The sequence below is a fragment of the Schistocerca americana genome, chromosome X (genome assembly GCF_021461395.2).
Source record: "Schistocerca americana isolate TAMUIC-IGC-003095 chromosome X, iqSchAmer2.1, whole genome shotgun sequence".
In the NCBI taxonomy this organism is placed as follows: Eukaryota; Metazoa; Arthropoda; class Insecta; order Orthoptera; family Acrididae; genus Schistocerca; species Schistocerca americana.
In genome coordinates, this window is record NC_060130.1 from 659,050,951 (window position 1) to 659,123,039 (window position 72,089).

A 72,089-nucleotide genomic window follows, 5' to 3' on the forward strand; every position below is an offset into this window, starting at 1 on the left:
ACATCCATGCCCGAGGCAGGATTCGAACCTGCGACCGTAGCAGTCACGCGGTTCCGGACTGAAGCGCCTAGAACCGCTCGGCCACCGCGGCCGGCTGATTGAAATCAGACAATAGGCAATGTCAGTCATTTTACCGTATAGTTTTCTCTATTTTATGTGTACCTATAGTGCAGAGTATCATTATTAACTTTTGTGTGGACTATCCGGAGGAACAGGACATTTCAGAAGAAGAGATTATGCCTTTTTCCTGCTTCAGAAACAGAGACTTGGTGAGTGATAACACTTCAGTGATATTAATATTTGACTGACGAGAAAGACAGTAGTGAAAGCTTATACATCATTTCGTTAAACTCCACTTAATTATGCAGAAAACAAAAAAGACCGAATGACGTGGTGAAGTGGATAGCACATTGGACTCTCATTCGGGAGGACTACGGTTCAATACCGCGTCCGGCTATCCTGATTTAGGCTTTCCGTGATTTCCCTAAATCGTTCCAGGCTAATGCAGGGACAGTTACTTTGAAAGGGCAAGGTCGACCTCCTTCCCCGTCCTTCCCTAATCCGACGACACCGATGACCTCGCAGTTTGGTCTCCTCTCTCAAAAACAACCCAACCCAACAACAAAGTTTCACAAAGGCGAGTCTTTCTTTAGTCAGTCAAGTTATGCATATTATTATTATTGACACTGAACTCAGTTGTACAAATTGGTTTATAATCACAACTGTTATACAGCAAATGCTGTTTCACACATTCAGGTTGATCTGAGTCCATAAGTTTGTGAACACCCAAAATGTATACTCAGGAGCCGCCACTGGCCACAAATTTGCATATGTCACTAATAGGCAGTGCATCTATACCTAAAACAGCCTATGCCTAGATATTCGCACTCAGCTAATTCATTTCGAGTTAAAATTCAGGTACCTTTATCATGGTGGGGCTATACACTGTGATTGCTAAAATGTACTGTACTATTATTGGCTGTTTCCCTTTAATGAATGTCATAACTTTTTTCTCTGAGACCGTCATCTTACGTTTTTAAGCACCTTAATTGAACGTTTCAATTTTAATGGATGCTAAAAAATTTCCCATCTTACGTTTTTTGAAGTGCTGTGAGTGGCTGAATAATTGAAAAATTTCTCGCCAGCGCCATCTTGATATTTTTAAATTTCTCACCAACGTGGCGTCATCGAAAGAAAGGTCTGATTTGTGACGTAATGCTGATGGCGTCATAGATAATGAGGCGCGGCTTTTGACGTCACAAATGTGAACAAATTAAAACTTTTAGCTTGTGAAGAAAGTGGTCTGGAAGCTCCGTAACTATACTACCGCCACTCAGATTCACCATGCCTCTTGGTGGTCGGGTCTTTGTCTTTTTTGGTGGTTTCAGGAGCACGACGGTTCAAATCTGCATCCGGCCAGCGCGATTTACGTTTCCCTTGATTTCCCTTGATCACTCTAGGAAAATGCCACGATGATTACATTGCAAAGGGCACGACAGATTTCCTTCTTCATCCTTTCATAATACGAGCATGTTCTCCATCCCTAATGACCTCGCTGTCGACGGGACGTTAAACTCTAATCTCCCATCTTTTTTTCGGTGGTGATGAATCCACGTGTTTCCACTGCTTGCTTTGCTCCTTTGTTACGGGGTCGTACTGATATACCCAGCAGTAGCCCATTGGTGATTAGGAAGCTAAATAAGTCATCTGGATTGGCCTGACACGCTGCAACATTTTCGCTGATGCCTCAGTTCGGGGGGCTCCCTTTGAATGAGTGTGAGGAATCGTGGTATCCAGCCAGTGACGACGTTTTTCAAGTTCAAAATGTCGTACAAGATATTGACAACTGATCCAAAACTATTTTCACTTTTTATACTATCTCCTCGATTACGATGTGCCTATTTAGAGAACTAGGGCTTCAGCTTCTCTTGCGATTTCCGGTTCTTTCCAGAGATTTGACCTGTCACTTTGTTCTTCATCATTCAGGCTTGTCCGAGCACAATGGAAGCGTATACGATACAAACCACGGTGTCATATCATGACGCATTGCTACCATGCGCTTTCACCAACTCAGCATGTATTGTTGCACCGTTTCCCCCTTCCGATTTAGAAAACGAATTATCACGCGATACTCCACTTTACCCTGGTCTGCACCACTTTGTTTTGCCTACTTTAGCGGTATACTACGGTACTGTGACATGGTAATTTCAATGTGCACCAGGAGTACAGACATAGACCTACGAACAAATAGACGAAATTAGTTGCATAACTTTACCTTTTCGAAAATACAACTGAAACTTAATGCCTATCCTCGTATTAGGCGCTATAACATGAACTTCTTGAACCATGATTAAAGTGCATAGTAATGGGAAGGGAAAGAAGTCACACATTGCAACATGGGAAGATTTAGACGATTAAGCGTCGCCCCACCGTTGAGGTCACTGACGATGGAGCCCAAGTTCGGATTGGACGAGGATAGCAAAGGAAATTCAAATGGAACATGCTGACATTTGCCTGAGGAGATTTATGAAAACTCTCGGAAACCTAAATCGGGATGACTGGAAAGGGATTTGAACTTTGTTCCTCCTGCATACTATGCCAGTTCGTTTACAATAGTATCTCCTCGCTAGGAAATAATCGTGAAGGAAGTAACAGCGGTGACTAAGCGACGCGTGGCCTTGGCATAACTAACCAGAAGCGAAGCGTTAATTTACATCTGAAACAGGAAACGCATGTTAGTTCTCCGCTGCTATTGAGGGAAGGCAGCAGCTGTTGCCTGCAGTGGAAAATCATTTACTGCTCTGACGACATCCTTATCCTGTTCTCGCTACGCTCCTAATGCCGAAGAAGTTCCTCGTTGTGTACCAGGAGTAAAGTGAAGAAAAGTCAGTTGTTTTTCAATAATTGTTAATGGTAGAGAAAAATAAATGAAAAGCATGTGATGTAATAATCGTTGACTGACAGTTTAAATTGTAGTGTAGTGTAGTGTAAGCTGTCGGTTTAGTGGACTTGTTGCATCTTCTAAGTGTCCTGCCAATGAAACGCAACCTTTGGCTCGCCTTCCCCACAATATTATCTATGTGGTCTTTCCAATTGAAGTTGTTCGTAATTTTTACACCCAGGTACTTTGTTGAATTGACAGCCTTGAGAATTTTACTATTTATCGAGTAATCGAATTCCAACGGATTTCTTTTGGAACTCATGTGGATCACCTCACACTTTTCGTTATTTAGCATGAACTGCCACCTGCCACACCATACAGCAATCTTTTCTAAATCGCTTTGCAACTGATACTGGTCTTCGGATGACCTTACTAGACGGTAAATTACAGCATCATCTGCGAACAACCTAAGAGAGCTGCTCAGATTGTCACCCAGGTCATTTATATAGATCAGGAACAGCAGAGGTCCCAGGACGCTTCCTTGGGGAACACCTCATATCACTTAAGTTTTACTCGATGATTTGCCGTCTATTACTACGAACTGCGACCTTCCTGACAGGAAATCACGAATCCAGTCGCACCGCTGAGACGATACCCCATAGGCCCGCAGCTTGATTAGAAGTCGCTTGTGAGGAATGGTGTCAAAAGCTTTCCGGAAATCTAGAAATACGGAATCAACTTGAGATCCCCTGTCGATAGCGGCCATTACTTCGTGCGAATAAAGAGCTAGCTGCGTTGCACAAGAACTATGTTTTCTGAAACCGTGCTGATTACGTATCAATAGATCGTTCCCTTCGAGGTGATTCATAATGTTTGAATACAGTATATGCTCCAAAACCCTACTGCAAACCGAGGTCAATGATATAGGTCTGTAGTTCGATGGATTACTCCTACTACCCTTCTTAAACACTGGTGCGACCTGCGCAATTTTCCAATCTATAGGTACAGATCTATCGGTGAGCGAGCGGTTGTATATGATTGCTAAGTAGGGAGCTATTGTATCAGCGTAATCTGAAAGGAACCTAATCGGTATACAATCTGGACCTGTAGACTTGCCCGTATCAAGCGATTTGAGTTGCATCTCAACCCCTAAGGTATTTACTTCTAAGAACCTCATGCTAGCAGCTGTTCGTGTTTCAAATTCTGGAATATTCCATTCGTCTTCCCTGGTGAAGGAATTTCGGAAAACTGCGTTCAATAACTCCGCTTTAGCGGCACAGTCGTCGGTAACAGTACCATCGGCACTGCGCAGCGAAGGTATTGACTGCGTCTTGCCGCTTGTGTACTTTACATACGACCAGAATTTCTTCGGATTTTCTACCAAATTTCGAGACAATGTTTCGTTGTGGAACCTATTAAAAGCATCTCGCATTGAAGTCCGTGCCAAATTTCGCGCGTCTGTAAATTTTAGCCAATCTTCGGGATTTCGCTTTCTTCTGAACTTCGCATGCTTTTTCCGTTGGCTCTGCAACAGCGTTCGGACCTGTTTTGTGTACCACGGGGGATCAGTTCCATCTCTTACCAGTTTATGAGGTATGAATCTCTCAATTGCTGTTGCTACTATATCTTTGAATTTGAGCCGCATCTCGTCGACATTTGCATAGTCAGTTCGGAAGGAATGGAGATTGTCTCCTAGGAAGGCTTCTAGTGAGACTTTATCCGCTTTTTTAAATAAAATTATTTTGCGTTTGTTTCTGGTGGATTTGGAGGAAACGGTATTGAGCCTAGCTACAACGACCTTGTGATCACTAATCCCTGTATCAGTCATGATGCTCTCTATCAGCTCTGGATTGTTTGTGGCTAAGAGGTCAAGTGTATTTTCGCAACCATTTACAATTCGCGTGGGTTCGTAGACTAACTGCTCGAAATAATTTTCTGAGAAAGCATTTAGGACAATCTCGGAAGATGTTTTCTGCCTACCACCGGTTTTGAACAAGTATTTTTGCCAACAAGTCGAGGGAAGGTTGAAGGCTGAAGTCCCAACCAACTATAACAATAGAATGCAGAAGATTCTTGAAGTCATTTAAGAGGATTCTCCAGTCGTAGAATTTGTTTCTGCTATTATGCTTGTATTTAAAATCCCTGTTAAACTGGTTTTGTACCTTTGCTCAATCAACTATTCGTAAATGCACTGCGTAACACAACATCCTTTTCGAAACCCTGTAATTGTCTCCCATTGCGACGCAGAAGATTGAAATTCTATTTTAAGCTGCTTATAATCTTCTTCTGTTATGGCGCAAAAGAACGGCGCCCTGCAATGTTACGCACGGATTACACAACGCTTCAAATTGGAAACTGTCGACACAAGCGAAGAACTGCCAGAGCTGAAGAAGTTCATTTAAGGTGTAAGATTGGTTAATGACATCAATTGCCAGAGTGGCACTAAAATTTACCACAATTTTACCCAACGCTACCGTCGTCGCGTCAGACGATGGGAAGGTCATTATACCCCTTCTTACCCACATTTCACCCCTTTTTTCGACGACTCTGTGCTGGAGGTCAGAGCGGCGACGCCCAGCGTAGAAATCACGCGGTTTTCTTATGTGTGGCCGAGGACAACATTTCAGACACACCACGTCTCTGTACCAACACGAAAAGGCATCAGGGTGTGGCATAAAAGGCGCCAGTTAAATCACCAAACGTGTAATATGGTGGAGAAGGACTCAAAATTCCCATTAAGCAATCCAGATTAAGGCTTTCTGTGGTTTCTCTAACGTGCTTACGGCAAGTGCCAAGAGGGTTTTCTCGAAGGGAACATGGTCAATTTCGTTTTCCATCTTTGACCTATCCGAACTGCACTCTGTCTCTGACGACTCCGCCGTCGACGGCATGTTAAGTATTGATCTTTCCATCTTTGGTTTTCAAACATAAAGGAGCAGTCAATGAAAAGAAGACAGATGGAAATGATTAAATAAACTGTTTATTACGTCAAAAGTAATCGGCATAACTGTTAATACATTTATCCCACTGTGAGAAAAGACGATCAATCTCTTATGGAAAAATGTTTGTTTTTGCCTACGGAACTATGGTTGTATCTCTACGTGCACTTCTTTGTTCAAAGGAAATCGGCGGCCACGAATGTCTCTCTTCAGGGCTCCAAAAATGGGGAAATCACATGGGGAGAAATCTGGACTGTATGGAGGATATGTAAGGGCTTACCAGCGAAACTGCTGCAGCGTACTCGAAACAACGTTGGCAATATGTGGGTGGTCCCATATATTGCAGAAGTTTCGGCGGAAAACCCTTGCACATTCTCCATACAGTCCCTATCTCTGCCCATGCGATTTCCGCTTTTTCTTGGAGACCGGAAGAAACACACTCATATTCGTCGATTTGCTTCGGACGTCGAGGTGCACGCCTAGGTACAGTTATGGTTCCGTAGGCTAGTATGCTACGCAGATTCAAGTCAGCGTTGCTGAACGTACATCTGGACGACTTTCTTTCAGACACTATTAGATCTATCGGTTGCATCTAGATTGGAAAGGGTCCTTAGAGTGCAAGTCGTTGATCGCATCCAGCTGAGCTGTGTCCACTCATGAACTGCTTGAGATATTCTCTCTTCAAAGAACGAAAGTGGCTGAAGGTTTGTGCTTGCGATAGCTCGAAAATGAGCGCAGGCGGTGTTCGTACTTCTTAGCTGTTACATTCATTCAGTCTCACAAACGGGAACTGCGTTCTGTAACTGTACAATAATATCATCGTGAGCGTATATGTTCTAAAGATATCTTAGGGAAAACGCCAATTTGTATATTTTACGTAGCTGGATCAGCTTTTGACTCTTCAGATAGAGCAAATGACGCGTGGTTCGATAGGTTTACTGTCGCTGTTTTGATCTTTTCCTTCCAGGTCTGTCTTTTTTCCAATTTTTGTGTTGGTGAGTGGAACAGGAGGGGAGTAGTTGTTTCCTTTGTATGTTGTATTATATTCTTATGTTTACCTTTCTCAGCCTACCGATGAGAATTAATGAGCTTTGTTCTGCTATTTTCTAATGATTTACTTACTTATATGGAAGAGAAAAGTAAATTTTCCAGCATGTCTACAGTAACTGCAGCACTACGAGGCAGGCGCTGGTGTTTTTGGCAATTGGCTCAAAAAAAAAAAAAAAAAAAAAAAAAAAAAAAACGTAGCTCTGAGCACTATGGGACTTAACTTCTGAGGTCATCAGTCCCATAGAACTTAGAACTACTTAAACCTAACTAACCTAAGGACATCACACACATCCATGCCCGAGGCAGGATTCGAGCCTGCGACCGTAGCGGTCTCGCGGTTCCAGACTGTAGCGCCTAGAACCGCTCGACCACCCAGGCCGGCCTTTTGGCAATTGTAACCACTGATACATCCACTCGCACCATTACGACAGCCATTTATCCAACATGAACTGTGAAACGCTTCCTGTAGTATCCATATACACCGGTGTGCAAAATTAAGGGCGAAAGTAACTGCCACGTAACATGGCTCGATGGAACTTGGACCATGCGTAGAACGAACTGCCACGATAGAGTACAGAAGGTAACTGAAAGAAATACGCTGTGAGACGAGCATGATAGACTCTTTTATTCACTTATTTATTTATTAAGCTTAAGTGACCGCGATTCATGATGGTCCCCTGGAGATTCCAAAAGGCGGGGCATGGATCTTACGAGGGGCATTTGAAAAGTCCGTGCAAAGTCCGAGAGATGGCACCACCGGCTCGTATCGAGGTCATGTTTAGTTAGTAGCATCTTTGGAAAGAATGCACACCAAGTTTCATCCATATTGGTGTATTTCTTTGTGTTTGGCATTCATGTGAATCAAGGAAGTTGAATGATTGTCATTAAATGGACGAAAAAGAATTTCGTGTGGTGATTAAACATTACTTTATGAAAGGCAAAACGCCTCAGGAGACTAAAGAGAAGCTTGATAAACATTACGGTCACTCTGCACCTTCGATTACAATGTTTATAAGTGATTTCAAAATTTTTGGAGTGTCCATAAGGGCACAAGGGTTGCTGAACGTTCTGGACACCCTGTGGATGTTACGACTCCAGAAATAACTGATAAAATCCGTGCTATGGTGATGGATGACAGAAGAGTTGAGGTGCGTGAGATTGCTAGTGCTGTAGGCATCTCGAATGTACGGGTACATAATATTTTGCATAAACATTTGAAAATGAGAAAGCTGTCCGCAAGTTAGGTTCCACGATTGCTCACGCTTGACCAAAAATGGAATTGTGTGAAGTGTTGCAACGATGGTTTGCAGCTGTTCAGGAAGAATCCGCAGGACTTTAAGCGTCGTTACGTCACTGTGGATGAAACATGGATAAATTACTATACTCCTGAGACCAAAGAACAATCTAAACAATGGGTTGCCAATGGAGAATCTGCACCAAACAAGGCGAAGACCATTCCTTCGGCCGGAAAACTTATGGCGACTGTCTTTTGTGATTCACAAGTGATAATCCTCATCGACTATCTGAAAACGGTTAAAACTATTACAGGTGCATATTATTCATCGTTATTGGACCGTCTGAAAACCAAGGTGCAAGAAAACGCCGGCGATTGGACCGCAAAATAGTCCTTTTCGGTCACGACAATACACCAGCACACACCCCAGCAGTTGTGGTCGCAAAATTAATGGAAATAGGATTCCAAATCGTTTCACATCCCCCATGTTCTCCAGACTTGGCTCCCTCGGACTACTATTTGTTTCCGAATTTGGAGAAATGGCTGGCGGGACAAAGATTTTATTCAAACGAGGAGGTGACTGCAGCAACTAATAGCTATTTTGCAGACTTGGACAATTCCTATTATTCAGAAGAGATCAACAAATTAGAACAGCGTTGGACGAAGTGTATAAGTCTAAAAGGAGACTTTGTCGAAAAATACAAAAGGTGTTTGCCAATACGTGCCATTTGCTCAGTATTCAAGATACCTATTAATCCAGCTAACTATTTCTTGGTGCAAAAAAGGGAAATATCATAATTACTTCACCTTTCCTGCCGGCCTGGGTGGCCGAACGGTTCTAGGCGCTACAGTCTGGAACCGCGCGACCGCTGCGGTCACAGGTTCGAATCCTGCCTCGGGCATGGAGGTTTGTGATGTCATTAGGTTAGTTAGGTTTAAGTAGTTCTAAGTTCTAGGGGACTGATGACTTCAGAAGTTAAGTCCCATAGTGCTCAGAGCCTTCTCCTTTCCTAACAACGACGAACTGATTTTGATTCATTGGTACTTACTTATTGTGCTTTGGTTTCATTTTATTTGAAGGTTGATCAAGAAAACTCCCCTTTCAAAACACTCTGTTATTCTGTTTCGTGTTAATACTCTCCGTTAGTCCATCCAACCCGCTAGGATTATTAAAGTGTTGGTCGTTCCGTTCCATGAATTTATTCTCGCCAGCAGCTAAGGATGTGCGTTTCGCCACAGGCAGATCCTAGTATACACAATAAAGCCAAATACAACTGGATGCATCAGTCGCCGCAAAGGCTGCTGGCTAGCAACTGTTTCACATCACCTACCCAGTCCATGGACTCGCAGCTAAAGTTGAGCATGAGATGGTTTTTGTTCTAGAGTTTGCACCTTCCTTTCTGTCTGAGTGTTAACGACAACTTCCCTGTTCTCTCTGACATAATACTCCACTGTCTTGACAATATGTGGTTGCTGAAGAGTTCCCAGAGCTTATGGCTACAGGGGATTGGAGGCACCAAACAGTCTCCAGTTGGGGCATCACCGGTTCGGCAAACCCGAACTCAGTCGTAGATGACTGCGATCCCTGAGCTGTTAGCTATTTGGCAGGATTCTGAGAGCACAGGTAGCGTGAGCACGGTGAGAATTCTGTTTTATGAGCTTTAGAAGGTACTGGTGTCACTGTCTCTGAGAAGCGATAGTCGTCGACAGACTTGGTTATTTTCGTGCGTCGTGTGATCCTCAAGCGATACCTTGAAAATAGCAGAGCAAACGTCATATTCGCAATAATAAATTATTACTTTACTCCAGTTGTCACCGTACACGTACCATCTGCTTGCAATTTTATTTGCTATCTATTTTTAGTCTATGTAGCAGATTACCCGCTTGGTCACAGAAAGGGGGCGGAGCGTGTAGTCGTAAGAAGTAAAACTGGCGAAAACGTGTGGTTATGGCGCATATATCGGCATGATATGTAGTACCAAATCCATTTGTGAAATATTTCATACGAAACGGTCGACAATTCAGCTGTCCTTGATAAAGCGGATATGCTATTTCTAATTTTCGGTAATGAACAAACGTTATTGAACTAAGATTTTCAGCCTTTCTTGCGCAATTAATCTAGTTCAGTGTTTCGTCGCTACACATTCTTTACAATTCAAATCTTGAGAACGTTCTTTGCGAGTGAGAGAATACGTATTTAGTGAAGAAAACTCCAGTTTTTTTGTTTATTTATGAATTTCTCTATAATTAAATGAGTGTTACCTTTTGAATCTTTTGTACTTTAGTTAAAGAACAATCACTGTATTTTGTGGGCATGTGTATTTATAACCACTCTTATTCATTTACAGATATAAACTAAAGCCAAAGTAGCTAGGTGTCCGAATAATTTTTCACACTGACCGTAACACGTTACTGACTCTATCTGTATTTTCCAAAAGAGCGTTTGGACGGCCCTGCATAAGCCATGCACATGTATTTAATAATGATATCTAACCACGATCACTATCTACTCTGGTTTACATTTTCCATGACTTTCAAGTTTCTTCTGTGGAGCTGGAGCGTTTACAAATATTCCACAAGTAATCCTTTCACATCTTTTATCTCAACATGTTTCAAGAAAGTAGGGACAGGTCAAGTTTTATTCGTAAAGTTTGTGTAAATCCGAAGCTTCCCATCATCTAAAAAATTGCGCAGGTGATGAGAAAAATGGGACTGCACATGGCGGAAATTAAAAATGAGAAGATCGAGCACGAATATCGGGAGGCAGTCTCAAGTCTCTCTCTAAGTTTCAGAGTTTAAAGCACTAGACTGGAAACACACAAAGTATTTGGCTTTCTGTGCTGATTAATGACGTAATTCATTTCCCTTCAGAAGATACAATATCTTCGACTGTCTCTTCGATTTGGTCGGAACGAGGTGGTCCTCTCTTCAATACAGCATTAACGCTCTGACAATTAAGATTTAGAATTTTTATTGTATTTCTAGATCACTGAGGTAAATACCCCGTAGATCCTGGACACGCCATGAGCCATTTCCTCTCATATCCTTGAAGAATCTCTAATACCTCGAAGTCCGACAGATAGCTGTATTCTAACCTCCCTCCCTTCTTCGACGTGTACAGAATTCTCGTGAGCGACCAAAACCTATTGCAACATTCATTCATTCTCAGCTGAATTTATTAGATGATTTTTAAATTCAAGAAAGATATCTAACGAACATTTGAAATGTAATGACAAATATCCTTAGAATCATTCGATCATGGGGAAATAATGAAATCGTTTTTCACCCTGCTAAAGACCTGTTTAGAATAAGAATGAGTATTTAGTGATCAAACTTTGCTTCTAAGTGCATTGTAAATTTGGTTCTATGACACAGGCATTTTAAACCTATTCTGAGAACTAACAGAGATTGGTGATCTGAAATTATGTAAATTAAAGAGAAAAGGTCTCTTACCTGATAAAAATGTTTACTATCGATTTTTTTAGCTTGGCGTGACAACTCATTAGGTAAAGCACAATACATTAAATGTCCAGCCGTTTAAGCAAATAAAAAAAGAAGCTGGATGATCACAGAATCCAATGAAAAAGTAAGTTTCACACGAAAACCACAAATTCAAAAGCTGAGGCGACGTCAAACTGCGCTAGTAACATCTTGACACTGAAATGATAAAATTGATATTAATATAAAAAAACACGTGCTTCACTGGTTAAAACACAAAGAAAACAAATAGAAATATTTGAATTGCTGTAAACAGTATTTTGGACCGCGTGCAGTATAAAGGATAACAAAGAAGTGTGGAAATTGTCCTGACGTACGCAAGTTCTTAACGAAACTGCCAACGGTAAGACAAGCTCATCTTATGTTTGTGAGACCTGTAGTAATTTGTATCCTGCTCAAAATTGTTCGTTCGTTAATACATTTGGGTGTGACAGGTTTGTAAGTGTACTGCAGATACTTCTGCCGGTGAAATACCCCATAGTAACACGCCAAGAAAAGAACTGTAATTTCAGGAAAGAAGTCTGTTTGTGTGACTCTCCAGTACCTCAGTGACCTCTTTGTGAGAATACAGGGCAGTTTTCTGTATCGGCGTCCGTGTCCGCTGCAGTTGCTTCGACTTATACTTGTTCCATCTCTCCCCGACACATCATTGAAATCCCGGTCCTCTCATTCTTCCGAAACGAGCCGCGTGTTGTCACAGTGTAGGAAGCTCCACCCTGAGGGCCATTTCTTGCGTGGCGCCCCAAAAATAAACCTTCTCCGGCCGTCTGCCAGCAGAGTCTTTAGTAGCGAAGAAGCGAGTGTCTCGAATACCTGTTGCAGCGAGAGATCTTACGTAAATTGGACAAAAATGGTTGGTTTATGTACCTTATTCATTTCTTTTGAACGTAGTTATAGTTTTACGTATCTTTTATCTTTCCTCGTGTTCGAAAGCTGTTGTTGTAAGTTCAAAGCTAAGGATAAGTATGACCACGTGCATGAAACCTGTGGGGGTATGTATCTATACTTTCCTGAATGAAGTGTGTGAAGGCCATCTGATTGTAGTTATTTCAGAATACTATCTGAACACTTAAAAACTAAGCTGTGTAAAGGAACAAAGGAAACTGCCCGACTACATTACGCCTGAGTGAGCCGGACAAATTCGGATTTAATAAGTAGAAGTACTGAGACGTGATCATATAATTTATTAGTATTCATTTCCTTCTCCTTTTATCGTTGAAGACTGTGAGTACTTGTTAATACAAATTCATGAGATGATGTAATCTGCAACATGTGCGCACTTGCCAATATGTTACAACTCTTTGGCATCTTCATAGAAAGTGACAATGATTCTATATTTACTGACTAATAATGCCGCGCAACGAGCGTCAGATTCTTGAAGCTTTGAAGATGATGTCCAACTGAAAATCCATGAAATCTTAGAATATGGATGCCAACTTTTGCAAGCGCCTTTGTTTCGTTAATTGCATTGATAGTGGTACCATTCCATAAGTACATACAATGATATAAAAGGTGTGCATTAGAAATAAATTTTGCTTCTTCTTCCGGACAAGGAATATATTTACAAAATAATGCCTCTTTAAATGTTCTTGTGCTTTTTAGTGTATGAAGATTGTTGGGCAGATCCTAAGGGAGGATTAACTCACAAAAATGACAGACAATTTTGATGATCAGTTCCATGTATTAATATCAATAGTGCCAAGGTTGCTCAGTGGAAAATTCATTGCAAGATGATTTGTTTTAGAACAGATTAGCGACACATTTGCCAGAGTAGAAATATATAACATACACAGAAACTGTATCAAATTCAGTTGTTTGGATTCGAACCACGATGTGACCCACAATGTTAACCTATCTCAAATACTGACAAGAATTGTAGCTACAAGTAAGCAGTGATAATGTAAAAACAAGGTAAACTGTTGATACGTGAAATAAAATCAAGGAAACCTACGTTTTAAGCTCAGATTTCGTCTAATGAGAGGTAAGAGGCAGCATCCGTACATAAGTCAATCATCTGACCAGAATATATACTTTCAGTTCAGTGATCTTTCATGCTGTCCGCCTGTTTAACTGAGCGATAACATACTTGCCTCCCATGTACTGGGCCTGGGTTCGATTCCGGGCTGGTTTGGAGATTTTTCTCCGCGTGGGGACTGGGTGTTGTGCTATCAATATTTCATCCTTATCATCGGCCGCAAGTCACCCAAAAGTGGCGCCGACTGAAATAAGACTTGCACTTGGCGGCCGAACCCAAATGGGACATCCCGGCCAGCAGTGCTATACGACCATTTCATTTCCATCTGTCATGCTCTGTTAATTTTCATTAGGTCACAGGTTTACAATGCAGTGTTTTCTCCCTTGTTTGACAATAGTCAGGAATACTGTAAATAGCGAATATAAGCGTAATGTGTTTATATACATAGTAAAATGACGTAAAACTTAAATATTGCAAATACTTGTCAGCGAACGTGCTCCATTATGAAGAAAAGTCACGAAACACTGTTTTACTTTTGGTGTACGAGAAGTATGTCTTTCTCCTTCGAAGTATTTAACTGAGTTACCTCCTACATACAACAATACTTACAGTAATTTAAATGCATGTTGTAGTTCTTTTCCATCTTCACAGAAAGTTACAATGACGCTATATTTACTGGCTAATAAACTCAGACTACTCGCGTCACGTTCTTGAAGCTCTGAAGAAGAAGATGTTCAACTGCAAATTCATGGAATCTCAGAATATGAACTGAATGCGTAAAACCGTATCCTGATATTACTATCCAGTTCTATTATTTATCCAGTTGTGTATCAGGGCCCAAATGGAAGACAGGGCCATTGTATAAAAGGTTCTGCAGTTTGTAGAATAAGCAGTCAGTTATGTATCAACATGAAGGTCCAAATGCTATGCCTCATCATTGTGATTACACTGTTCTGCTAAGAGCTATTGAGTTCTTGACTTAGCAGATTTGGACGCTCACCGTTCTGTATATATCCTCAATATGCTGACTTCAAAATGTTTCAAGTTTAGTTATTGTGTTGAATTATGGAGAGTATGAAATGTATTTTTCTGTTGTTGACAGTTTTCACCATGTACCTTAATAGGGTTCCCATAATTTAAGTGTAACTGAACGAGAAATTTCTCTTAAACTGACTAAAAATGGACGAAATTTCGGAAGCAGAAACCAGGAGAAATCTCGAGGACATTTCTGTTAAGCTTAAAAAATGACATAATTAATAAAAATATTTTATCGGCTTAGTGATTACCACTGTCTGTAGCTGTACCACAATAACTAGCCTTTGAAAGATCATCGCTATTTTTATTTTATTTTTTGTGGGGAGGGGGGGGGGGGCGGGTATCGCGTGCTAACACTGATCTCACAATTGCTGTTGATTTTATTCCGCCCAGCGTCACATTTTTTACTACTCGCAATCATTAAAATCCTTGGAACTTAGCCTAGAAGTACAGTCCACTGATTTCAAAGACATTTTATGTTTAATAGTATGATAGCACATTGCTGATTCCTCTGCTGTTACTAATTTGCCTTGTGTAAATGAATTTGGGATAAAATAACTGTCCATTTTTTGTTCTTGCAGAGTACACGTTTGATTTACGTTTTACGGCGGTTAAATGATCCGTAATATCTACTCTACCTGCATGTGCAATGGAAACGCAACACTTACAAATTATAACTTCCACTTCATAGTGACTTCTCCCTCATTTTATGAAAAACTTCTTGGAATGAACACTTCCCCTTTGGCACTGTGAGTTCACTTGAAAGAATCAAATACTTTAATAACAAATTAACTGCTATGTGACTTAGAGCAACATAGAAGCACATTGGTGGAAAGCTTAATCTAAATTGAGATAAGGGGCAACAATGGAAACTTAGCAGCATTACCACACAATAAGATTCCTTAACGGATTCAGTTAGCTGCGATAATAAAACCTTAGTTATTTAGATAACAGCTGGAGTTGAAATACAGATTAAGGCAAGAATTTGGAGAAAAAGTAGACAGTCTTAGAATATTCCTCTGAAATCCGAAATCCGGATCAAACTGCCGTCCGGAAAACCGGGACATTTGGCAACCCTAAGTCCTTTCTTCATTTATCATTATTCTCTCTTCGTTTGATTTCATTTCAGTTCAACGTATTATAGGCATTTCTGACCGTATTCACATTTCCTTCCTTCTTCTTTCTTCCAAGACATTTGGCTTAAACATGTTCCAAAGAGGGCCGTTCGAAGTGCATGACGAGATAGGCCCACGCCAAGGGTGCAGGCACACAGAGGGCACAGAATCTGACCAATTAAAAAAATGTGGTTTACAAGTTAACCCGAAGAAGTACGTGAATTCTCCTACCCCTCGTATTCCTACCTTCCGCCCATGAGAAGAAGCACTTCCCTCGGCCGGTGATTGTAAAAGCACGCTGTGTCCTTTCTAAAGTGTCATTTCGTCCTTGCAATATGATGAAGACACTACTACGATCAAACAGACGTCTATCGATAACATGGTTTACGTGGTAACAGTGGGCTTAGTTCACACAGTTTGTCGTGTACACAACTTGCTCCTGCTCAACAATGGGGCTATTTCTGCAGCTTTGCTACGGTATTGTACGACCTCGGAGGTCGGTAAGCCGTTGCTGAACGAATATGGTATTTTACTGAGGGCATCCGGTTTTTACCGTATGAGGACTGGAGCGACACTGTTTGAACAAGAGTGCTTTAAAGTATTTAACACAATCATAAGTGCACTAGATAACAGATCTCACAAGTACCAAAACATTTCATCTGACTAACTTCCTGTCAGGAAACGCCTTAAACGAGAGCTCTGTGTCTTATATTGAAATATGTGCAGCTGATTTTGTTGTCAAATATAGCAGAGATGTCGATACAGCGTAGCTAGTTAAAGTAATAGCTGCTTTGAAATTCCAGGTTTTCAGAACAGATCAAAAGCATTGAAACGGATTTCCGTTTGGATATTTCGAAGGTTTTGCGAAGCACTGGTGTAAGTAAGTGATGCTTATCCAAACGTCGAAATAGATTTGCGAGCGACTGCAGTATTTTGAGTGAAAGCAGGCTGTTAACTCTAAAATAATGTCCATAGGATGTGACACAGCTGTTAAACTTGACTTCAGTGAGGATATCAGTTTGTTTTTTCGCTCAAAACAAAGAAACGCAAGTTAAAATTATAATACAAACATAATTATTGAAAGGGATGTTTTCTCAGCTCTTAATTAAAACCCTTTTTCTTCTATTTCTGGTTAGTAATGTATTCACAATTGACAATTTATAAAGAACAAATAAAACCTGTTCTTTGTTATTGTTGTTATTATTTGCATATGGATCCTGTTGCATCACGCAGTAGTTTCAGATTAGTGTTCCCGATCTTCCACATGGTTCTTCTTCTCTCTGCGTAGGCCATTTTTCTTTCTTCAGTTCAATTGATTCCTTTTTCTTTTTAATCTTTCGATTCAACAGATTCCTGTCTACCACTTCCATTGCTTTTCTCGACTTCCTTTTTAACTTGTTTGGTCCATGACATATTCTTTAATTGTCCAATGTATCCCATAATCTTGTGTCAAAGCCTTGTTGTTGGGAGTCTTTGAACATGTCCATAAAATTTGTATCCTCGTTTTCTAATGTTTGCTGCCAGGTTTGACAATTTCTCTGTTGCTTTACGGTATTTTAGTCTCAGGTCTTCCGTTTTGTCTTGGCCAAGAATTTTCCTCACAGTTCTTTGTGCATTCCCAGTACGTATTCCAGATCGCCTTTTCTGTTGAGAATTAAAACTTACGCTCACGTACAGAGCTTCAGGTGTTTTAACGTCTAACTTTTGTAAGTGTGGATAAGCACTTTTGGTTGTAAATGCCATGAGTTCTCCTGCATGCTGTCTAGAGTTTTTGTAATCGAAGTCTCAGTGCTTCCGTTACTGGTCTCGTTTGTTCTATGACCATTTTCGTTTGCCATACTTCGTGTCTAATTTCTGAACGTTAAATTTAGTACAAATCAGTCAAAAAATAATAAAATAAAATAAAAAAACGGGGATTAGTTGGCCAGCTTTTTCATCGCATTCTTTAAAGACTTCTGTCATCGCTGTAACTTCACTGTCCGCTGATATCGCTGAATCTCCGAAAGTTAAGCAAGAGTTATTAACGTTATCTTTGTTCTTTCAAGCAGAATAAATTTTCAGAGATTTTGATTTTTTAAATTCTTTTCCCTATTTGATTTTTTAATTATTTTTCTCATTTTCTAAAGAATTCACCTAGAATGAGATTGAAGTTGAATAGTGATAGCCCATCTGCTTCACGAACTCTTGTATTAGGTTCAATTTTTCCCAATCAATTTTTACTTTGGACGTTGAGTCTGTCAGTGTTTCATTAATGATACTTGCTGTTTTTCAGTCTAGTCCCTGCCCTTCTAGGATATGAAACAGAGAATGTCGGTCTTCCAAGTCATTCTTCTTGAAGTCGACAAAAGGGTAGATGATAGAGCTGGTTCGAGTTGTCATATATTTTTAATGTCTTTTTAGATTGAAGCTCTGTTCTACGCATCATCATCACGGTAGAAAGATCGCTTGGTATTCGCCCATCTTAAGTTCACGCTGTGTTTGTGTTCCTTTGAAGTAAACATACTGAGAATATCTTCTATGTGATTCGAAGGAGGGGGGCCTTCCTGCAGTTACTGACGCCTGTCCTGACACCCTTTTTGAGGGGTGGATGGATGAATGCGTACTTCAAATCTTCTGGCAGTTTTTCTGTGTGCCAAATATCCGTGATGATTTAAGTGTAAGTTCTGAAAGTGAGTTTTTCCCTATGTACTTCAATAACTCTGCGATTATTCCATTTTCCCCAGATGTGCTGCTGCATTTTAGTCTAAGAGTATGTTTGTAGATTTCATATCTGGTGGATGAATGTGATTCTGTGTGTGTGTGTGTGTGTGTGTGTGTGTGTGTCTGTGTGTGTGTGTGTGTGTCATAGTAATAGTAGTAGTAGTAGTAGTAGTAGTCGTCGTCGTCTCCCTGGGAAATCTTGTAGGTGGTTCTGGACAGTTGTGTAGGTCAGAGAAGGACCGAAATTGCTCCCTGCAGTTGTGAATTATCAGAGCGAGTTTACCGTCCTGCTTTCTAAAACACCCTTTCCCCGTTATGTATCCACTGATCCCTCCACTGAACGACCTGCATTAGTCACGCTTGTTGTACTTCGTAAAGCTAATTTAAAAAATTTAGTATTGTTATTGATGTGTCTCCTCCATCTCTGCCTGATTAATATTACCACCTGATTTTTAATCTCGAAAAAGTGTTGTTCAGTTCACGGTGATTTTTTGCTTTTGTATTTCTGTAAGGCTCTCTTTCTTTCTTCCAAAGTGTGGTACCATGCTTTGTCCCAGTAAGATTGTTTCCAGTGGGTTAGCTTTATGGCTTTCTGTATGGTCTTGGTTTGGAACTCTTCCCAGTGTCTGCCCTTTGTTTCTCCCGTTCCTATTTTATATTGCAGGAGTTTTTTGGATCCTTTCTGTGTCAATTTTCTGAAGGTGTATACTGTTGCAGTGTGATCTTTTGGAGTAAATTCAACTTTGGTGCGAACACGATCGATCCGAGTCGACGTCTGAAGCTCTGTGGATTTGTACATCATGATTTTCAAATTTTTTTGTTGGCACAACGCAATGAAACGGCCCATTCTTGTTTGTGAATTTCTGTGCTGAGAAATTGCCAGTCGTTTGTTGGTGTACTTTTTCTCTGCCAAGTTGTGCTATGGAATTGCCTTGTAAGATTCTTACGCCTGTTCTTTATTATACATCATAATGTACAGTAGCTCCATAAACAATACATCAATGCAATACCGTTTTACTTTTATACTACTTGCGATTTTTTTGCTGCAATTATACATTTAGTTCGTTGTGTGCGATGTTTTATATAAATATAGTTCAGTTAACCAACATTTTCAATAATGCTTAATTTTTCTTAAACCTACTCAAACCTACTCAAAAACTAGGTGAAACTACGTAGAAAAAAATGCAGAAATGTAGTTTTACGATTCGAGGGGGAAGGAGGGGGAGCAGAATTAACAGTTCTGCAAAGGGTACGTGATCACTTCGGTACGGCGCCGGTTAGTAATAATGTTACTGTGTCGAATTAAGAAAACGTATGAAACGTAAAATAATTTGTAATGTTTTCAGCTCTTGGTGCCCCACAGCTTGCATATCGTGTTTCACACCTCCGTCAGCTGCTATGAAAATCTCATCAACAGGCACAACGAAATTTTCAAATACAGCATCTGTGTGGACACATACATGACATTGCATCTCCCTTTACCCGAAGTCGAAAACAGGAAATGGACAAGAGAACTCAATTTATATAATCCTTAATATAGTAGCACACCGCATCCATGAAAAGTGTTCATTTGAAACCGTGGGAGTTCACTGTAGGTTTTACGTGATTCATCCTTTTCTTCAGTTCTGTGAAGAAAGTAGGAGGGTCAACGCTGGTTGTCGTTTGACATTCCTGGAAGAAGTTTCCAAGTAATTTCAGCGCAGTACCTTAAAACATGTGGGGACGTCAATCCACAAAAAGTATAGTACCAACACGTACTAGCTGGTACTGAAGCCCCATATTTCATTAAAACTCAGTGCGAGATACATAAAACACTACCACAGAAACCAATTGAACGAAACATACTGGTCTAAAGGCGGGAAGGCAGAGAGTCTAAAAACAAAGATATTTTACACTTAACTATACAGAGATAGTTCTCGTCTAATTGCGTCGTCACATAGGTTCCCCCCACCCCTTACAGAGTGGAGCATCTGGAATGAAGGGAGATCCGTGGCGTACAGTTCTATCAGCCACAGTGGGGGTTGGCGGTAAAATCGGAGAAGCCGATTGTCTGATGAAGAATGGTCTGATGATGACGTACACTTGACAACAGCCGTATTTAGGCGTCGGGGCGAATATAGGGGGAGCGGCCCAAAGCATTGTCTTCTTGCAACAGGTAGGCCAGTCTGACACGTTCCAAGGACACCGTCGTGGGCTTGCCAGAAACCAACATCGTCACAATGTGTTCATACCGTGACAATACGAGATAAGGAACTGAGTGTGTTTTCAACGGAATTTTGACAGAGTCAGGACACATTATAACATGAGAGTACGTATATAACGTGAGAGCATGTACGTAAATCTTAATGTACGAAGATATCAAGATCCGCGTGCCAATGTGCTGGAGATGGCGAAATTTGGAAATACAATTATTGACTTGTTGCAAGATGAATGGAAGGTCTCGCAGCATGTAGACGTATAGCTGTTCTAAAACTTTCGAAGGATGTCTGAATGGTTCACCATGCATTAACTCTCCTGCAGAAGCCCGAATATCGGATTTAATTGCAGCACATAGTCTCAGTAACACTAGCGGTAGGGCAGATAGCCACAAAGAGCCATGACAGACTAGGGAAGACTTTAAAGTGCGATGCTATCGTTCCATCATCCCGTTACTGACCGGCTGATAGCTGGTGGTATGATGGTGTTTAAAGTCATGTAAGTGTACCAGTTCGTGGAACCAACTAAACTTAAATTGACGTTCTTGTTCAGTTGTGATGTTGTTGGTTAGACTCTTCAGTTCAGAGCGACTGGTCGTGCTTATTTCCGGTCGCTATTGTTCTTTGGGTAGCTGCGAGGAGTTTTGCATTTTCTCTCCTCTTGGCCGAATCGGAAATAATACCAATACCAGTTGTGTAACTGGTTGTTGACATCGCGGCGAGAGCTCAAATGGTTCAAATGGCTCTAAGCACTATGGGATTTAACATCTGAGGTCTTCAGTCCCCTAGACTTAGAACTACTTAAACCTAACTAACCTAAGGACATCACACACATTCATGCCCGAGGCAGGATTCGAATCTGCGACCGTAGCAGCCCCGTGGTTCCGGACTGAAGTGCCTAGAACCGCTCGAACACAGACGCCGGCGGTGAGAACTTCGCCGGCTGCTGTGCTGTGGGCTTTTCTGAATTTGTGCTGTTTCTGTCAGATTGTGGGAGTTGCTGCCCTCTAGAGACGTCCAAAGCATTTAAATGTGTGACGCTATTACTACTTTGTGGGTCCCCGCACGACTTGTTATGTAATAAAATCCTACGTATGCGCTCAGTTACCAATAACTAATAATACAAGTCCGCAGTATCATCTGAAACTACAGCACTTTTGATAGCGAAAGCCAAATGACTGCAGCATACCTGTTTTAATGTTGCATCAGACACTTCAGCTTCATTCACTGGTGTTCTTATGTTATATCAGAATTCAGACGGAGATTTATCACCAGTAACTTTACTTTTCAGAAATTGTTGAATGCGTAGGTCTCTTGATTTGCCAACGTAGCGGAGCATATCGTCTTTAAGCTGTTCATACTTGTAAGGAAGGTTGTGTTATGAGCGATGTTTGACAAAAATAAAAGAGTTTGAGTGTCTAAAGCACTGACAGTCTGGATGAAGTATAGACTGTCATCACATACACCATAGGCCACAAACGAAAGTTCCAGTTGTTTGTACCGTAGGTCCAGGTGTTGTGGCATGTACAGCGGAGAAACGATTTTGTTTTGTGGCACTTAAGACGTGATGCAGCTAACCATAAATTGTCTATAGGCTAAATATCGTGCAAATTGTCAGGCATTTCTCCATCATTTGGAAGTACTGGAAGGGCAAGGATTACTGTTATTTTTTTCCGAATTGCACGGTAACTGTTCTGACAAGACAGCATCTGTTGCAGCAAACGTAGTATCCCCACACTTAATGTGTTTCTCACGATCCGTGGGTTTCTTTGGAATCAACTCGTCTGAGGACATCGATCCACAGGAAATACAATAAGTATTCGATGATGATGAAACCGCGCACTTTATTAAAACTCAATGAGAAAATACTACAACAGCGATCACTCGAAAAAAACTGCCAGCCAAAAGATGGAAAGACAGAGTGTCTAAAAACAAGGGTATTTTACACTTCATTGGTTCAGAGAGAGTTTTCGACTAAATGCGTGTCCCTAATGTTATGGGTAATATAATATATATTAGCTGATTTAGCTGTTTCATAAGCTTGTATGGCACTCTTCAGTCTGCAAGGAAACCTTTCAATTTTTCCATTAACTTGTTGATGGTATCAGTAATCCTAGTCTACTTACTTTGCTAAGATTTGGGATACGCTAGACTGAAACTGTATTGTTTGATTTGGTATTATCTGTTGTCGGGTTCCAAATCTGATAATACATGAATCAAATGATGTTGGTGCTACTGTAACTGGTTAAATGTTTCGAAGGAGTACAACTTGTATCCAGCTGGTAAATCTATATATGCTGTGCTTAATTTGTAAAGAAAAAAAATGCATTAAACCATTTTAGCACACTTTTTTCGTCAGAGAGATGGTAAACAGTACACTAACCTTTTGGAGTGTGGTAGAGGACCCACTACTTGAATAAGTACACGTGAAAATATTCACCAACAGTGTGGAATAGGCGATGTAGTATGTGCTATAATTTTGCTCTCCTCGCAGGCTGTAAATGCCTTAGTCAGTTGTCACTCGTCCTTCTTTAAGTTTGGCCAGACAAATTTGTATGTTATGAGCTTGACTGAAGATCACTCTCTTGGATGAGCCGTGTTGTGGTAATGCTTAAAACAGTGGTCCTAAATTGTTTAGGAATATATAGACAAACGGTTTCAACAGATATATCACACTCAGTCTTAATCCATTAGGAGTAGTAAACTGCTTCGATTTCAGTGAAGTGTTGCAACTTGACTTAAGAGCTTGAGCTTAACCTTTCTCTTTTGAGATAGCTATTTCATCGTAGTCCATCATCTGTAACTCTTCCAGTCTAGACAGATGATCAGCCACTTCATTTTCTGTGCCGGACACAGAACACAAATCAGGTGTTAACTAAGAACTATAGTGGAGGTAAAGGAGTGGTAATGGTGAAGCCTTCGCATTCTTTTATTTGAATGCATTAGTTTATGGGACTCTATCGGTACAGGTAGAAAATGTTATTCCTTCAAGCAGATATTTGAAATAATTTGCCATTAAATAAAGAGGCATCAGGCATCGACCCTTGCTGAAACACCCATATTAGTATGTGGCGTAGCCTCCACAGTGGATACAGGCCTGACTGGTAACTAGTCGACCATGCAGGTGGCGAATACTGTCCTGGGATACGTTATGCCACACGCTCGACCTGTTAACGTGTTTTTGTAAGAGTTATTCTCCGACAAGTCGCACAGGTCACTTCTCATTCCATCACATCCAACACATGCTTGATTGGAGACACGTCTGGTGATCGTGCTGGCCAGGGAAGTTACTGCAGGTCTTGTAAACCATGTTCAGTTTTAGGGGAGTATGTGGACGAGAGTTATCCTGCTGGAACAACACATCACCTTCCTGTTGCAAGAATGGCAAAAGAACGTGTTTAGCAACATTCTGGAGGTACTGAACGCTGGTTGGTGTCCACTCCAGTAACACCAAAGGTGAACAAGAGTTTTAGCTAAACACACACCAGGCCACGAATTCTGGGGTGAGGACAGTGTGTCTTGGACGAATACACTCTACGAGACAGTGCTCACCAGTTCTATGTTGTACATGCAAACGACCATCACTTGTGCGGAGGCATAACCTGCTTTCGTCGCTGAAGACCGTAGTGTGCTATTTCATCTTCCAAGTGATCCTCTAATGGCACCAGTCGAGCCGTGCACGATGATGCTGTAGCATGAGCGGAAGACGGGCCAGAGATATGCACACCCATAGTCCCGTTGTTAACAACTGTTTCGCAACTTTTCGTGTTGACACGTCTGGGCTCACAAGCCCTCTCATCTCTGCTGTAGTAGCTGTTCGATCTGTCACTGCTGTACTTACAATACTACGATCCTGGCGGGTGTCTGTGCTGCGTGGACATCCAGAACCTCATCTACGAATGAGGAATGTTCACGTGACCACTAACACCAGCACTGTTGCACAACTGACGCAACACGTCCAACTTGTGAGTCAGTTCTTCTAAAGGATCGCCCTGCCATTCGGAAACCCACAATTTGACACCTTTCAAAGCCGCTCAGTTGGCTGTAGGAAGCACGAGTTCGTGCATCTCTGTGGCATGGGTGTCTGTTTGCTTCACACGTTTGCATCACACTGAGCCTTCTGACTGGTAGCATTCCCTGTTAAAGGGTAGACACAGATGGCGCTCATATCTGTTGGCGGATGACACTGAAACCATTATCAGTACATCCACTATTCCCATGGAGGTATATGACGGTTATCGGAGCACAATCGACGTCTTCTCATCATGTCTAGTTATTCTTTCCTTGCAGGAGTGAAAGGATGCAAATAAATATTTGCTACTCGTGCTGTTGGATGAATAGCACTGAAAGAAAAGCAGCTCAGCATTCTCTACGCAAGTATCGTATACTGGAACAATTAAACATAAAAAATTAGGTGTATTATGAATGTGCTAGAGCAACCAGTTAAAAGTCAGGACACTAAGAAATACTACAATCTGAATGTTTAATAGATGCTGAATGAAAGGTTCCAGCAACATAAGAATCAGTTAATACCAAAATTATAATAGCAAAGTTAATAATACAATGAGATCATTGTTAAACCATTTTCGTGTTTTACCTCTTACAATGAGCATAAATCTTAATGCCAACTATGAAAAGATTTTTGGCCATGTGGTCACTAAGCATTGTTGACAGAATCACAGAGAATTATTCTCTACTAACTGAGAAACCTGATGTTGCCAGAGTATTTATTTATAGCTGTGCCTCAGACTTTATATGCATGTAATTTATTTTTGACTTGTAAAGCGTCTTTGCATACAATGTTTGAAGTAATATGTTTAGGGACATGAACACAGAGCTTATTTGATTCACTAACATGGGAGAGAGCCACATAGAGCTGGCAGTACAAAAAGCAAGTCACAGTAAGGTTCACGGCCACAACACGCAGCATCTGACCTTGTGCTTTGTTCATGGTCATGGCATAAGATAAACTCACCGGTGCACACGTTTAAAGTGAAGTGGTTAATTGTTAGGAATAAGGGGGTATAAAATCTCTCTTGCCTGCGCCACTTCTCGTCAAAATTTCTGCTTCTGTGATGTTACTTTGCTCAGAAGTAACTTTATGCCTCTGTGAGTGAAGGGTTGTGAGGAACGAGACAATGAATGACATTCTCGATCAGAGTTACATCACGCCTCACTTTCGGAAGGAGTTCCCACAGAGTGAATTAAAAAATAAAGCCTGATGTTCTCGAGCCACAGCAATTCTCACCTCACGATCTTCATTGAATTCTTGAAGCAGCATAGTCCTCAGTCTTTCAGCTGTTCGAGTGTATTCAGAAAGACTCGACTGTTCTCTAATCATTTTTATTCTTAAATAAAATGAAACAAAAATGTAATGAGTAGGCACCCAGTTCACAAAGCAAACCTGATAAATTAGTTTTTCCTACGAAAAAATATAAATAAAATTTATCGGAAGAAGCAAAATAATGCCGTTAAGTTTTTAAGACAAAACTTGAAATCAGTAAATCCATACATATTAGCCAAGTAAATTCGCTGTTAGTTTGTATTTGTAAACGTATGAGTGTGGCGCTGAATTCTGTCACTGCCATAAACTTCTGAAAATACATCTGTCACTGAGTTAAAATAAGCCCTGAATAAAGGAAGTAGGTACAACCTTCTATGTCTGGATTTCCGACAGTTGAACGATGTCATTGGTCAGTTTAACATCACGTGGTAGGCAAGACAGCCATTTTGGACCCAAGTTCCACAGTAGAGTAAATGGGCGAATTGATCTAATTAGCGGTTATCTTAGCGTATAGGGGCGTATGAAACATATAGCCTCATTTTATTTACATTAAGAGCTTAACAAAACGGGTCTACTTTTCTGTGGCGAAGACTACCGCAGTGTTATGCAGCGAACTATTGATGGGCAGAACGTGGTAGTAAGTTTTTCCAAATTCCGCAAGCCAAAAGGAATGCAGAAAGATGGAAAATATGACAATATCAAACTGCGAAGAAAGATACATTTCCATACAAGACTGGTAAACTATGTGAAATAAATAAACATTCCTTTCATTGATGCTTACTTAAATATGAACTTTATTATGTTTCATTATATCATAGTAATATTGCATGTGCATTTAAAGCACATTTAATAGCGTGCCAGATTAAAATTTCATATGATATTATATTTTAAAACCGATATCTGTTTTCATTTCAAAAAATGGTTCAAATGGCTCTGAGCACTATGGGACTTAACATCTGAGGTCATCAATCCCCTAGAACTTAGACCTTCTTAAACCTAACTAACCTAAGGACATCACACACATCCATGCCCGAGACAGGATTCGAACCTGCGATCGTAGCGGTCGCGCGGTTCCGAACTGAAGCGCCTAGAACCGCTCGGCCACACCGGCCGGCGTTTTCATTTCTTAGCTCGATTTAACACCTAATCAATTTGAGATGAATTGCAATTAAGAAATTGTATTTCACGCCACGAAACTGTTTAAAAATTTCTGGTCACATTACTCTTCCCAAACAAGTCGTTGAAGACAATAGTTTGCCATTTCCAGTTGTCTCTGTTGTAAAACTGTACGATTTCTTCCAAACAGAAAAAAGATAAAATTAAACATTGCCTGAAACCTACGAGAAAATATAATAGGAGCAGAGCATTATGATAAAATGAAAGTTGACCCTGCTTATCAGTTTCAGATCATAGTTTTTCAGCAGCTGTTAAATATACAGTAGGACAAAGGATACGTTAATGTTCTGCTGTGTCAGCTGCATATTTTATAGCGGTTTTTTGGTGGTTTAAATTAATGACCTCGAGAAACAGAAAAACTACAAAGCATACAGCTGTCGAAGGCAAACTCGATGATGCTGGCAGTTCTTCCTGAGTGTTATTAGGTCTACGCTGTTTGAAAATTTGGGAAAGAGGTATCAGGGAAACGGTATTAGTAATGGCAACAACCACAGCAAGTACCAATAAGAATTATCTTCTGAACGAAAACGGTTTCCATTATGTTTTATTGTGTAGGATTTCACATGATGCCCTGTAAAACCTATTCTTCATGGTCCAAGCGATTAATTCAGTGCAATATTTTCCCAGTTGTAAGACAATAATGTGCCTTATTGCAGTTTCGCAATATTTTCATCCCAGTAACCATGGCAATTATCATCAGTAAATGCTGAATTCCTCATCGACTAGCTAGAACAGAAGGACAGGCCTATCTGTGATGAGTCAGAAAGCAACAGCGATGCAATTATGCGTTTAGGCATAAGAGACAAAGATGAGATTGGGCGAGCAAGGACAGTCTTTGCATTATCTAGTTGGGAGAACAGCAAAAAGTTAAACAGAAATATACACTGCAAGATGTGGGCTACATGCGACTTTTAGTAAGTCAACAGTATGAATGTAAAAGAGTTCATAGATTAACACATTACCGCCAGCAGAGATATGTGCCACAGTAAAAACTGGCTGTGAAAGTGTAAACATGAGAAATGCGTACAGCTATTGTAAGAGATAGTCACCAGTCAGATAATTTACTGCTTGTATTTTTTCACTTATTAAGATAAGTTGATTGTTATGTTAATGTAAAAAGAGTTATAATCTGCAAAGGAAACAGAAACATCAAAGACATTAACATGTAATCAGAAGTATGAACTTGTGTTTCAATATGATCATCAATTTCAGAATATCTCCCTGAAGCAAACTGAATGGCAATAATATATATTGCTGTTATATGTAAAGGATACATTACTTATCACAAAAGTAACTGCAAAGAATTTTATCGTATTATGAGGAAAATAAAATGCTATGATTTAAGTGATGGACTTAATGAAAGTCATTTTAATCAGTTTGTACTATCAATAAAAACAAGGAAATAATTAAAAACTGTAGTTAATTGTTTACTTTATGCACATATAGTCCCGTTAAATTCTTCATAAATGAGCGTTTAACAATTCTGTCCATAGAGCTACTGTAGGTTCTTGCGTCCAAAACGGCGGCCGCCGCCAAATTGAAGGTACTTTCTTTATTCAGGACTTTAAGTTAGAAAAACTAACAGCACCATCGATGGGTTCTTTGATGTACTATGCTGTGATGATTAAACATCTGTACTACCAAGCTGTACAAATGATTTTAGATAACAAGTTAAATTATGAATGTTTTTTTCTGTGTTCTAATTAGAATGAACTGAAGCCTGTATGTTGCCCCAATCTGTGCCCAAGTTAGCTATAAAAACTCCATGAAAATGAGTCAAGTACTTTCGGAGTACTTACGGATGACATAGTAATAAGCATCCCTGGCGTAGAGAAACAACTGAAAGAGCTGAAAACAAATAAGTCGCGAGGTCTGGATGGAATCCCAATTCAGTTTTACAAAGTAGCCTACGTCATTGTCCCCTGACTTAGTTTTCATCTATTGCGAATCTCTCGACCAGCGCAAAGTGCGAAGTGACTGGAAGAAAACGCAGGTGACTCTGGTATATAAGTAGGTAAAAGAACGGACCCGCATAATTACAGACCAAATCCTTAACATCGGTTTGCTGCAGAATTCTAGAGCATATTCTGAGTTCGAATATAATAAATTTACTAGACATCGAAAAGATCATGTCCACGAATCAGCATGGGTTTAGAACGCATCGCTTCTGCGAAATCCAGCTTTCTCTTTTCTCACATAATACAGGGTGTTACAAAAAGGTACGCCCAAACTTTCAGGAAACATTCCTCACACACAAAGAAAGAAAATATGTTATGTTGACATGTGTCCGGAAACGCTTACTTTCCATGTTAGAGCTCATTTTATTACTTTTCTTCAAATCACATTAATCATGGAATGGAAACACACAGCAACAGAACGTATCAGCGTGACTTCAAACACTTTGTTAGAGGAAATGTTCAAAATGTCCTCCGTCAGCGAGGATACATGCATCCACCCTCTGTCACATGGAATCCCTGATGCGCTGATGCAGCCCTGGAGAATGGTGTATTGTATCACAGCCGTCCACAATACGAGCACGAAGAGTCTCTACATTTGGTACCGGGGTTGCGTAGACAAGAGCTTTCAAATGCCCCCATAAATGAAAGTCAAGAGGGTTGAGGTCAGGAGAGCGTGGAGGCCATGGAATTGGTCCGCCTCTACCAATCCATCGGTCACCGAATCTGTTGTTGAGAAACGTACGAACACTTCGACTGAAATGTGCAGCAGCTCCATCGTGCATGAACTACATGTTGTGTCGTACTTGTAAAGGTACATGTTCTAGCAGCACAGGTAGAGTATCCCGTATGAAATCATGGCGGTGAATCGAGGAAGTACAGTACATACTGACGAAACTAAAATGAGCTCTAACATGGAAATTAAGCGTTTCCGGACACATGTCCACATAACATCTTTTCTTTATTTGTGTGTGAGGAATGTTTCCTGAAAGTTTGGCCGTACCTTTTAGTAACACCCTGTATACTGCGAACTATGGATGCAGGGCAACAGGCAGATTTCGTATTTCTAGATTTCCAGAAAGCATTCGACACAGTACTCCACTGTAGACTGTTAACGAAGGTACGTCCATACGGAATGAGCTCCCAGACATATGACTGGCTCGAAGATTTCTTAAGTAATAGAACCAATAGAACCCAGTATGTTGTCCTCAATGGCGAGTGTCCATCAGAGACAAGGGGTAACGTCAGGAGCGCCCCAGGGAAGTGTGATAGGATCATTGCTATTTTCTATACACATACATGATCTGGCACACAGGGTGGGCAGAAATCTGTGGTTGTTCACTCATGATGCTATAGTATACAGGAAGAAGTTGAAGATAAGTTACTGTACGTTGATACAAGATGACCTAGACAAAATTTCTAGTTGGTATGATGAATGGCAGCTGGCTCTTAATGTATCAAAATGTAAGTTAATGCGGATGAGCGGGAAAAACAAACCCTTAATGTTCAGAAATAGCATTAGTAGTGTCCTTGACACTATCCTGTTGTTTAAATATCTGGGCATAAGGTTGCGAAGTGATATCAAATGGAACAAGCATGTGAGGATCGTGGTAGGGAAGGTAAATGGTTGACTTCTATTTATTGGGAGAACCTTAGGAAAGTGTGGTTCACCTGTAAAGGAGACGGTATATAGGGCGCTAGTGCGACCCATTCTTGAGTACTTCTCGATTGTTTGGAATCCACACTAGGTCAGATTGAAAGACGACGTCGAAGCAATTCAGAGGCGAGTTGCTAGATTTGCTACTGGTAGGTTCGATCAGCAAGCAAGTGTTACTTTTATGCTCCAGGAGCTTAAGTGGGAATCCCTGCAGGCAAGAAGATATTCATTTCGAACATTCTCTTGCAGGGTTTGCTCAAGAGATAGGATTATAGCTGAACAGGAGAAGAAAATTAGAGCCCTTCAGGCTGGTTTGGACAGAGCAAGGGAGGAACTGAAGAGGTTAAGGGGGGAGGAGGGCAAACAGCAGTGGGAAGTGGTACCCGGGAACAGGGGCCGCAGAAAGATGACAGTGTCTGCAAGTTTCCCAATTGGCACAACCAATAGATTTGCCTTGCTACCACAGTTAAGTAAGAAAGAGGCTCCAGTAGACGTAGATGTAGTTAAGATGCAACAGAATTTCACTAGGAAACCAACTGTTTCAAAAAATGTAGAAAGTAAGAGGAAAGTTCTGTTGCTAGGTAGCAGCCATGGAAGAGGTGTGGGCCAGATTTTGCAGGAAAAATTAGGTGACAGGTACCAGGTCACAAACTTTTTCAAGCCAAGTGCAAGTCTTAGCCAGGTGGTAGAGGATATAGGTTCCTTGTGCAAGGGATTCACAAAGCATGATCATGTGATGGTAGTGGGTGGAGTGGGAAACAGTATTGATAGGGATCAGGGCAACAGCATTGAGTGTGACCAGGTGAAAATAGCCTCGGCAACGACCCATACCAATGTTGGGCTGGTGCCTGCTTTCGTGCGGCATGATCAGCCCCAGTTGAACCACTCTGTCAGGGTAAATATGGAGTTGGATCAGTTGCGTAGGGCGGCCACTCTGTCGGACATTGGATTGGTTCCTGTCGAGGCTACTGATAGCGGGGGTTTCACAAGGCATGGCCTACATCTCAATAGGAAAGGGAAGGGTAAGCTGGCAGGGTTGTTAGCGAAATCTATAAGGGGTGACACTAGTACTCATGGATGCACCTCTTTTTTAGGCTAATATCAGTGTCCAATGAGAAGTTCAGGCAGGCAGGTGCTAAAGAGGTCCAAGACTCACAAAATTCTCACAACCGGAAAGTAAATAATAATGTTAGCATATTTAACCAAAATATTGGTGGATTAAAGAAAAAAGTAGATTCTCAGAAAAGTAAAGTAAAAAATAATGTTACCATTTTTCACCAAAATATTCTGGGATTGAAGAATAAGGTGGATGAGCTCCTGGTTTGTTTAGATGACATTGAATCTAATAATGTAATAGATATACTGTGCCTGTCTGAGCATCACATTGTGTCTGATGTGGAAAAGGTAAATATAAGTGGTTATAAACTAGCTGGACATATGAGTAGAGAGAATAAGGTTGGAGGAGGAGTTGCTACATATGTCAAAAGTTATCACTGTGTAGAAAGCTTAGATAAAAAAAGTTTTGTCTAGAGCAACATATAGAAGCATGTGCCTGTCAACTTAAACTGAAGGAAGGCTTTTTTATAATTGTAACAGTGTATAGGTCCCCTTCAGGAAACTTTCATTTATTCCTGGAAAACTTGGATACCTTGTTGTGCTATCTGTCAGATAGGGGAAAGAAAATTATTATTTGTGGTGACTTTAATGTTGATTCATTGAAAGAGTGTAATAGGAAGAATGACCTGGAAGTTTTGCTTGGTTCTTTCAGTTTGACATCTGTCATTAATTTTCCTACTTGGGTAGTAAAGGACAGCAGCACATTGATAGATAACACTTTTATAGACCAAGATAGGTTTAAAAACATAAATTCTTGTCCTGTTGAGGATCGGCTTTCTGATCATGATGCTCAGCTAGTTACAGTATGTGACATAGCTCCATACAGTAATTCAAAACTACCCTCCAAAGTTGTGCATTCAATTAATGACTCAACAATTAGAAACTTCAGAGAAAATCTTCAGCAGTTAAACAGGGATGAGGTGTACAACGAACCTGATGATAATTTAAAATATAACTTATTTCATGATACACTTGTAACAGAATTTGAAAACTGTTTCCCCAAGAAAGTAGTTAAATCTAATTATAAGAAACTATTCAAAAACCCTTGGCTTACTAAAGGAATAAAAATATCTTGTAACCACAAAAGGGAACTGTATCTAACAACAAGAAAGAGTAAAGACCCAGAAACAGCCAAATATTATAAAAACTACTGTGCTACATTAAGAAAAGTTATTAAAAAGTCCAGAAGCATGTGCATCATGTCTGAGATTAATACCTCTGATAACAAAATCAAAACAATTTGAAATATTATTACAAGGAGACAGGGCAACCAAGAGTACAGGATGACGGCATTACCATCAAAGCAAATGGAAACTTGACAAACAACAAGCTGGAAGTTGAAAACATTTTGAATAATCATTTTTTAAATGTTGTAGAGAAAATAGGATCTGAATGTTCATTAGAAGAGGCAAGGCAGTTAATGGAAGAGGCCTTACCCACACCATTTGATACAATTGAAATTCCACCCACCTCTCCTTCTGAAATTAGGAAGTTAATAAACTCTCTCAAGAATAAAAGCTCACATGGAATTGGTGGCATTTCCAGCAGGATAATAAAAGCTTGTTCCCAAGAGATAAGTGGGATTCTTAGCCACATATGTAATAGCTCTCTGAAGCAGGGTATTTTCCCAGATAGACTGAAGTATGCCATTGTTAAACCACTGCATAAAAAAGGGGATACGTCTGATGTCAACAAATACTGCCCAATCTCTCTTCTGACTGCCTTATCCAAAATTCTTGAAAAAGTAATGTATTGTAGAGCAACTTCACACCTTTGTAAAAATAAAGTTTTAACAAAATGTCAGTTTGGTTTCCAGAAGGGTTTTTCAACGAAAAATGCTATAATACTTTCACTAATGAAATATTAAATGCTCTGAGTAACCGTAAGTTACCCGTTGGGATTTTTTGTGATCTATCAAAGGCTTTTGATTGTGTAAATCATGGAATACTTCTAGATAAGCTCAAGTATTGTGGTATGAATGGGACAGTGCTCAAATGGTTTAAATCATATCTAACTGGAAGAGTGCAGAAAGTTGAAATAAACAGTTCACATAATATGCAAAAAACTGGTGATTTCTCAGAAAGGGGAACAATCAAGAATGGGGTGCCGCAAGGTTCGGTCTTGTGTCCTCTGCTGTTCTTAATATATATTAATGACTTGCCATTCTATATTCACGAAGATGCAAAGCTGGTACTTTTTGCCAATGATACAACTGTAGCTATCACACCTGCCAGACAAGAATTAACTGGTGAAATTGTAGACGATGTTTTTCAGAAAATCATTAAGTGGTTCTCTGCAAATGGGCTCTCATTAAACTTTGACAAAACACAGTATATACAGTTCCACACAGTAAATGGAATGACCCCATTAATAAATATAGACTTCGATCAGAAATCGGTAGCTAAGGTAGAATATTCAAAATTTCTAGGTGTATGCATTGATGAGGGGTTGAACTGGAAAAAACACACTGAGAATCTGCTGAAACGTTTGAGTTCAGCTACTTACGCTATTAGGGTCATTGCAAATTTTGGCGATATACATCTGAGTAAATTACCTTACCACGCCTATTTTCATTCTCTGCTTTCGTATGGCATCATATTCTGGGGTAACTCATCATTGAGTAAAAGAGTGTTCATTGCACAAAAGCGTGTAATCAGAATAATTGCTGGAGCTCATCCAAGATCATCCTGCAGACACTTATTTGAAGAGAGCTAGAAACTTCACTGTAGCCTCACAATATATATATTCACTTATGAAACTTGTTATTAACAATCTAAACGAATTCAAAAGTAATAACAGTGTACATGGCTACAACACTAAGAGAAAGGATGATCTTCACTACTCAAGGTTAAATCTAACTTTGGCTCAGAAGGAGGTAAATTATGCTGCCACAAAAATCTTTGGACACTTACCTAATAGCATCAAAAGTCTGACAGATTGCCATATAGCATTTAAAAGGAAATTAAAAGAATTTCTTAATGGCAACTCCTTCTACTCATTAGATGAATTTTTGGATGTAGTAAGTGGGTAATTTCCCAACCTCAAAAAAAAAAAAAAAAAAAAAAAAAAAAAAAAAAAAAAAAAAAAAAAAAAAAAAAAAAAAATAAATAAAAAAAAATTGAGTGTCATGTTATATTTTGTCTAATGTAATATCTTGTATATACACCTTTTATTAACCTGACCCGTTCCACATCATTACGAAGTGTCGTATTCATGATCTATGGAACAAGTACTAATCTAATCTACTGAGAATGTTTAGAGAACTGACGTTTGAAGCTGACTGCAGAACTATCCTACTGCCGAAAACACTCATTTTGTGTGGGGACCATAAAGATAAGGTATGAGAAATTAGGGCACGTACAGAGGCATATAGACACATGTTTTTCCCTCGCTCTCTCTGTGAGTGGAACAGGAAAGGAAACCACTAGTCGTCATTAAGGGTACCCTCTGTCACGCGTGTTCAAACAAACACAGTTTTAGATAAAACTTTAAATCACGATTTTTTTTTTTTTTTTTTTTGTGTGTGATACGATTTTGATGAAATAAAGCCTATACGTTGCCACAAGCTATGTTCAAGTTACTGTGAAAGCCCTATGGAACTTGGTATAGTAGTTCTGGAGATTAGCGTGTTCAAACAGACAAACATACATGCCAGTTTTACAGTTTTATTATCAGTACCATATAGATATACACTATGTCATCAAAAGTACCTGGACACCTGGCTGAAAATGACTTACAACTTCCTAGTGCCCTCCATCGGTAATGCTGGAATTCAGTATGGTGTTGGCCCACCTTTAGCCTTGATGACAGCTTCCACTCTCGCAGGCATACGTTCAATCAGGTGCTGGAAAGTTTCTTGGGGAATAGCAGCCCACTCTCCACGGAGTACCCACTGAGGAGAGGTATCGATGTCAGTTGGTGAGGCCTGGCACGAAGTCAGCATTCCAAACATCCCAAAGGTGTTCTATAGAATTCAGGTCAGGAGTGTTTAGGAGTGTAGAAATTTCGTGTACAGACATATGACAGAGTGACATCCAATCACCTGACAACGTTTGAAGTCGGTGAGTTCTGCAGAGTGCGCCATTCTGCTCTCCATGATGTCTAATGACTACTGAGGTCGCTGATATGGAGTACTTGGCGGTACATGGCAGCCCAGTGCACCTAATACAAAAAGTATGGTTTTGAGGGTGTCGGGATACTTTTGATCACATAGTGCAGATCATGCATCAGAGGGAAGAGCAGAACACTATTTTCTCCTGGTTGGTAGTGTTGTTTGGGATGCATATCAGTTATATGGTGTTTATAAAATGTAGTGGTGAACCTTAATAGTTGTGAAGTAATTATGAAATCCAGAGAAGTCAAGTGTTATGAACAGTTGTCTCAAGTGATATATCATATATCTTGATCACGTAATATCACAACTAAGCATTCTGATGTAAACTGCTCTCCTTATAATAATTTTTTGTATAAAGTCCATAGCCATTATAAATTTCTTGAAAGGCATTCTTCTGAGTTAACTTCCCCTTAATAAAATTGAAATTAACATTCATCATTAACGCTTCACTAATTACTTCCACCAGGGCATTATCAAGCTACATACATATAAGTATTAGACACTATTTTTGAATGTCATTGATTTGACAGTGGACATTCTGTACAAAGTTTTCTATTACCAGAATAAAACAATGTTATTAATGAGTTAGTCTGCATGTGCATCTTTCTCGTATCTTCAGATCTATGTACCAAAAGTATAGATATCAAAATGCATTATACTCACTGAAATTTTACATAGGTAGCAACAAAATAAAAAAAATTAATGATAAAGTGTCTCACTGCTAAAATGTCAATTATTAATTATGTGTTATAGTTTCAGAACTGTAAATGATTGTAATAATGGCTGACATATTTTCAAGGGAGAAGCCACACCTATATCAATGTTTTTTAAATATTTATTACAAGGGTCTTAGTTGCCATTAGTCATGATTGATGGCTAACTCCAATTAAATTTAATTATCAGTCACTTCTCACAGCACATGCTTAATCAGACCTGAAGATAGTCATCAAATATGAGGGAATCTAGTTATCAAGTGTGACTAATTGCATCTGAGACTGTTGTAATAAATATTTTAAAAATAGCAAATGATTGTGTCAAAAAGTTGTACTTCATTAAGGTTCCAATACATGGTAGACTTTACATGTGACATGTACTGTACATCAATAAATATTGTGACTATTTGGTGATACAATTCACTCTCAATTGACCATGAATTTAAAGTTATAGTAATAAACATTTAAAGTTATTTAAAGCTATTGTTATAGTATAAGAAAAAAAATCAAAGCTACAGTTCTATATTAAGTTAATACCTCTGGGAATAAACATTTTCTTAACTAATTAAGCAATGCAGCTTTATCTTCCTTTCTACAAATTTAAAGTATAAATTTTAACATTTTAAATTTATGCAGTGCAGCACCTTTTACCCAGTGAACTCAAGTGTGGCACTGTTTTTTTGTTGTATCATACAACACTGCAAGATTATGTTGGTTCATTCTTTTCTGTTATGTATGTTACATTTTCATCAGTTTCAGTTGATAAGTGTATATTGTTCTTATGAGCTATGGATTTACATTATGAACGTTTGAAATTTACTGAACAATAATTTGTTCTTTCTCTTTTATCAATATCTTTACAGTATTTGGTTGTATAATATGGACTGTGTAAGTTGGGATAGTTGTTGAAACACATTAGTTTTTCTTTTGTGTTAATTCTGAAACACAGAGTTGAATGTTGTGTAATGTGTAGTTGTAAATAAAATTCATATTATGTTCTTATTTTCAGCGTGAATGCATCTCAATACATGTTGGTCAAGCTGGTGTTCAAATTGGTAACTCTTGTTGGGAACTTTATTGCCTTGAACATGGCATCAGTCCTGATGGGCACATGCCATCAGATAAAGTGCAGGGAGGTGATGACAGCTTCAACACATTCTTCAGTGAGACAGGAGCTGGGAAGCATGTACCAAGAGCTGTCTTTGTTGATCTAGAACCAACTGTAATAGGTAAATACTGTAGACATACATATACATCTATAAAAAGTTCTAAATTACTGTATTGTAATATATCAGTATAAGATAACTTTCATAATTGGCCTGATTATCATTAATTCTGTAATGATCTTTTTCAGACGTCTAACTTACAAGTTAGTCACAACATACCTAAAAGTTGTAAATACCTACAAAAAATTTTAAGATATAGAATAATTTAACTTATGAAAGAAATCACATGACTATGTATTACAGTTGCAGACATGTAATTGTAATGACAGTAATTTTGAACATTTCTAGTTCATTAACAACACAATTGTGACTGATGACTGAATCAATGAGAGAAATAATACAACACCATCAATACGTACCTTTTTGTGCATGTAATTTTTCTTCTCCTGCATTCAGGATGTAAATTTGAAAAATAGTCAGCTTTTAGATCTGTACAACTCTCTGTATTACATAATCTTCTGGTATAAAATTGCTGTAGCAATGTGGAATAGTAAAGAGTATACACAAAATGCACTGTCCAATCCCAGGCTTTAAATGTGAATAAGTACTGTTCTGTTTGGTTACTGTGGCATATTAGTGGGTTAAGCAACACAAAAAATTGCAGTCCTGTGTATAAGCTGCCAGTGGAGAATGTTTTATTCTTCATCGGACAGCTGGAGAGAATATCAATAAGAATTTGCACAAGTAATTGTCTTACTGGTACAGTACCCTTGCACATTGAAATCTTAATATTGATTTTATGTCAGAAAGCAATGATTACATGAACTCCAAATAGCTGATGTCTCATTTTGGCTTATTTCCTACAGTAATATTTTCAACAAGGATAGAAGACTGTATTCAATTGCCAATTAGTTTATAACTTTAATGGTCTTTCATGAATCAGATGTGAAATCTTCTATAAGTAATTTTAATGACCATGGTGTCCAGTATTATCAGCAAAAAAGAAAAACTTGAAGTTATGTATACAGTATGCAATACATCTTTCGAGTGCTTGTTTATTCATGTCTTTTTTTCCCAAAGTGTGTGCATGTATCAAAACACCACACTACTTCCCTAACAAAATTACACAACAGATGTTGGATAACGTGAGAAGTAAATTAGCCCTGTGACATGCAGCCCAAGATTGGGAATCTTGACATATGGGTAATCTATCTTTCTACAAACTTAATGAAAAATTACTCATCTGACGAAAATACTTGTGTGAAATTCAGTCACGTCCCTCTCACCCTTAAGAATCATATACAGATTAAAAGTGATGCCTGGTACTAGTAACTTGAAAGAAAGGTGGTATGTTTAATGAATTTGATTTGTTTTCTGAACAAACAAAAAAAGAGCACACTGAACACGTTTCAGTAACATTGCTGATTGAGTGGTGAATATAAACAACAGTTTTAAAAAAATTAACTCAATTAGCTGACAAATGTTATTAAAGCAAGAGGAAAGTAATGGAATGACATAACAGTTTTCCTACAGCTCATTCACAAAAGAATGTGCCCTTCCTGATCAACAATGAATGTGCATTATAGAATCAAAGTTGCCATGCAAGTCTAAAGATCAGCTGAATCATGATCAGAGCTGAGCAAGAAGGAAACATCAAGAGTCCCTAAACTGCCTGAGCTGAGCTGTACTTTACCATATGAGCATAAGTGCTAGATTGTCATTGTTGTGAAAGGTGGTGTGTTGGCACAGTTTAAGTGCTAAATGACATATCTATTTGTACAAACACTTCTGTTGGTTGGTGTCCAAAATCTTGCCCTACTCTGAAATAAATACTGAAAAATCCCTGTTCAAATTTATGTTAATGAGGATGATGGTAGGCATCCATTCCCATGTACAGCCTATCTTTAAACTTTCAAACAACCAAATCTGCAAAGTTATTGAATAGTCTCTTGATATGAATAAAGTCAGAAGGACCCAGTTCAATAAAATAAATGATGCTCATATTGCACCTGCACTTAGAGTGAAGCTCTCCCATTTGGATCAGAAAATGCTAAGCACTCTACACTTTCAGAAATCTGAACCAGACATCCATCAAATTTCATATCTATTGACAAATTTTAATCAGACAATGCCAGAGGCTAAACATGAATCTTCTACTTGGCTGAATGGTAAGGCAGAAGGTCATTCCAAAATAGCATAGCACCACATGCCAAGGCAAAAGTTTTCCTGCAGTCATATAGCTTCAATAAAGTGACTGATTTGTGAAGTCTGCAAACAATGTGGCCAGACCCATCTGGTGTCAGAGTACCAAGAGTGTCCGTAGTAGAGAGATGCATATGTCTCCTAGTGGGAATTATATAAACTTGTACCACCACTATATTTCTGTCTTTTCCCCTTGTCTTTTCAAGTCACAGGCCTGAGCTACATGAAAGTCTCCTTACTACCAAAAGAAAAAAAGTCTTATCCAACTGAACTGAACTCTTGGTTTCAGTCTTCTAGAACAGATGAAGAGTACAACAGTTAGCCCAATGATGTCACAATGCCTTTGCCAATAGGAATTGTGCTCTCTAAATGCTACAATATTCCCATGTAACAGATTGGAGGTAAAAAAAAGGAAAACATTTTAGAATTGGGTGGTGGGTGATAGCTTTGCATCCTCTGTCCACATTTTTGAAGTTCCAGTCTGCTGACAGAGTTATCTTCCCAGAATGGAGAAAGAGAGAGAGAGAGAGAGAGAGAGACAGAGTGTGTAGATATATAGACATACTGAAGAGTAAATAAAAAATAAACAAGGGAGAATGAGTAACATCTGTATTTAAAGTACTATGAGTAGGGGACATCTAGATCCATACTGTGCACACCACTGTGCTTCTTCCCGTTCCATTCATTTATGGAGTGCAGGAAGAAGACTGTTTCATAGCCCCATTAATTTAATCTTGTCCTCAATGATCCCTATTGGAGTTATTTGTAGGACACTGGAGTGAGTCCCTAGATTCATCTTTTAAAACTGGTTCTTGAAACTTTGTAAGTAGGTTTCTCAGGATAGTTTGCATCTATCTTCATGTATCTGCTAGGTCAGCTTCTTCAGCATCTCCATGACCCTCTACCATGGGTCAAACAAATTTGTGACCATTTATGCTGCCCTTCTCTGTGTATGTTAAATATAACCTCTTAATCCTGTTTACACACTTGAGCAGTATTCTAGGATGGTGTACATGAGAGTTTTGTAACAAGTCTCCTTTGTAGACTGATTGCACTATAAATAACTTGGCTAAGTAGCTAAGTAGCTTATTATAAATGATACATTAATTTTAGTATGAATGTGATGTGGAGCACTCAAAGCTTATTCACTAATGAAAAATCTTGGTTTCAGATAAAGCACATTTTAAACAGAGTTTGAAAGACTTTTTGGTAGGCAACTCCTTTTACTCTATAGATGAATGTCTTAACAGGGACTGTTAGACCAGCTTAACCAAAAATGTCTGTTAAATTTCAGTTCTGACAGCACTTAGTCACAATAGTGAAGATCAGGTTTTTTGTATATGATAAGATTATTAAAAGTGCATAACCATGTTTCATTCTGACAGTATATTAATTCTGTAAATATTACCAGTTCCAGTTTACTGTAATGTCTTCACATAGCAGACTTCATGGATAGTGTAAAGTTCTTAGGTATTGCTATATATAGTAAATTGACTTGGGAGCCACATATTAAATACATTAGTGCAAGGCTGTCTAGAGTGGTGTGTTTGCTAAGGAATTTAAAAAAACCATGTACCTGCGGCCTATGTAAGACCGGCCTTCTTTTCTTTTTTTCAAAGCGTTATATCTTATAGGCTTTTAATATGGGGCAATAGCTCACACTTTCAGGACATTTTGGTACTTCAGAAGACCGTAATATGAATTACAACAAACAGTGATAAACTGGCCCACTGCAAACCGCTATTTATCAATTTAAAAATATTAAATGTTATAAACATGTATATTTACACTGCCCTACTGCATATAAAGAGAAACTTATCAGAATACCAGCATAGAAGAGATGTACGCTCTCATGGCACCAGAAATAGTAGCCATCTTGACATACCTTATTACAGATTATCCAAGTCACTGAACAGCTACGAAGTAGTGGGTATGAAGATGTTTAACAAACTGCCACTAGAATGGGTAGTAGCTCCATTTGATTTATTTAAAGACTAATTATTCACTTGGTTAGCTGCAAATGCTTGTTACTCACTTCAGGAATTTTATGACTGTAAAATATCATAGTGGTACTGGTTTAGGGAGTTCAGCATAAATTCTTTAACTGAGTAATTTATGATGCAATGCTTTTCATATTATTTGATTTTAACCAATAGTGACATATTGATCTTCAACTCATGTATATATGCTGTATAACTTGTATTTATGTAACTTGACTTTGTCAATTGCTGTAATAGCTAAACGACAATAAAATTTCATTCAATCCAATTCAATTCAATCTCCTGGCAAATGATCAGGGATGTGAGTGTTATATTCAAATGTTCTATGTTTTTTATCTAATACATTCTGACATATTCCACACCCATGACAATCATCTAATTTTTGGGTCTATGGAATGAAAACTGAAACTAATCTGAATCTAATCTAATCCAAACAAATAACTGAGAGATGGCAGTTGATTCACATGTTGTGGCACCACTTCCTCATCAATATTCCACAACCAGGATAGTGCATAGGTTTTCAGCATGAAAAATTGTCATGTGTAATGTTTTCCTTTTTTTAAATTTTGTAATTGAAGTAATTGTATACAATCACTGTTAAGAAGCACCAACCAAACTGATAAAACTGGAACAGAAGCACTTCAATTTAATATACACCAGCAGCAAGAATGTGTCAGTTTTTAATTTTGTGACACTTCAGCCATTGGAAGTACAGAATGCCAGTAACCTAACTGTAAATTTAAAAGGGGTTCAGCTTTCAATACATACCAAATATCTACATGCTGGATGCCACATACACATGTAATTCTAAAGACTATGTCATACGAGTTGATCAGAAATCTTTGGAAAGCTGTTTATTCAAAGCAGAAGATATGCAGTAATTGTGTTCTGACTCAAAACATGACATAACATTAATAACATCTAAAGCTCCTCCATGTGATGCAGACATCATCATTCATGGCTTAAAACTCAGATACTTTTGTTTTATGGATATAAGTAACGAATGAAACTGCAGTTCTTAAATTTGTAAGCTAGACACATATACATGAATTACAATCACACAAGCCACCAAACCAGCATGATATCAAAAGGTAGCACAATGCTACTTTACAATTTACAAACAGGAGGTTTTCTGTTTGTACTTTAGAGGACTCTGTTGTTAAAGGAAATGTTATTTCCGTAAACAGAAAAAAAATTTGAAGAATGAAACCTATATATCTGAGATGAATTCAATGTCAGCAAATCCCACAGAAAACTTATTATGATTCTAATTTTTATGAATGAAACTGTCAAGTAATAAATTGTGTTATTATTTAAGGAAGAAAGATTTAGGAATCTATACCTGCAGTTTTTGCAAACTTCAATGAAGTTCATGTGTATAGATCAGTCCTCAGAAAATTATTTAAAATGTAAAAATAAGTGTAATAAAGTTAGTTATTTCTTCATGCACATGTACAATTTTCAAGAAGTTCTAAGTAAACATTTTGTATCTCTAGCCTATTTGCGTTTCTTATTTTAACTACAAATCATAATTTAATCATTTAATTTTACCCATTTGGGAAATAAATATACCACCTGTTCACAAATTATCCTTGTGTTCACCATCACTGGATTTACATACACTTGAAGATAATTGTGGAAAGTATAACATACATTACTGTTCCATGTCATAGTTTTTTCAGAGCTTACTCGTGATAGGATTGAGATTATTGCTGTATTAACTCAATAACAATTTTGATCTACAACATTGTAATCCAGTAATCTTCCAGATGAAAAGTGGAACTTCTGTAGTTTTCAGTAATTGACTAATAATAATAAATAACTTAGTAAGGTGAAGAGTTTCTCTTGTTTTATAGAATTCATTAGCTTACTGAATGTATTTATGTTTATAATTGTTGAAATTAAATTTTGTCACACTGTTGTATGCTGAGTTTCTGACAGGAATCATGAATATGAAGTGTGTGACTGCTGGAAAATGCATAAATTCTAAAATGAAAATAACTTGTTTGCAGATGAGGTTCGTGCAGGTCCATATCGACAACTATTTCATCCAGAACAGCTTATTACTGGAAAGGAAGATGCAGCAAACAACTATGCAAGGGGGCATTATACAATTGGAAAGGAATTTGTTGATATTGTTTTAGACCGTGTAAGGAAACTTGCTGATCAGTGCACAGGTCTTCAGGGATTTCTCATTTTTCATTCATTTGGTGGAGGCACAGGATCTGGTTTTACATCACTTTTAATGGAAAGACTGTCTGTTGATTATGGGAAGAAGAGTAAACTGGAGTTTGCTATTTACCCTGCCCCTCAGGTATGACATTCACAATTTTATATGTGTGTGTACATACCACATCTCCTCCTAAACTATTGGATCCATTTCAACCAAGTTTGGCAAACATATTACTTATTGTCTGGAAAGAAGTTCTATGGGGTAAAAACCATCTAGCTCTCATAGGTATGGGCTGAGAGTTAAGAGATTTGGTTATGCCTGACATCTAGGCTACCCTACACAACTGGTGTATTGTGCAAATAGTATCAGAATGTGTTTCAGAGTGTGTGCATGGAAATGGGCATGGTCAAGCAGAGAGAGGGGGGAAGAAGAGGTGAATAGTGAACAGGGGGCAGGATGAGATGGACAGATAGAAGTGCGAGCAGGAGATGGACAGAGGGAGGGAGGAGAAGTGAGTGTATGGAGAGACAGAGAGGGGGAGGTAGAGGAGAGAGGCACAGAGAGTGGGAGAAGTAGATGGACAGAGAGAACAAGGAATTGGGGAAGGTGTACAAGACACATGGGAGATGTAGAGGGGTAACTTTCAGGTGGAAACAGAAGAAAGTGTGAGGAGGCATGTGGAAGGGGGATAGGCTGTGATGTGGAAGAGTGACAGTGTGTGTGGAGGCTGGTGGAAGAGGGACAGGTTGTGAGATGGTAGGGGGAACAGGTATATATTGTGAGGGAGCAGTTTCAAGAGGGGAGAGAAAAGTAGTTCATTTTCTTTTCCTTTCTGATAGAAGACTCTTTGATTCATAAAGTGTCTTTGAGACTGAGTCAGTATTATTATGAACACAAAAGCTACTGCTGTAAGATAATGTGACTTTCACTATCACATGACAACCATAATACTGAACACATAGCATCCAATAGACTACTGTACATCTTGTTGTTAATATCTGCAATTATTCAGATACCAACAGGATATACACGCGAACACAAACTTGTCTATTTAGTTTCTAATTCACACGTCATTTCATGCAAATGTCAGCAGAGAAGCTTCAGAGACATGAAACAAATGAAAGACTATAATAATGGTACTAAGCTGCTGCTATAATTTTTTCTGTGTTCTTCAGTTACTAATTATCAATAATGACAGAAAACATATACATGTCAATTTTTTAAAATGGGGACAAAAATTATCCCTGAGAGAAAAGGAGCAAAAAAGTCATATGGACATACAAACATGAGCCAAGGGAGTTACACCCACTTGAAGGAAAAGATAAAAGATTTTCGGCAGTGTAGGTTATAGTGATTAAAAGCACACTTGAGACCACACCAGACAAATGGGAACAGTCTGTCTGTACTAGCATTTTAGCTACACACTCAAGAGGACAGTGAGCTGGAGCATCACAATGTCATACTCACACTACCCTTCATACCACCAAAGGCATATCTTCCAGCCAGGGGGACAGGGTCACCTACAGGAAGTGCAGAGATATCTCATGTGACAGGCATTGTAGAAGAGCAACTGGTCCCTCAAGTCAGTCACCAATAAACCCTTATCACTCACTAAGGCTAAACTGGTGCTATAGTTCTCTGCCACCATAGCTAGGGGATTCTCTGCAGGCTACAGGCACATGTCGTGAAAGTTAATGATACTGCCCCCATGAAGGCAGCTTTGTATATGGTTAGAATGGATGACAGAAATCTCAGCACAAGGGTGGCTTGTGGGATGAGCCAGTGATGAAACTCAAGCCCAGCATGTTTTATAAGTGATAATGACAACTGCAGTTGTCTTACAGAACATTCCACTTGATCATCTGGCTTACCTCATGCTGATGGGCCACCTGCCTGTTGCTGATACCAGGGTGTGATCAAAGAGCTTTTACATCCACCTTCAAGTGGGTGTACTTTCCTTGGAACACATTTCCTTCTGTATGTACATATGACTTGTTATCAGGGATCATTTCCTGTAATTGGTCCCCATTTAGTAAAAGTGTGCTGTATAATGTTAATCACATGAACCTGTTTCAACAGATGTAAGCTTACAATGATTGTAAGTGAATACAATGCCTGAGGTACAGAAATACCATATTTTTCAACAAATTAAAATTTAGCAAATAAATTGTGGATCCACAATATCCCAATGAAATACACATGTTTCCATTGGTGTCACAGGTCACTGGTCATTGACAGCTAGTTACTTGTGTGTTCCAGGGTTCATAATTTTTACCTGTTGCTGTGATACAAAAATAGTCAGTTTTAATAACAGTACATCTTCTCAACAAAAAATATGGCAGCATGCCATTTACATGATTCCTTTCTTTTGTGTGCATACAGTGGCCTATGATTAAGTATGTTCATTTTCATTGTCATTGTCTTACACACACACAAACACACAAAATTTGGAAATTTGTGGTAAGTTCCTAAGGGACCAAACTGCTGAGGTCATGAGTCCCTAGGCTTACACACTACTTAATGTAACTTAAACTAACTTACGCTAAATAAAACACACACACCCATACACAAGAGAGGACTCAAACCTCTGACATGGGGAGCCATGCGAACCGTGGCAAGGCACCTCAGACTGCAGGGCTACCCCATGCAGGCCTGGCTTTGGCAGCCAGAGACAGTAGTCACATGTGTGTGTGTGTGTGTGTGTGTGTGTGTGTGTGTGTGTGTGTGTGTGTGTGTGTGTGTGTGTGTGTGTGTCTATATATACAGGGTGGTCAGTTGACTGTGACTGGGCCCAAATAACTCACGAAATAAGCGTCAAATGAAAAAACTACAAAGAACTTGTCTAGCTTGAAGGGGGAAACCAGATGGCGCTATGGTTGTCCCACTACATGGCGCTGCCATAGGTCAAACGGATATCAACTGTGTTTTTTTAAATAGGAATCCCCTTTTTTTATTATATATTTGTGTAGTACATAAAAAAATATGAATGTTTTAGTTGGACCACTTTCTTTGCTTTGTGATAGATGGTGCTGTAATAGTCACAAACATATGGCTCACAATTTTAGATGAACAGTTGGCTACAGGTAGGTTTTTTAAATTAAAATACAGAACGTAGGTACATTTGAACATTTTATTTCAGTTGTTTCAATGTGATACATGTACCTTTGTGAACTTATCATTACTGAGAATGCATGCTGTTACAGCATGATTACCTGTAAATACCACATTAATGCAGTAAATGCTCAAAATGATGTCCGTCAACCTCAATGCATTTGGCAATATGTGTAGCGACATTCCTCCCAACAGCGAGAAGTTCGCCTTTCGTAATGTTCGCACATGCATTGACAATGTGCTGACGCATGTTGTCAGGTGTTGTTGGTGGATCACGATAGCAAATATCCTTCAACTTTCCCCGCAGAAAGAAATCTGGGGATGTTAGATATGGTGAACGTGCAGGCCATGGTATGGTGCTTTGACGACCAATCCACCTGTCATAAAATATGCTATTCAATACCTCTTCAACCACACGCAAGCTGTGTGCTGGACATCCATCATGTTGGAAGTACATTGCCATTCTGTCATGCAGTGAAACATCTTGTAGTAACATCAGTAGGACATTACGTAGGAAATCAGCATACATTGCACCATTTAGACTGCCATAGATAAAATGGGGGCCAATTATCCTTCCTCCCATAAATCCGCACCATACATTAACCCGCCAAGGTCGCTGATGTTCCACTTGTCACAGACATCGTGGATTTTCCATTGCTCAATAGTCCATATTATGCCGGTTTACGTTACCGCTGTTGGTGAATGATGCTTTGTTGCTAAATAGAACGCGTGCAAAAAATCTGTCATCATGCATAATTTCTTTTGTGCCCAGTGACAGAACTGTACACGATGTTCAAAGTCATCGCCATGCAATTCCTGGAACATAGAAATATGGTATGGGTGCAATCATTGTTGATGTAGCATTCTCAACACCGACGTTTTGAGAGTCTTGATTCTTGCACAGTTTGTCTCCTATTGATGTGCGGATTAGCTGCAACAGCAGCTAAAACACCTACTAGGGCATCATCATTTGTTGGAGGTCATGGTAGACATTTCACATGTCGCTGAACACTTCCTGTTTTCTTAAATAACGTAACTATCCGGTGAACGGTCAGAACACTTGGATGATGTTGTCCAGGATACCGAACAGCATACATAGCACACGCCTTTTGGGCATTTTGTTCACAGTAGCCATACATCAACATGATATTGACCTTTTCTGCAATTGGTAAATGGTCTATTTTAACACGGGTAATTTATCACGAAGCAAATACTGTCCGCAGTGGCGGAATGTTACGTGATAGCACATACTTACACAAGTTTTGTTCTTTGTAGTTTTTTTAGTTTGACACTTATTTCGTGAGATATGTGGCCCAGTCACTATCAATGGACCACCCTGTGTGTGTGTGTGTGTTGTCTAACTCTGAAGAAGGCCTTTTGGCTGAAAGCTTCCTTGTTTAGCTGTCCTTTTAGTGTGCCTGTCTGTGACACATTTCCATTACATGGTGTCTAGCAGTCTATTCCTTTCATAATATTATGATTATTCCATCCTGGATTTTCCATTGTTTCATTTCACTGCTTTCTGTGCCACACCAATGCTGTGTTATGGATAGTGTATGTCCTTCCTCCTCTAGTATTATATGTATCAATGTTACAATTGTTTAACAAACTTCACAATGTACTGTAAGGCTATCGTCATAGTGCTCAACTGTTTACAAGAGGTTCCAGACTGGACACCACACATTATCCTTACAGTATGCTTTTATGCAACACAAAGATTTTTCCTCACTTCTGAGTTATAGTAAAATATGATGCCATAAGACATTACTGAATGAAAACAGAAAAAGTAAGTTAACTTTTTTAAATTTTCATGTCCAGAATTTGATGTTGTATGTAATGAAAAAGTTGCAGAGCTAAGACATTTAAGACCTATACCATAACATGTGACTTCCAGTTCAGGTTATTATAAACATAAACACAAAATAATTTAGAATATTCTTTTTCATTTATTGGTTTACCCTCACGAATTACTTCTAATGACATGGTTGTGCCTTATGCAGTACTGAGTTGTATGATCTTTTTTTTTTTTTTTTTTCCCCAGTGAGAGACCATTTGCAGAGAAGTTATAAATTTACACACATAGCTAGACAGTTTATTCTGTCATAAACTAAGTCTTCATACTGTTATATTTTTCTGTTGAGGAGTTTTGTATTATGCCATTTTACTGTTGAAAAGAACACTTATGCCTACTTTTCTTTGCCCCCCGCCCCCCCCCCCCCACACGTATTCGGGATCAAGCATGTTATGGGAATTTCCTCATTGTGGACAGTATGTTCACATTTTTTCCTATTTGTCTTCACATTCATCATTTCCCCTTATGGATGGCTGGAGAGGACTGCCACAATTGCCACCTACTTATGCACCGTTTAAAATCTAGTCTTTGTGTTTTAACATCTTAACTTTCATGTGTTGTCTATCTGAAACTGACATGTGGTTAAAAGCCAGAATTCACTAGAAATGCAGGGAATCATTGGCACAAAAATGAAATAAATGCAGATTATAAACCTTTCATATTTGAGTTTATAATTAAGTAGTGCAGCATTATAGTGAAAAATGCTTTTTGTTTCAGGTTTCAACAGCTGTTGTGGAGCCGTATAACTCTATTCTTACAACACACACAACTTTAGAACATTCTGATTGTGCATTTATGTGTGACAATGAAGCCATTTTTGATATTTGCCGACGGAATTTGGACATAGAGCGACCTACATACACAAATCTGAATCGGCTTATTGGTCAAATTGTATCATCAATTACAGCCTCTCTGAGGTTTGATGGTGCCTTGAATGTGGATCTGACTGAATTCCAGACAAATTTAGTTCCATATCCTCGAATCCACTTCCCTTTGGTGACATATGCTCCAGTAGTATCAGCAGAGAAAGCTTATCATGAACAATTGTCTGTTGCAGAAATAACAAATTCATGTTTTGAGCCTGCAAATCAGATGGTTAAATGTGATCCACGTAATGGAAAATACATGGCTTGCTGTATGCTCTATAGAGGTGATGTTGTTCCCAAAGATGTTAATGCTGCTATTGCAACTATAAAAACAAAACGGTCCATTCAGTTTGTTGACTGGTGTCCAACAGGATTTAAAGTTGGAATCAATTATCAGCCACCAACTGTAGTCCCAGGTGGAGATCTTGCTAAAGTCCAGCGTGCTGTCTGCATGCTGTCAAACACAACAGCAATAGCTGAAGCATGGGCACGTCTAGATCACAAATTTGATTTGATGTATGCTAAGAGAGCTTTTGTACATTGGTATGTAGGAGAGGGTATGGAGGAAGGTGAATTTGCTGAAGCACGAGAGGATTTAGCTGCCCTGGAGAAGGACTACGAGGAAGTAGGATTGGATTCAGTTGAAGTTGAAGAAGGCCTTGAAGAGTACTGATGTTATTCCATAATCACGTGAATTTTCTTAAAACATACTCTCTACTTAAATAGGTACCAGTAAAATGCTATTTATGAACCATTCTGTAACTTATTGTTTCATGCAGTATTACATTTACATTGAAATAAATTTTTTTGCACTCCATTTCCTGTTATTATTTTATTCATTTTTTAAATCTGAGATAAAAACTTATTAATATCAAACACTATTTTTACTAATATCTATTATCTGCAACCTAACAATACAACATACAAATAATGAATTTAATGCAAGTTACAAAACTTCTCAGAGAGAATTTTTTATTGCATCCATACAAGTGGAGTCACACATTAGATATTATACTTACTTGTATTATCAGCCAGAGACAGTGGTCATGTGTGTGTGTGTGTGTGTGTGTGTGTGTGTGTGTGTGTGTGTTGTCTACTTAAGAACAAGACCTTTTGACTGAAAGCTTACTTGTTTAACAGTCTTTTTGTTGCGCTTGTCTGAGAATGAACATCTCTACGATATTGTGAGTGGAAATCTACCCTTTTAATAATATTGTCATTGTCATGGATATTTTTAATTGTTTGATTTTACGTTTACTAATAGTGACATACAAGCATGCTTCTTTGCCTGATATACAAGCCCTGCTCTCTTATTTCCCTAAGAGTTTTTCTGCATATTTGATAGGATGACCTGAACAAAAAGTGCTACAACAATGTTCAGTTGACTGTAATGTATTATATTCACAGTAAAAAGCATTTGACTGTGGCTAAGACATTTCCCCCATAAACTTTTAATGAGGAATGCTATTTCAGCCAGTTTAGCCAGGTATGAGAACTTCTTCATTGTATCTTTTATTTATTGTTAATTTATACCATAGGTCCTTACAGCAATGAGCTCATCCAGAATTTGTCTAGATTATTATTAAACATATTTCCTTGTACATCAGTTGAACATTATGGAATGAGCACCCTTGGAATTGCTGTGGACCAAACATAGATTTTTATTCATAGTGAATGTCATTCTTATACATGACATCATGAATCTCGGCATCTATGTTACTATCAAAGAGTTAGAGTTTTTGGGTGAGGAGGACAAGAATTCCCTGGAAAATAATTACATCAGATACCAAAACAAGCAAAAAACCAAAATAAGCTGCCTTTATTACTGTCTGTGCAAGAGGCATCTTTTGGTAGACTGAAAATTTGAATTGTGTGCTGGTTCAGCTGGCTGAAACATTGTCCAAAAAAGACAAAAATTCTTGGTACAAGTTCTCAGCTGGGAAACAGTTATAATCTCTCTGGAAATTTTGTTGCATTTTATTCTGTAACAAATGTAAGAGATAAATTATGGAAACAAACTGCTTAGTCTTAGTTAAGCCATTCTCCTCCACAGCCTTTCTTCCAGAAATATTAGGTCATCAACTTATACAGGAGAGTTTCTGCAAAGTCTGGAAGAGTAGTAAAAGGTGCTCTCAGATTGAACCTTTGAGTCGGGTTATTGGGCATTCTGAGATGACTCATTTCATATGAGTATTCCATGCAGAAGGCAAAAGTATGTTTTTGAATCCCATGTGAATATACAGATATAACTTGTCACTGCAGATTCATTCAGGGAAAATTATATATTTTGTAATAATCATGAATACATAATTTTACAGTCATTACTTTAGCTAAAACGTGTACAGATACATTTCCACAGAGATGAATGTGCAATAAAATGGAAACCTAGTGAGGTGGTGCAGTGGTTAGCACACTGGACTTGCATTCAGGAGGATAACACTTCAATCCTGCATCTGGCCATTCTGATTTAGCCCTTCCATGATTTCCCTAAATTTCTTCAGGCAAATTCCGGGGTGGTACCTTTGAAAAGGCATGGCCAACTTCCTTCACCATCCTTCTCTAATCCAATGAGACTGATGACATCGCTGTTTGGTCTCTTCCCCACACAATCCAACCCAACCCAATAAAATGGAAACATAATTTAATTTGGAAGCCATCCATACATGAACATACATTTTTCAAGAGCCAGTCAAGTGAAACTGAGAAAGATGGAAAAAAGTAATACAAATAATACATTTTGTGAAATATCATTTGACACTATTCTGCTGGGGAAGTCATTGAAGGCATAACGCATTGCTCTCTTGACAGCCAAATGTGTATCATTCAGCATCTTTCTATCTATAGCCCTATACACTGTTTTATACCTATTGTGCACTAATCTCTGTTTCTTTAGAAGTTTCTTTATAGTGACTGCTTACCATGGAGGAAAATGATGCCCTCCATCAATATTCCTGGGCATTTCAACTTGATGGCACCCTGTAATTTTTGCATATTGCTTACATACCACTGTGCTTTAATTCTGGTGCTGTTTTCCAGAATGTCAAGGAGCAACAGGTCCTTGCAGTCAGTATGTATTATTGTATGTATGTCAGTATGTATTATTTCAAAATTAATTGCTATAGCTGTTAGTATATTTATCCCACTGTGATACAAGATGGTTAGTGCTTCCTGAAAAAATATTTGCGGTTGTCTATTGAAGCATAAATGTACCCTGTCATGCACATCTTTGATTAAACAAATCAATAATCACACATGTTTTCTTCAGGTCTTCAAAAACATGGAAATAACAGGGGCAGAGATCAGGGCTGTATGGAGGATGGGTAAGGGCTTCCAAGTAGAACTACTGCAGCATAAACAAAACAACAGCCTTATCCTTTTCCTCTGACTGCAAGGACCTGTTGCTCCTTGACTTTCCGGAAAACAGCACCAGAATTAAAGCACAGAGGTATGTAAGCAATATGCAAAAATTACAGGGTGCCATCAAGTTGAAATGCCCAGGAATATTGATGGAGGGCATCATTTTCCTCCATGGTAAGCAGTCACTATAAAGAAACTTCTAAAGAAACAGAGATTAGTGCACAATAGGTATAAAACAGTGTATAGGGCTATAGATAGAAAGATGCTGAATGATACACATTTGGCTGTCAAGAGAGCAATGCGTTATGCCTTCAATGACTTCCCCAGCAGAATAGTGTCAAATGATATTTCACAAAACCCAAAGAAATTTTGGTCATACGTAAACACTGCTAGTGGCACCAAAGTTAGTGGCCAGTCTCTAGTGAATGAGACAGGAACAGAAATTGAGGGCAGCAACGCAAAAGCTGGAATTCCTAACTCTATTTTCAAATGCTCCTTTATGAAAGAAAATTGAATTCAATCCTCATACCACTGAAAAGATGAGTGAAATAAGTATTAATGTCAGTGGTGTTGAGAAACAGTTAAATTATTGAAACTGAACATAGCTCCAGGGCCTGATGAATCCCTATCAGATTCTATATAGAATCTGTGGCTAAGTTAACCCCTCTTCTAGATATAATGTATCATAGATCCCTCAAGCAAAAATCCATGCCCAGTGGTTGAAACAAAGCACAGGTCACACCTCTTTACAAGAAGTTTAGAAGAACTGATCTACAAAATTACAGTCCATTATGCTTGATGTCAGTTTATTGTAGAATCTTAGAACATATTCTAAGCTCAAACATATTGGGATACCTTGAAGAGATTGACTACCTCCTTGCCAGCCAGCATTGATTCTGAAAACACTGATCATGTGAAATCCAACTTGCACTTTTGTCACGTGACGTACTTGGAGCCTTTGGATCAAGGCAATCAGGTAGATGCAGTATTTCTTGATTTCCAAAAAGCAGTTGATTTAGTACAATATCTATGCTTACTGACAAAAGTATGATCATGTGGGATATCAAGCTAAATTTGTGTTTGGATTGAGGATTTTTTTTTTTTTTTTGTAGGGCAGATGCAGCATATTACCCGGGATGGAGAGTCATAGTCAGATGTAGAAGTAACTTCAGATGTGCCTCAGGGAAGTGTGTTGAAACCCCTGCTGTTCATGTTGTATATTAATGACCTTGCAGATGATATAAATAGTAATATCAGAGTTTTTGCAGATGATGCAGTTATCTATAATAAACTACTCTCTGAGAGAAGTTGTATAAATACTCAGTCAGATCTTGATGAGTTTTCAAAGTCAAAGACTGTCAGATTGCTTTAAATGTTCAGAAATGTAAAATTGTGCACTTCACACACAAAAAATACATAGCATCCTATGACTATAATACCAATGAGTCACAGCTGGAATTGGCCCACTCACACAAATACCTGGGTGCAACACTTCGTGGGGGTATGAAACAGAATGATCATGTAGACACAGTTGTGGGTAGAGCAGGTGGTAGACTCGCATTAGTTGGTAAAATACTGGGGAAATGCAATCAGTCTACAAAGGAGATTACTTACAATTCACTTATGTGACTGGTTCTAGAATATTGCTCAAGTGTGTGGAATTCATACCAAATAGGATTAACAGGGGATATTGAACACATACAGAGAAGGGCAGCATGAATGGTCACAGCTTGTCTGATCCATGGCAAAGTGTCACAGAAATGCTGGAGGAAATGAACTGAAAGACTCTTGAAGATAGGTATAAACTATCCTGAGAAATTATGTTGACAAAGTTTCAGGAACTGGCTTTAAATGATGACACTAGGAATATATTACAACCCCCAATATATCGCTCACATAGGGATCGTGAGGATAAGATTAGAATAATTACTGCATGCACAGAAGCATTCGAACAATAATTGTTTCCATGATCCATACGTAAATGGAACAGGAAGAAACCCTAATAACTGGTACAATAGGACATACCCTCTGCCACGCACCTCATGGTGGTTTGCTGAGTATAGATGTAGATATAGATGTAGGTTCTGTTGCAGGATAGTGCCCACCCACATGTTGCCAAGGTTGTTTCAACTATGCTGCAAAAGTTTCATTGGGAAGCCTTTAGACATCTTCCATACAGTCCAGATCTCTCCCACTGTGATTACCATATTTTTGGAGCCATAAAGAAAGACATTCAAGGCCATCAATTTACTTTGGACAAAGAGGTGCACACAAGCATATATTCATGATTTTATAGGTGTCCGCCCCAGTAGCTGAGTGGTCAGTGTGACGGATTGCCGTCCTCTGGGCCCGGGTTCGATTCCCGGCTGGGTCGGAGATTTTCTCCGCTCAGGGACTGGGTGTTGTGTTGTGTTCATCATCATTTCATCCCCATCCGGCGTGCAGGTCGCCCAATGTGGCGCCGAATGTAATAAGACCTGCGATATGGCGGCCGGACCTGCCCCGCGGGGGGCCTCCCGGCCAATGACGCCAAACGCTCATTTCCATTTTCCATGATTTTATAGGTAACCACAAACATTTTTGTAAGAAGGCATTGAGCATCCTGTTTCACAGTGGGATAAATGTATTAACAATTATGACCAGAATGAAATTTTCACTCTGCAGCAGAGTGTGCACTGACATGAAACTTCCTGGCAGATTAAAACTGTGTGCCATACCGAGACTCAAATCGAGTCCTGAGTTCGAGTCTCAGTCCAGCACACAGTTTTAATCTGCCAGAAAGTTTCAACAATTATGACAATTATTTTTGAAATACTAAACAGTTTACTTTTTTCCATCTGTCTAGTTTTCATTTTTCTGTCCTTATATCAATGTAGATCCAGTAGGAAGATTATCAGATGCTTAGCTCCTTTGCTCTAAGTCGGTATTTCATAAGTTGCCTAAGTGTAACACAGTTACTGTAGCCAGGATTCTTTGAATTCATTTTATATAGCCAACAGTTTTCTTTTTTACACAATTTTCTGCACTGCAATATGCAATGAAATTCAATATCTCCAGTTTTGCCTGTTTTATTCCTTTATTGGGCTCTTCTTAATTCAAAGACTAATTAAATTTAGCAGACACTTGAACTTACAGATTATTACTGAATTTTAATTGTGTCATTTCTGCTGGTTTCCTTCCAATTTTTTTGAAGCTATTCTGGTAAAAACATGCACATTATAGCGTTTATTGGGAGACCATAAAACAGGCATGGTAGCTGTGAAAATATCATGAGCGACAGTAGCAAAGAATCTATTACAAGGTCTAATTAGTGTGCTGAAATTTTCAGTAGCTAACAAAATGCCACAGTATGGTAAATAGATGTTGCAGCCAGTGAAGTGAATAGAGTATTTAAGAAGAGAGTTGGATGTGACAATTCAAACACATTTTGTACTACAATCTAAGAGATGTTGTTATGCGACACAAATTCTCAGAAAGTCTTTAATGTGTTGTCAGGTGCTAGGTGTCAGAAAAAATCAATTATGAAAAGTGTGTTCAACAAAGTAGTACAGGAGATCCATACATACATATCTCATGTACATTTCTGAAATCTTTCTTGACAAAAAGTTCCCATTAAAATAACAATGTGTCACTGGTAAAGATATTACACCTATAGGAACTGGGATCAAGTACATGAAAGGCCTAGACTTCTAGTGTTAAATCCAAGTAATGTTGTTTCTGACGTGTAAGGGACCTATTTAGAAAAAATGGTGGCTATGACACTTTTTGAATGTTGTACACTTATATCAAGAATACCAGTAATATCAAGCAGAGTCATAGCGATGAATGTTCAAGAGTTTTCAAGTTTGTGATGTGACCTGTTGAGTGTATGTGTCTGTACAACAGAAAAGTCAGTTCTTTCCATTGCATGAGAGTGTTCACAGTGTAAAGATAATTGTATTTCCCATGTTCTTAATAAATATTTTTATGTGGTACAATCTGTGGTTGTTAACTGAAAATAAGATTGTTATTTGATAAAGTAGTGATTTGTGAAATTGGGTATGGTTGACATTAAGAAATGGGTGTTTGATGGAGAGGACTATGAGACATGGAAAAGGTGAACGGAAATGTATTTGAAGATTAAGAAATGATATACAGTGGCATCAAGACCAAAAATGAGCATGAACAAAGAAAATCTGATTACAACGAAATACATATATGGAGTCATTTCAAGCAAGCAACTGGAATTTGTGAGTGATAAGGAAAGTGAGTTTGAGATACTGAAAAAGTCTGACAAATTATACTCAAAGGAATCAACACACTGCAGATTGCTTCCAGGAATGTCAAACAAACAGAGGTTAAAAGGGTGTAGTGACTCAGCATTATTCTTCAGTATTTTTGAAGAAAACAGTGAATGAACTAATATTAGCAGGCATGAAAGTGACATAAGAGGAGCAAGTATACTAATTGTTGAGAACCATACCAGAATGTCAGACCTGTATTGGTGATTTGGTTGACATTTTGAAACAAGAAGATCACACAGATGAGCACTTTAGAAGTAAAATTCAAATGATTTATTTGAAATACTATGAAGGAAGTATGGGTATAAAATTCAATGGATTTCTCATTTAAAAAATAGAGTGAAAGGTACTAGGAGCAGTTTTGTTATGGACATGACAAAATGGAGCATTTCAAGAGGAACTGTCATTAGCCAGAAACCAGCAGAGGTTCATGGACATGTGGCAGACATCATCAAGGAGGTGGCTGAAGAAATTTTAGTCATCACAGTAGTTAAAAACCACAGAAAAACAATTAGCATAAAGGTAACAATAACTGTTAACATGCTTGAAATGAGCAATATGATTCAAGAGACTCAGCATCAAAAAGTTCAAGGCTCTCAACAAAACATAAACAACATGAGCAGCTATGTGATGACATGTAATAATATTGGCTCATGTAACAACATACAGCATGATTGGTTATTGGGTAGTGGTTGCACAGATTATGTCATTAATAAAGCAAATTATTTTTCTGAGAGTGTAACTGCAGAAGATTCTGTAAATACAAAAATTGCAGGCAGTAAAGTTTTGGAAGCTACAAAAATAGGAGATATAAGTAGTTATTTGGGCATTTATGGTGAAATGCTTAAAATGAAACGAAAAAATCTTATATGTCAAGGCACAGATAGAAATTTTGTTAGTTGTGCTAAAATAACAGGAAAACATACAAGTATACCTGTAGCCAAAAGCTTTTCATTAAGCTGGCAATGAATTTCAGTTTCTTTGGAAGAAGACAGGCTGTATACAAGCGAGGCAGAATTTATAAGAAAGTGATTAATGTAAATAGGGTGCATAGTAAAGATAGTATTACAGTACAGGAGAAATGGTACCATACACTGGGACATGTAAATTTAAACAATTTAAATACTTTTTGTAAATGTCACTTAACAGATGGACTACCAACCAATTTATCATCAGAACTTAGAAAATGTAAAGTTTGGATTTTTGAAAACAATAGAAACAAAGCAAACAAAGCATTGGAGATCATTCATACTGATTTAAATCGGTCTCATTCTACTCATGGTTTGCATGTGGAAAGATATTTTATTACTTGTATTGACAGTTACAATAAAGCAGCTAGACTCTACATTATCAAACATAAAATTCAGGATTATAATAGTTTTCTAGAATATGTTAATGTCTATTAATTTATGAAATAGGAGGGAATCATTTTAAATGCATGTTCTCGCTATGTACATGAATTAAATGGTACTACTGAAAGACACAACAGGTCAATAATGGATGCCTGGTAATGGGAACAAAAGTAAATAGGAGATTTTGGACCAATGTAGTTTGGGCAGCTGTGTACCTTAAAAACAAATGTTTAGCTAGTACCATTGAAAGGAAAACTTCTTGTGAGATATTTTTTGGAAGAAATCTAATATTAAATATTAAAAGTTGTATGGAAGTAGGGTTTCTGTATATATACTAGAATAATTGAGATGATCAAAATGGGATCATAAATCAGACTTGGAAATTTTGACAGTCTACAGTGAATTTGGATACAGAGTACTAACATTAAAAACAAAATTATCATTGTCAGACATGTTGATACTGTGGAAGAGAACTTCACATGTATGGGGCTGAAGGACTCTGATTCAGGGAGTGAACATGAAACTGCTTCTGAGTCTAGAAACATATAAAATGAGTCACTTATTGAGTAAATGGAAGAAAAGGGTATCAAGGGGTTCCAACAATTATAAACAAGGCCAAGAACAGAAGCTGAGATAGTGAACTGGAGAGTCAGTGCCTGACAGATTTAATGATTATGTCATGAAAAATTTCATTTATGTAAGCTTCTGTAGTACTAATAGTCCAGAAAATTTTAAGGGGGTGATGAATAGCAATGGCACAAAATTTCGGAAACAAACAGTCAATAACAGTAAAGGGCTTTCAACAAAAAGGTATCATGGGTGATGTTTATTCACCAGTTGCTATGATGTATATATTAAAACTTTGCTGTCATACTATTGTCAAAAAGGTTTAATTTTAGAACAAATGGATGTATAGACTATGTTTCTTAATGGTAAAGTTTCATCAGAAAATTTATTTATAGCAGCCTCCAGGATACAAGATTTGAACAGATAGGGTTTGTAAGCTAGTTAAGATGCTTTGTGGTTTGAGAGCAAGTCCTTGAGCATGGTATTATTGTTTAGGCAAGTTTTAAAAATTCTAGGTATTAAAATAAATAAAGGTGATTATTGCCTACACATCTTGATAACTGCTAATTATGTGATTTATATAATTGTGTTTGTTCATGACTTGCTAATTTGTTGTAAAAGTAAAGACTGTTTTACCAAGCAATTTCAAATGAAAGACTTAGGTAAGGTAAAGAATTATCTTTGGATTAATATTAACTATAACTGGGCTAAGAATGTAATGACTCTTTTTCAGGAAAGTCATATTGAAACTCTAGCTGAGAAACACAGGGTGAAATAAGTTACAGTGTAAACTATATGAGTAGATTTAATTTTTTTTACAATGATACTCACTTAAAATATGCTTTGTGCGTGCTGAAATACTTGTATCTAGCCAAAGGTTTGAATTTAACGTATGGAAAGATCGAAAATTTTGATCTCTTAGATTCTCTTGTAGTGGAGATTCGGCAGGTAATTATTTAAATTGTAATCCCATGTCAGTTTATGTAGTTAGATTATTTGAAAATGTAATATTTTGAAAACTTGAGAAAAAAGAAAGTGTCACAAGATCTAATACTTTCGCTTAGTTTGTAGCATTGTAAAAAACTGTCACTGAGATTAAGACAATCTAGGTATTTTGATTATTCTTTAAGTAAAGTCTTACAAGTCTATTAAAGCACACAAAGGCAATGTAGGGGCAGTCAGTATTGTCAAATATGGTGACTTTCCTAAAGTTTCAAAGTGTCTCAAAGTACGCTACCTTTTTTTGACTGAATATTATATGAATGGAATTATAGACATTTGTAAAGTATGAATGTGTATATTCATATATTTCTAAAGTAGATTCAGAAAACATTTTAGCTGATAAATTTGTAAACTTCTGAGAAACGTTCAGTATAATTGATTAAGCTTTGTTATTGCAATCTGATTATCATATAAATGTAAGGAGGCCTGTTGAAATAGAGTACTTTTATATTGAAAATATCAACAATCTTGAGAAGGTTCTTAACAAAAAGTGTTCCAGAATTTTTGTGTTTGTAGTACTGCCTGTTGAGTGTGCCAGTGTACATACCTCATACAACCTCTGAATTTTCTCAAACGTCCAATGAATGCAGTTCTTGTTACTACACTTACAGACAGACAATTCCCTCCTTTTTCTGCAATAACTATAAGCCTACCCATTTCACGGCATAATATAGGATGCCTCCTTACCATGAGGTAATTTTCTAGGATGGCCTATGGCTGTGCATCTGAGGTATGACTTGTGAGGTTTTAACTCATTGAAGTTCTAATATGTATACCACATAGGTTGATAATGACCCTGGCTAAAATCGTAATAACTATTACCACATCTTATACCATTAGGCATAAATACACATTCTCCGTAGGTGTCCCTGAACTGTCTTAACAACTGTTCTACATTAGGTTTGTAGTACCACAATTCTTCTAATACAATAACTGCAACCGATGCATTTATTTTGTTTCCCTAAAAAGTCCTTGTGAGGATATCAATATGTGCTTCCGTGTCAGGCACCTGGAATGCACGCTGGAGAGTATCACGATTGTGACTGATATGCTTCCAGTTTTCATAAAAAAATAATAACGCTAACATCAGCTGCAACAATATACGTTTATTTAGAACGATATTAGTGTGTTCACAGTTTGTGGCGTACGGTGTGACTGTAGTGGCTATAAAGCTAAGTACTGAAAAACTTATTTGTGCACTGTTATACAGTTATTAAATTTAATAGTTTTCAGCAGTGTTTTGTGCTGTTTGTGGCAAAATAACAATTTAATAAACTTCTGGAAACGTCCGATCACTGTGTTTTTTAGAGATTTCTGTGCATTGAAGTCATTCAGTAAATTTCGTGCTTTAGTTTTCAGCTGATGTTTCTTATCGTTTCTAGTGAAATATTTCAGCAAAATTTTCATTCAGTGTTTTAACTTCGTTGAGTGTTCCAGTGGCAGTTTGAATTTTTGGTTTTCCCTAATAATTTTGTGCAGTTTTGTTGGTACTGGTATTAGCTGTGGTGTAGTAGTATTAATAAAGTACTTGCTTTCTTAGTAGACAGAGAATTTTGAGACTGCTATTGTTAGTTCTATAAATAGTTCTGCTGGTGTAACTGAACTGTGATAATGTAGACGTATAGTTTTTTTCAGTAACAGAAAAATCTTACCATGGGTGGGAGGTGTTGGCTCTGTTGTAGGTTTGTGAGTAGTCGGTTACAGTGTGGGATTTTTTCATAGTATTTTAATTTGGGAGAATGCAGTGGGGAAGCCAGTGGGCAGTCTAGTGAGATATTCTCCTGGGAATGCAGAATCTGTAGTAGAAAAAAGTTGATACAGGAGCAGGAGCATAAGATCCCTGGGAATGCAGAATCTGTAGTATAAAAAAGTTGATAAAGGAGCAGGAGCATAAGATCTGTGCCCTTCTGGTTCAGTTAAAATGTGCAAAGAAGGAACTAGATAGATTGAGGAGGGTGAAGGGTGGTGGAGAATGGAAACTGGCAGTTGACAAGAAGGAACTGGGAAGAGGAGGTATTCAGACAGTTACACTTTGTGTATATGCAAAAGATTTGACCAACTGTCAGTGTTGAGTGGAGAGGAGCCTTGTGTAGTTGTAGATGTAGGGAACGTGCACCAGTCATCAGCCATTAGGAGGCCCAGGTCAGCTGCAAAGTCTAACAGAAAGAAGAATGTTGTGCTGTTAAATAGTTCGTACGGTAGAGGTGTGGGCCAGCAGTTGCAAGAAGTGTTGGCGAGTGAGTACCAGGTCACCAGCATTGTGAAGCCTAGTGCAGGGTTGGCTCAAGTGACTGACAGCATAGGGGAGTTATGTACAAATTTTATGAAGGAGGATCAAGTAGTGATAGTGGGTGGAGCAGGGAACAGTCTTGATAGGGATGGGGAGTATGATGTAGGTGGTGACCTGGTAAAGATAGCTACTCAAATTGGTGGCACTAATGTGCATTTTGTCCAACTGTTTCAGCGCCGTGATCGGCCTCATCTGAATGTGGCTGTTAGGTGCATTAACATGGGGTGGGGAGGGAGCTGATGGCAGAGGGCATGGGTCACATCTCAGTGGTGCCAGCTGGGTCTATCAGTAGATCAGGATTCACTAGGCATGGCCTGCACCTCAATAGGTATGGGAAGGGGAGGCTGGCAAAGCTTATAGGTGACAGTGTAGTGGGTGGTGGTGAGATCACTCATTGAAAAATTCCTGTAGTAGTTGGTGTTAGAGCTGTGCTTTTTTTTAGATTGAAGTCAGCTGATAGGTATACCTGCTTGAAGGTATTCCCTCTAACTAAGGGCTCACCTTCAGAGGATGTAATGTTTCCAAGTAGAGATGGAATTAGCATATTTCATCAAAAGGTATTAGAGATAAAGTTAGTGAACTGCTTATAGATGTTGATTCTGAAATTATTGGTATACCAGAGCACCACTTAAATAATTTTACAGTTCAGAGGCTTCCTTTTCCAGGATACAGATTAGCTGGCCATTTTTCAAGGAGTTCCTTGAGGTGTGGGGAAGTAGCTATGTAAGTAAAAAATAGTATTCCATTTGAGCCCATAGATGTATCACAGCACTGCACTGAACAGATATTAGAATGTTGTGCAGGGGCAGTTGAATTTAGTGAAACTAAATTTCTAAATGTTGCTGTTTATAGGTCCCATAACTCTGACTTAGAGCACTTCTGCTCAAGTTAGAGGGGTTCTTGATTCACTTTGTAGGAAGTACCAGACATTAGTTATATGTGGCGACTTCAATACAAATTTTGTCGCTGATGGTGCAAGAAAAAGGATGTTGGTAGATCTCATAAATTCATATGATCTGATGCAGACTATGTTTTTCCCAACTAGGGTGCAGGGGAACAATAGCAGAGCCATAGACAATATATTTATTCATTCTTCATTACTAGATGGGCATTCTGTTAGTAAAAGGGTGAATGCCCTTTCAGACAATGATGAACAATTTTTAACACTAAAAGGCTTTAGTACTCAAACAAATGTCACATTTAATTACAAATTATGTAGGAAATTTAATCCCACAGCAATAGAGAGCTTTTTAAACCTTGTCAAGGAACAAGAGTGGCAGGATGTTTACAGCGCCAATAACATAGATGATATATATATATATATATATATCATGTTCCTTAACACATTTCTCATGGTCTTTGAGAGTAGCAGTAATAGGCAGCTCGGGCGGCTAACTATTAATGATATCATGTAGAACAAAGTGGGAATTATATCAAAATGTTAGAAGTAGTCACAATCAAGCTACATGTCCCATTACAAACAGTATTGTAAGGTGCTTAGAAATGTTAATAGGAAGGCAAAGAGTATGAAGTATGCAAATAGAATAACTAATTCACAGGATAAAATTTCAACCATATGGTCAGTTATGAAGAAAGTGTCTGGTCAGCAGCACAAGGTCAATGATATAAAGTCAGTATGTAGTAAAAATACTTCTGTTACTGATAAATCAGACATATGTACAGTATTTAACAATCATTTTCTGAGCATTGCTGGTGAATTAAACAAAAATTTAGTTTCTACAAGGAATCATATAACTTCCTTGGCAAATGCCTTTCCAAGATTGATGTCTGAAATACTCCTCTGTGATACAGACAAGGGAGAGACTGAGTCAATAATTAAATCACTGAAGACTAAGGACTGGTTATGATGAAGTGCCTAGCAGAATATTAAACTACTGTGCTGCACATGTTAGCCCTGTATTTAGCCGCATTCATAATTATTCCTTTAGGGATGGTCAGTCTCCTGATCGATTAAAGTTCTTTAACAACTGAAAATGCTGTATTCTCTCTGTGAGGTACTGGATGGGTTAAACAAAAGGTATTGAACACTAGGCATATTTTTTTATTTAACTAAGGCATTTGATTGTGTTGATCACAAAATATTGCTCCAGAAGTTGGACCATTAAGGAATATGGGGAATAGCTCATAATTGGTTCACCTCTTACTTTAGCAACAGACAGCAAAAGGTCATTATTCACAATTTTGAGAATGGCTGTGATGTGGGATCTCAATGGGGTATGGTCAAGTGGGGAGTGCCCCAGGGATCAGTGTTGGGACCACTCCTGTCCATTATTTATATAAATGATATGCCCTCTAGTATTACAGATAATTCTAAAATATTTTTGTTTGCTGATGACACTAGCTTGGCAGTAAAGGATGTTGTGTGCAACATTGGCTCGGTTTGAAATAGTACAGTTCATGACCTAAGTTAATGGTCTGTAGAAAATAAACTAACACTGAATCACTGTAAGACTCAGTTTTTACAGTTTCTAACACACAACTCAACAAAACCTGACGTTTTAATTTCATAGAATGGGCATATGACTAGTGAAGTTGAACAGTTCAAATTTTTAGGTGTTCAGTTAGATAGTAAGCTGTCATGGAAAGCCCACGTTCAGGATCTTGTTCAAAGACTTAATGCTGCCATTTTTACTATTCAAACGGTATCTGAAGTGAGTGATCGTTCAACATGAAAATTTGTCTACTTTGCCTATTTTTGTTCTCTTATGTTGTATGGCATTATATTTTGGGGTAACTCTTCCTATTCTAAAGGGATATTTTTGGCTCAGAAACAGGCAGTTCAGGCGATAAGTAGTGCCAGTTCACGAACCTCTTGTCGACCCCTGTTCACGAGTCTGGCTATTTAGACATTGGCCTCACAAAATAAATAAATAAATATTCCTCACTGTCATTTATTGTTAACAATGTTAGTTTATTCCCAAGAATAAGCAGCCTTCACTCAATTAATACTTGGCAGAAATCAAACCTGCATTTGGATCAGACTGCCTTAAGACTTGTGCAGAAAGGTATACAGTATACTGCTGCATTAATTTTCAATAAGCTACCACTCGAATTAAAAAATGTTAGCACTAATCCACGCACTTTCAAATTGAAATTGAAGAGTTTCTGTAGTGTTGACACATTGCCAACACTACGCACATTATTTAAGGGAGGCGGCCATTAAGCAACCAGGCGGACTTGATGGTGTGTAACAGGATACGTAATGATTGCTATAAAGAAAAGTACGTAGCTTCTGCAATACTTAACTTTAATCCATCCTTTTGGTACATCTGGAGATTGTGGCGATAAAAGTGAGACTCTTTAGATACGTGCAATGTTACTTATGGCGCCTTGCTAGGTCATAGCCATTGACTTAGCTGAAGGCTATTCTAACTATCTGCTGTGCGAATGAGCGAGGCTTCGTCAGTGTAGTCGCTAGCTACGTCGTCCGTACAACTGGGGCGAGTGCTAGTCCGTATCTTGAGACCTGCCTTGTGGTGGCGCTCGGTCTGCGATCACACAGTGGCGACACGCGGGTCCGACATGTACTAATGGACCGCGGCCGATTTAAAACTACCACCTAGCAAGTGTGGTGTCTGGTGGTGACACCACAGTTTCCTTATGAGTCATTCCTTCTATTCTGTCGAGGAGTTCCTTGAAAAATTAAGCTGATTTTTGTTATATTGTTGATTGCATTTCCTTCAACTTATGGATTGATTTTTTTGGGTTCATAAACATTTATTTTTATCTGTTATTACTTTTATGTTGTAATTTCATGTGCTGACACATTCCATGACCTTGGAGGTTTGCTCCTCAATCTGGTCCTACAGAACTTGACGTGTAAATAAAATAAAATAAATGTGTAAGGCAGAACAGTCAGTTTGGCTTCATGAGGATGTTCACAGTCTAAACATGAATGTATTTACCTTGTTAATGAATATTCTTAACAGACAGACGTGAGAAATTCATGAAAAAGGATTTTTGTTTGGTGGACTTCGCTAACAGTACAGAAATGGTTGAAAGCCAATCTTTTTGACTGTTTTGGGTGTTACATAAGATATATTTGTAAAGAGGCATCCCTGATAATGATAAAATTTTACAGCTGAATCTTAAGTTCTTTCAATTACCAGATGCCTCTTTATAACATTGTGTTCATGAATGTCACATCAAGGACCTTCATTCAGTAAATTTCCTTTTCATTTGATATACAGGGTGAGTCATACTGAATTTACCAATTTCAGAAACGTGTGTAATAAAAAAAAAGCAAGATAGAATGAAAATTATTTTATTATTTGAAAGAATATAAAATGCTGTTTTAATTTACATGATTCTGAAAATGATATCTTGTAAATACACACCTCCATTGTCAACACACTGATGGAGCCTATTCCAGAAGTTGTCCATGACTCTGGGAATCATATTCCGGGAAATAGCATTAATTTCTTTGGTGATGGTAATCTTCAGTCCATTGATAATTTGGGTAGGATGTGTTACACTTTTTCCTTGATGTAACCCCAGAGAAAATAAAATCACATGGAATTAAATCATATGATCTAGGGGGGCATGCACCATCACCTTCCAAAGAGATAAACAGATCAAGAAATATTTGTCATAGAATTTCCATTGAAAAAGTGTTGTATGGTCTTTAGCACTGTCTCACTGGAATCAGATGTTGTCCTTGTCATGGACGTGCAATAATTCATCCAATTTCAGTTACATAATATTTTAAAGCATGTAACAATGCTGAGCAGAAGTCTCTGTTATGACTTGACCATATTCTTTGAAGAAGTAGGGACCCCAGACACCAAAATCTGAAACAGCACACCACACTGTTACTCGAGGGCTGTGGAGTGATTGTTTGTGAAGACTCCTGGAGTTACTCTCAGCTCACTATCAAAAATGTTGTTTATTAACAGTTCTGGCCAGCCGGCCGGGGTGGTTGAGCAGTTCTAGGTGCTACAGTCTGGAACTGCACGACCCCATATGGTCTCAGGTTCGAATCCTACCTTAGGCATGGATGTGTGTGATGTCCTTAGGTTAGTTAGGTTTAAGTAGTTCTAAGTTATAGGGGACCGATGACCTCAGAAGTTAAGTCCCATAGTGCTCAGAGCCATTTGAAACATTTAGTTCTGGCCAGGTGAAAATGGGCTGCATCACTATGGATCAACAGCAGTATGAGGGATACTCTGCAGAAAGTCATGTCACAAACCTTTTCATGTTTCAAGGTCTCTTTGACTTAACTCTTTCACTATTTGTATCTTGTATGAGTGCAGTTTAATGTCTCTATGCAGGAGTCTTCTGACGCTATTGGCAGATAATTCAAGAGGAGTGGCACAGTTATGAACAGAATGCTTGGGGGATTATTGAACTGAAACCTGCACTCTATTAACATCACCAACTTTGATTCCATATGGAACCACTGGAAACGTAGTGCACAACGATAGTGAATTATTAGAAGCAAGGATAGGAATTCCAATTGTTTTTTTTTTTTAGTCTTGCATATCCAGATTTCAGTTATAAGTAGCTAACTGCAGTGCATTTGAGTGAGTTATAATCAACAAACTGCCAGCAGTATATGTCACCATATGACTACTAAAGTACAGGCAAAATGAGTTTCCCTCTCCTGTACTCCTGTAAGGCCATATGGTGACATGTACTGCAGGGAGTTTGTTGGATCATTACTCACTCAAATGCACTGAAATGGCTATTTATTGTTGAAATCTGGATACTCAAGTATAATAAGAAACCAATGGGATTGTGACTGATTGCTGTGTTCCTATCCTTTCTCTATCCATGCTTCTCAGTGATGCTGACATGCTAATACAGCCTGATTGTTTACTTCCCACTGCAGAGGAGATAACTCTAAAATTAGATTCTCAGTTCCTAATTGGTGGTCAAATAAGAATGGGGTCATAACAACCAAGAGCAAAATGCATACAAAGCATACGCCATGTTTTGATCAGAGATCTGCCACTTTGAATCAGATCTTCCATCACGGATGCTTGATGTTGCTCTGACAAAGCCATTACATGCACTGAAAATTGCATTTTATGGGGTGTTTAATGAAGCCATTCCTACTTTCTACCCCCTCCTCCATTTGGGCAATGACCTTATGAAATCAGAAAGTTTAATATGACTCACCCTGTATAATGATATGTTGCAGCAATATGTTTTAACATTGTTTTCTCATATGGTGAAAATACTTCCTTACCAAAGCAATATGTTAATTTGGGTTTTCAGTTACACAATGAAATTAGAAAAACTGATAAAAATGAAACACCATGTATATTCTGATTATTGAAATCCTTATATTGTTATTTTTGTTCATGACATCTTATTTATTGGCTTTGTACTTAAAAGTTTTGTCAGAGATACATTTATGATCTTTTGTTTTACTTTTATTATCACAATTTCATTCAGCTGAAACCACAAACATTCAAGTAAAAGAAGCATAACAGATGCTGCCATTCCTGTTGCAAGAACAGTAAAGATTGGTGTAGCTGCTACCATATTCACACTGGAGAATGTGTTTTCTTCACTTTCTTTCTGATGTGATTGCATCCTTTCTATTCTGTTGTAAACACCACCTGTCTGCATCATGCTGATACTGTAAAAGAGTAATTTTACACAATACATGAAAGTGTAATCGAACAACAGGTTATGACAGTCATGTATCAAATTTACATTTCATTTGTGGGGTAACTGCAGCATATCCAGTGTTTAGTTACCTGTGGTAATAATTTCACATGATTTTCAGCTTATTAAAAATACTCAACTCTAAGAATATTCATTTATGTGCCTATCTCAATTGATTTAGCTCAACACAGTATTTGGTTCACACACTTTTAGGAACAATATGACTCACATGTACAGTTAATTAGTCAATCTGTGCATACAGAACGCGATTTGGCATAACCCAAATAAAAATATTCAAGCTATGATCTCATCAACAGATAAATACACACATCAAAAAAAGTTTTGCATCACCTCGGTTTGGAGAGTTCCAGAACCTGAACAGAAAATTGGAATAGAGATCAACATAAACTTCATTTATGCAGTTTTTATTGCTCATGAAAACCACACATTGCATGTTGTACCACCATACAGCGAGACCTTCAGAGGTGGTGGTCCACATTGCTGTATACACTGATACCTCTAACACCAAGTAGCATGTCCTCTTGCATTGATGCATGCATTTATTCATTGTGGCATACTATCCACAAGTTCATCAAGGCACTGTTGGTTCAGATTGTCCCACTTCTCAGTGGAGATTTGGCGTAGATCACTCAGAGTGGTTGGTGGGTTATGTCATTCATAAGCAGCCTTTTTCAATTTATCCCAGGCATGTTCGATAGGTTTCATGTCTTGAGAACATGCTGGCCACTTTAGTCGAGCAATGTCATTATTCTGAATGAAGCCATTCACAAGATGTGCATGATGAGGGCGCGAATTGTCGTCCATGAAGATGAAAGCCTCACCAATATGCTGCCGATGTGGTGGCACTATCGGTCGGAGGATGACATTCACGTGTCATACAGCCATTATGGCGCCTTCCATGACCACCACCAGCGTACATCGGCCCTGCATAAAGCCACCCCAAAACAGCTGGGAATCTCCACCTTGCTGCACTCACTGGACAGTGTGTCTAAGGCATTCAGCCTCACCGGGTTCCCTCGGAACACATCTCCGATAATTGTCTGGTTGAACGCATATGTGACACTCACTGGTGAAGACAACGTGATGCCAGTCCTGAGCAGTCCATTTGGTATGTTGCTGGGCCCATCCATGCTGCGTTGCATGGTGTTGTGGTTGCAAAGATGTAGCTCGGGAGTGAAACTGCGCATCATGCAGCCTACTGTGCACAGTTTGAGTCGTAACACGACGTCTTGTGGCTGCATGAAAAGCATTATTCAGCATGGTGACATTGCTGTCAGGGTTCCTCCAAAACATAATCCATAGGTAACAGTCATTCAATGCAGTAGCAGCCCATGGGCGGCCTGGGCAAGGCATGTAATCGACAGTTCCTGTCTCTCTGTATCTCCTCAAAGTCTGAACAGCATCGCTTTGGTTCACTCCAGGATCTCTGGACACTTTCCTTGCTGGCACAAAGCAACAACGTGGACGCGATCGAACCACAGTATTGACCATCTAGTCATGGTTGAACTACAGACAACATGAGCCATGTACCTCCTTCCTGGAGGAATGATTGGAAGTGATTGGCTGTTGGACCCCTCCGTCTAATAGGCATGGCTCATGCATGGTTGTTTACATCTTTTGGTTGGATAGTGACAATTCTGAACAGTCAAAGGGACTGTGTCTATGATACAATATACACAGTCAACGTCTATCTTCAGGAGTTCTGGGAACCAAGGTGATGCAAAACATTTCTTGATGTCTGTAGATCTAACAAGAGAATGAACACTGAATGAACTGATGCAGTGGAAAAATACTGTACTGTCAAACTAGATGTCTGTTCCGTTTACATCAGTGCAGCTACCATGACTTCAGCAATAATAGGTTTATCTAATCACTCAGCAAGTGATAAAAGGTGTCCTTAAAAAACAAACTATAGATCCCTGTCCTCATCTCTTTCAATAAATGCTTTATCCCTAAGAACTCTATTTTGTACAGGACTTTAAATTCTTTTTCTGTTAAAGAGAGACTTGCCACTTTTTTACTGTAAGTGTTATTTCTCATATGGGTTACTGTTTTAATGAAGATATCTCAGAAATCATTGTGGAGCTGAAAAACTGGAAGTTCACTGTCAAAGAATGGATAACAGAAGTACGACTTCAGGACCACAGTTCTCGTAACATCCAGGTGTAAAAAGAAATGATTAAATACTTCAGATTCTCACTAGAACTGATGTAAATGGTGATTGTTTGATAATAGTGAAAGGCAATATCCCTACTTACCACTGTGAATGACATTATCCAGCACTGTTAATTACATTATATGGGTATATCTAAACCATCTACATGTTATATCTGCCATACTGATACACAAGATGGAAAGAAGAAGAGAATTATGTGGTGTCACTGATTTGGTCATTAGAAATCGAGCACAAGCTCAGAACAGACACTGATCCAAAAGAAATATGGCAGCGCTATTTCCAAAGAAATTATCTCTGTACGTGCCTTAATTCACAGATGTTAACTCTGGTAATCATGCAGGCAAATTTGTGTTTCCCAAATGATAGATCCAATCATCCCCAAATGTACCATTGAGAAGGTT

The 72,089-nt window shown here is 38.5% G+C and overlaps 1 protein-coding gene across 1 annotated transcript; it reads left to right on the forward strand.

Annotated features, from left to right (window-relative positions):
• The first annotated feature begins 12,305 nt into the window (after positions 1-12,305).
• On the forward strand, positions 12,306-50,824 carry LOC124556808 (tubulin alpha-1 chain-like). The gene is made up of 4 exons (XM_047130826.1): positions 12,306-12,455; positions 37,647-37,866; positions 44,018-44,319; positions 49,859-50,824. Exons 1-4 carry the CDS (start codon positions 12,453-12,455, stop codon positions 50,678-50,680), a joined length of 1,347 nt encoding a protein of 448 aa, XP_046986782.1. The 5' UTR covers positions 12,306-12,452; the 3' UTR covers positions 50,681-50,824.
• The last annotated feature ends 21,265 nt before the right edge of the window (positions 50,825-72,089 follow it).

Coding starts and splice junctions, on each gene's coding strand:
- LOC124556808 (XM_047130826.1), top strand. Junction 37,867..44,017: donor TCTAGAACCAACTGTAATAG/GTAAATACTGTA, acceptor ACTTGTTTGCAG/ATGAGGTTCGTGCAGGTCCA. Junction 44,320..49,858: donor CTATTTACCCTGCCCCTCAG/GTATGACATTCA, acceptor TTTTTGTTTCAG/GTTTCAACAGCTGTTGTGGA.